Genomic DNA, 72,089 nt, shown 5'->3' with positions numbered 1-72,089 from the left:
TTTGATTTAGAATGAATTTTACTCTAGATAATACAATTTATATACTGTAATTCAATGTTTTCATTTTTTTCTTAGAATCTTCTCTCTTGACCAGGATCCAGATTCTTCTGAAGACTCGGAAGCATCTGTTCCAGCTTTGAAGTTGGTAAACCCTTTCATTAACATCATCATACAATCTTTGAAGTGCAAAGCGCAAAGGATCAGCAAAATAAAAGGAATGATCTGTTCTTCTAGATATGAAAATTAATGTCTGTATATATTCAACAGTACCATTTTAATATATGTAAAAGTGTAGCAAAAAAATTTCCATGTTTGGAAACACAACAGGTAAATCAGGCATATAAATGGGCAGGTGCCTGGTATGCCCAGAGGGCACAGATTGTAAAAATATCTCCAATAATTGCCTTATACCCCCATAAGGGGCAAATTCTTTGTACGTGTTGTCCCTCAAAGAGATACACATGCTCATACCTGTTGGAAGCTGAAGTCATCATCCATGGCTGACTACTTCCCAGGTATAATAAATACCTGTTCAATTTTCAGTGCTTGAAAAGCAGGTGCTTCTCAAGCAGATATCTGGTACATCTGTTTAGAGGCAGATGAATCAATAAGACAGTGCCTCTTGGGCAGGCAACTTTTCTGACCTGTTTGAAAAGGAGGTCACTGTCAAGGGTGTCTCCAAGGCATACTCTGTTCAGCCAGCATGCACACTGGCTTCAGAAGCTGGTGGCATGGCAGGTTTGTTTTAAAACGAGCTACTAGGCATGTACCTGGACTCGGGACTGCAGGGTGGAAACTTGTTCAGGCAACCAGTCAAGTCAGTCTGTCTTAAAGGTCACATAGGCTCTATAATAACAAAGGCCTCATCACCTGACTGTATAATTCCTTTCCATTTTGCTCTTTTATTTAGTCTGCTTTACCCTTTCTTCTCCCTGCTTCACAATCTTTTCCCACAGTCATTACAACCTGAGCTTAGGTAACCTAAAATAAATCACGTCTGAGGAAGCTATAGTTTTCTATGGTCTAAATCTGTGCTTTCTTCAGTGCACTGTGCAGAACAGGTCCTAGCCCCGGTACCACTGGGAAAACCTCTGAGCTGATTGCTCTGTGCTGGGGATCTCTGCCTCCTGGGTTTCCAGCAGAGGAGAAGAGCACAGCAAAACTCAGGGCATGTGCTCTCTCTCATCCATACAGTTAAGTGGTATGGCTGGGGACAGCAGGTTCACAGAGGAGTGTATAAATTAGACCTGTGACTCTGTAGGACTCCCCTATGTCTGACTTTAAGCCTTCATTTTCTCACTGAAGTATCATAAGTGGAAGACAGGAATTGGGGTAAGAGTAGTTTTACAATTTACTCTTGACAAAGACAGGGCAAAGCATAAGATATGATGTCGTTCTCCTTGGTAGATGACAAGCCAACATTTTTACATTGGAGAATTAGTAATTACACTGCATTAAACTAAATCTTCCCATGAAAGGGTTACCATGTCTGCACCCAGTGAAATACAAAGCAGAGACCTGTACACCCACATTCAAAAGTTTAGAATAATTTAGAACTCCATATTTTGGTTACTTTATGATGTATGCAGTCTGGTGCCTTTTATTCACTCCTGGCTAACAGTCAAGGGTGACTGGCCCTCTGTAATTCTATTCTCATTGTTTATATACCAGACCAACAGAAGAGTTAATACATCCTAATTGTATCCTAAGTCCGTTGAGAAATACAGTGTATTATCATTACTTTTATATATACATAATATTTTCTAAAAAAAAAACCCCAACCCTAAATTCAATACCTAAAATTTCAAATAATTTAATACTTCATATTTGATGTAGCAAAACCATTTGACAACTGAAAATTGGAAATGTTCCTTATGAGAAAACAATTCTTAAAATGGAAATAGTCGAAGAAAAAGGTCATTTTCACATAATAACAAAGAAAAGCAGAGTTACGGATTTTCTTCTTGAATTCTAAACTATTTTTCATCTAAAATTGAATGTATTTACATCTAAATAGCTAGATGAAAGAAAGTATTTCAAAATTATTTCTATGAAATGTTTAAAATGCCTCAATCTGAAATTTTGTGTTGAATGGCTCATTCATGGAAACTGAAGGAAGAGAAAAGTGGAATGGCCAACTTTGGATGCTGATCAAGGACAGAAAATCCATCTCTTTTGCAGCTCTCATTTGCTTTTTCCAGATTTCATCCATGGGTTGCCATATTTACCATTCAACGGAGGAAGTTACTTGAGAGGCAGGTGAGCATGTTGCTCTGTTGGTCCTTCATGTATTGCTACTTCTCCTCTGTTGGTATCAGGCCACCTTCAAGTTCTGGGCTCTGCTCCCAGTATGATGCCAGCTCACCTAACCGGTAGGCCAAAACTGGTTGTGTCTTAGGTAGTTTCTACATGACAGGTTTTTAAAACACTGTTGCAAGATGGTGGAATATAGGATAGACTTGCATATGCGGAAAGGTAGGTACCAAAGCATGTCCGTCTGCTGTGTCGTCGTTGTTTGGTCACTGTTTTCTCTGATGCTTTCAGTCACTCTCCCTCCAAATACTGGCCTGAATATGAACACATTTTTCACTTCCAATGGGTTGTAGAGGTTCACAAAGACCAGCAACTCAAAATTCTTGTGGCATATTGACTTGAAAATGTTAAGATACCATTGTCCAACTGGAAATTATTTGGATTGATTCTTTGCCATGTATGGTTTTATCATGTTTGTTTATTTTATAGCCAAGGCATTTGATTTTAAAAGTTCAGTCTTTCCATATACAAGAGGCTAGAGATGTATTTATTTTCATCTTTACCTACCCCCAGAAGGTAGTAAACAGAAGATACGTATTACACAGACAACAGGAAGGGTATCCAACCAGCTGCTCAGCAGAGAATTTCCTAACACAAAAATTTATTTAAATAAAATTCTGATACAAATTTAATTCAGCAATCTAGTGATTTTATTCAGACACATTTTGGTTTATCACATGCCATTTGTCAGAAGCAGTTTGGAACTTTACAAGCAAAACACTACACAAGCCACATTTTGGCCTCAGCTGCAAAAACTTTGTATATAATTCTCCTACATGCTTGTATTCTGCATGACTGGATTAATGAATACAAGAATAATAGGCCTCCAAGGTGATTTACATGCATTGATTAAATGTCAGCATTGAAATGCAGTAGGTTCTATTGCTACAGATGCTCAGAACAAAGACGGGGAGATTGTAACCATTGGTTAAACAAGTTACTTACCAATTCTTTTTAGCATATAATTATATTTTCTTGTTTTACCAAAAGGATACTCAAATAATAAAACATTTGGAAAGTTGCACATAAAGTTATTTAATTTTGCACTTGCAAGACATTATTAGTTCTTTTACTGTGTGCTAATGTGTACAGTACAGTAACATTGGGGAAAACACTAGCTTTTGCAATGGAAGAGACAATTCAAAATATTCATGGGATAGCAAATTATTGATACCAGAGGAAATAAAATTTAAAACTTGGCTTGGTATAACTTAGTAGAGAGACTGTAAACGTGGATTAGATATTTACTTCTTCAAAATATTTGAAAAATATGAACATGACATGGAGAGAGATTGTTCAATTAAATCTCAATGAAAAAGTTAATTTTCTGTCATTACCAGTATACATTAAGTATCCATTCTAACTACTATGACAAAGCATCTAACAGAGAAATCTCCCAGAAGACTAAATTACCTATGAGTGACAAAACTCCCTTCACAACAAATAAAAAAATTTATCAGTGACCCAAAATGTCAAAACTACTGCATGCTTCAGTACAGTGCTGCCTCCAAGTTTCATCCCCAGCCTATGCACAATGTGTCACATGTCATATTGTCCACATGTGATGTGTTAAATACAGGTTAAGTAGGTCCGCACTACTACAGTCAGACAAACCCTGCTTGACTAGTAATAGCAATTAAAAATTATGGGATGCTATTGTGTTCATCTGAATAATTTACGCAAATTCAAAGTGGTGATTGATTCAAGTATGTCTGAAAGGAAGAAGCTTTAGAATTTTTATATATATATATATATATTTATATTTTTCCCTAATCAATACAATTTAGCATGTTCTGACTCAGCAAGATATTCTTCCCATCTTTCCATCCTGACTAAATCAGAGACTGAGAAATTATTCTTCCCGTTACTACAACTACATTATTTTGATTAAAGACCAAAAGAAGATATCACATCACAAATAATAATAATAAAGGATACTGAATAGCTAAGACATTCAGGCAATTGAGCTAGATAAGTAATGAGTATAGAAGGGGGCTCATATCAGATATCTCTGAACCAGCAGAGAAACAGGTGGTAAAAATCTAAGTGTGCTTGTAGGCAGGAAAACCAGCATATTTACTCTGAAAAGATTAATTCAACCAGGATTTAAGACTAGGACAGCAGATATGCACATTTTAAAAAGGGAATGTACACAAAACACCATTAAAAAAGCAAACAAATAAACTTAAGGTGATATTGTTAAAAATTTGTGTATTGTTAAAGATTTGCTCTCTAGCTTGATAACTGATTAATAAGGCTCTTCAACAACTTATTATGTGGATGTAGGTATATGCAACTACACATTGTAACAGTACGTCAACCCTTGGGGGGGGGGGGGGGGACGACCTGAAAAACATTCTCGTGTATCAGTATGACACAAATTATTCCTGATTCACTTCAGAAATCGTTCTGTCCCATGTTCTTTTCCAGCTCCTGATGTTTCCGAATGATTTTTCTGTTGTTTACTGTGGCGATGAATGCCAGTAAGAACAACAGACAAGATAGTTGCATCTCCTGTAATATCTGGTTTTTACCTACTTCAGGGCTAGGATGGGGTCACGATCCCCAGGTATGAGAGACTACTTGGATGGAGAAGCAAGCATTACAAAATCAGACATTTATTTCTAGTGTCATAAAAATTATTTGGGGTGATGATGGGAAAAAGATAGATGGCTTATAAAGACATCAAATAGTTAATTTCCAGTTGTTCAGAAAAGAAAGAGGCTCCCTGAGGCTTATGCTGCATCTTGGTATTTATTGAACTTTAAGCTACAACCAACAGCCTGGTTAATAACAATTCATGCAGCTGTCAATCTTTTTGACCAATGTCATCAATATTTCACGCTGCTAAATAACAACAATTAAGAACCAGGACTGGAAGAAGCACTCAAGGCAAAAGTGTTTCTAACACTATAATGAAATCGACGGTGTAGGACAGACGTTTCCAACGGGCATTCAGAGAAAGGTTTTCCTGTGATTTTCTTTTCAAAACAGTGTGAATCAGTTTCTTTATTACACACTCAAAGCATTCACACACTGGACAAATTTCATAATCTTAACCCATAAAATTCAAATAAGTTTTTTTTTTTTTGGACTGCACATTAGTTAAGGTAAACTAGAATTCTAACCTGAAAAGCAATGCCTAAATTTTTATAAAGAGCCAAATTTTTCAAGTGTTAATTGAGCATCTACATTTTGTTAAATGTTTACACTCAGCATTAGCTGAGACACCTGCCCTCCAGCCCAAATGAGTAAAAGCAACAAATTCTATAAGTGCTTTTTCAATAACTTCATTTAAATGTTCATATTTCATTTTAAACAGACCATACCAACAGTTCTACTTCCAATCTTAAATATAATTGTAGGCATAAAGACTTTTTAATGGTAACCAGCAATGTCTGAAAAAAAGTATAAAAGGGAAAAAAGAAGCTATGCTCCTCTCATATTAAATGACTGAATTTTTTATTTTAAGGTTTTATTTTAATCATATTAAAATCCAGATACTTAAAAATAATAATTTAAGTGTTTTTAAACAACATTTTTAAAGGATGTTTCTGTGTATGTATGTTCTAACTCTAGGTAGATAAGACTATACAAGTCTACGAAGATTTTCAAACTGTGTTAAGTTACATGTTTCTCCAAGCCCACTTTTCACATCTCTTAAATGTGTCCTATGTCCAACACACATTTCTGTATTTCTCCTGAGCTGTAACTTGAAGTTACAAAAATGACCAGGTAAGATTGAAATAGTAGCCATAATACCTATTTTGTTATATGTTGCTTTTGCAGACAACTCCAGCACAGCTTTTTGTCCCAGATGCTTTTTTTATGCTTTGATGCCATCAAAGAAAAATGAAGGTAGACTCCGAGTAAATGTCAAAGTCCATACCAGTAGACCACTTAAACAACAGGAGTGCAAATAACTTTGCAACTTCATTGTGCTTTTAAAGATGTAATATAAATCCCTATGTCATATAGACTTATAGTATATTCTGCAATAGTTTTCTTATATCACCCAAGGACTTATAATCTTTTGGCCTACTGACACAAATGGAAGTTTTAATAAAAAATGGGTTAATTAGAACACAGGAGAATATACATATATTACTAAGCCAAAAAAGAACAACAACCAAACAAACAAACAAAAAACAAACAGAAGAATGATTAAGAACTCCACAAGTACCTGGGGACACCATGTAATGAAAATAAGTGAAAATTAAGAGGGACATTTTAAAGATGTGGGCTTGCATGACCATTACTCTTTAAATGGAAAAGATGTAGGCATCACACTATTTTAGAACAATTTTTAAATAGATTAAAGATTTATGTTAGTTACAAACAAAAAAGTGACTACAAACCTGAAGAGTCTTTGTGGATTCCAGTCAGAAAAACTGCAACTGAGACAGGGGGAATAGGCATCTGTCCTGTAAGGATCACTTTGATAGTATTGGTAGTGTACCAGTGGTAGTAATATTTGTAATTGCAATGGTTATATGCATTGCACTTAGGTATTATGTGGGTGTTTACAAACATGTCAAATAGGTCAGAGCTGTGAATGTAAAACTAACAGTAAGAGACATAAATATGAATTTACAGGATTTCTGATAAGCATTGGGAGTCCTATGTTTTACATATTACAGATGATAAGTTTACCTCAAGTTTATTACTGTTTTTTATTATTTTTTAGTTTCTGCTAGTGTGGAATAAAATGCAAAATTACTAAAAAATAAAGATTACCTACATAAGAAAGGTCTTCCAAAGAAGTCTTCTTGCTGTAATGGTCATATTGATGATGTTGCTTTCCTAAATGTATACAAAGATCTCATCTGGGACCTGGGATGTACTCCTTAGTCTAACAGCACAAACACAGGCAAGATATCTGTAACTGTACAGGAGAGAGAGGGACTGACCACAACAGTCTAGCTTGAATTGGTTGGTTTAAAGTAATGGGTCATCCTTACAACGGTGAGAATTCCTTATTCCCCAAGGGCAATACTTTATTCCTATTTCTCTTGCTGCCAGTCTGTAGTTGTTTCATTAAACCTATTGATGCTTCTGTCCTCTCCATAGTTACTAATATTCTTTGTTCCTCCTACATATGTGTCTTGCTGACTTAAATATTTGGCTATTCGGTCCTTAACCTCTTATTAAAACTCTGGAAGTTTTCAGTGGTAGGACTGAAATTCATTGTCTGGTTGGTTTTTTCCACATTTTTTGTTTCATTCAACATGCAGAATGGGGAATTCTGAAATATTCTCTTTTTTTTTTTTTTTTTTTTTTTTTTTTGAAAGGTTCAGTACAAAGTCACACAAGAAAAAGGAATTTTTTTCTCCTGATTTTATTTTTTTTGTGGCTGAATAATGTCCTGTGAACCTGATCTGTCTTGAGAACAGCGCCTACATACAGCCAAAATCAGTACAGCATAGAAACATTTACTGATTATGACAGTGAGGGTCCTCGCTGTTGAAAAAGTTTCTCTCCTCTGCCATCTTTCAAATTTGAACTACAAAAAGAAGAGGTTACCTTATTATTTCCCAGCTGTCTTTGTGTTACTGTATGATGCAACACTTCAAATATTGTATTAAGCATCCAGTTAATAAATACCTGCTAGCTAATTTTATCTCCTAGGAAAGTAATAAATAAAAAAAGGTATTAGGTGCCCCAGGGTGATCCTTGAGAGTGAATCCCTGTGCTCATGTTGAAATGAGTTGAGACAATCCAATGTGGCCGAGGACAGACATGTTCCAAATTTATAACACTGGATGTTGTAGCTTTTATTGCACAAGCAAATAGAGAAAGAACATGAATACAAGTGGTAGGTTAGCATGCAATCTAGGCTACAAAGCAAAGCTTTCTCGCAAATAGCACTGAACATTTTATCAAGTGTGCTATTTGTATTTCCTCTTTGTCTACACGAAATAACATTTCAAGATCTCTTTAGGACTACCTTGCATCAAGAAAAGGCACATTGCATGGCACATTAAACTGAACTGTTCATGCATTGGGTCAGCAAAATATATGATTTCCTTTCTGGAGCTGGAGTCTAAAATCTAAAACTTATCAACCAGCACTCTGTAGAACACATTGCCTACTAAATATTCTGTTGTTAGTTGCAGGGCAGAAGGAAGTTTCTCTATATGTGCAGAACATGTTAGAAGATTAAAGACAATTTGTCTGCCCACACAGACCTGCTATTCAATAGAAATTACATCTTATCTTCTTATTGTGGAGGAGCCAGAGCTAGAGGAAGGGAACCTCAACAAATCAGTTTTCTGATATAGTAGAACAGAAAGAGCTCAGCACCTGCACATAATATATTTCAAATATATATTCTTACTATATTTTAGGTTTGAAAAGGCTTGAAAAACATTAGGTTTGAAAAGCCTTCATTAAGAAATGAGCAGGCTGTAAACAATGCATGTCTTTGCAAACAGAAAATCTGCAAAAGTGAAACCACTGGTTTATAATTATAAAAAGGAACCGAGAGGATTCATCTTTGTTGCATTTTCACCTAATGATCTCCTGGTGTTTTATGAAAGCAATCTGGAAAAGATTATTTCCTTGCTGCATGTAAAGTAAAGGCTGGTTTCTTGGATTGGTTCAAGTTTATAAATTATGCCAATAACAAAGTTATCTATAAAAGCTAAAATGGAAATTTCTAGAAGAATAAGGAAAAAAGAAAAACATTCAGGATTTCCTCAGTCTGGGGAATCCAGTGTAGGATATTTTAGGGGAACATAGGTTTTTAGTTCCTTTACATTTTATCCAATTCTGCCAGACATTTTTCTGATCAGTAGGCAATCCTGTTCTCCTTGGAAAGTTTAGAAAACAGACAGTAGTTTTTAAGATTTTCAAGGGCTCAACTCTTCTATAACTAAGATCTGAAGTTGCTGTTACTAAAATGATACTGCCTTCAGTAGGAGCTTGATTATATCAGGAATGAACTCTTTTTGTTCAAGTGTCATTTTTTATGTTGTATTTTTTTCAGTTTGTTTGTGGAAACATTAGGAATTATTTAACTGACAGATCTTAGTTCTCTGCTTTTCACAGCCATGTCAGGCCCCATCTCAGCAGTGCAGAAAAAGTGAGCAAAGAAGTTCTTATAATTAAAAATAAAGACACAGACTCTTTCTGGAGTGTGTAATCTGCAAAATGATAGCCCCAGGTTACAGGAACAGTGAGACTGGCAGACTGTACAGCATACTGTACAGTACAGTACAATGTCTCTAATTAAAAAAACAACTGAAGGGTATGAGGTCAAGTGCAGAAGAACCTTTTGTCTCTTCCCAGTCACCAGGCTTAAGACGAGTCAGCTCTGAGCCATATGCTCCACTCTGTCCTCTGCTAGGTTCATATGGTTAAGGAGGATCCTGATTTCTCTGAAATAAGTGGTTAATCTCCCATCAATATCAGCAGGCCTGAGACTTCATTTGTGCATTATGAGCTGGCCTCTAGGTCTGTATAACGCAGTCAGGAACAAGAGATTCTCTGCCTTCTCAGAGTGTTTAACTCACCTGGAGCAAGGCCATTCCATGCATTAGCTTATTTTGCCTTCTTGGAAGTCACTGGCAATGTGAAAAAACACTTGACAGGTATGCTACGCTTTTGGCAGGCATGGGACAGCCAAGTTCTGATTTCTCTGAGAGACCCTGAGCAGTTTGGCATGCCAATGTGATCAGAATGAGTGTTGAGCTGATTTTCTTCACCAGGAAGTTATGGAGTGCTCTCACAGGCTTTGGAAGAAAATGCCTTTGCATTTTTAGGTTCCACTTTCAAGGAGAAAATTGGAGGTGGATGTGTAAAGCTTAAAAGAAAGTTCTGAAAAAGTCTGGAAATACGGTTGGAAATTTGGGTCATTTATAAGGTTGGGAAAGAGATGTGAGATGTTGATGGAGCAGTTTCTTTGCATATATTTGACTTCCAGGACTGGATTTCTTGGAGCAGAAGCTGAGTCACTAACCTGTGTGGTTCAGCATTCCCAGAGAAAAGCTCTGATAGGTACTCATCTATCAAATGAAGGATTTAAGAATCCAGCATAGTGAGGATGCACCCTCTCGTGATCAAGAAGCTACCTGCATGGACAAAGATATCTTTACCAATTCTGTATAGACATAACAAAGACCTCAAATTGCTCTAAATAGTTGGTGCTATTTTGCCAAAATTGTTGAATGACATAGATGTATTTCCTGTGCTCAGCCTTTCAGGCCTATTTGGCACACCAAATTTGCAGGTAACAGATTCAGATAAAAGGATTCTTCAACGTTTAGGTTACCACAGTTTTCTTGCACGTTCTCTCTTCACATATTTAGTGCTATTTTCTCCCACATCTTCCTGTACCTTTGTCTGAGCTACAGCCTGGTTCTGGGCAGCCTGTTAAAGTTGAAGAATGGTCTGAAACCTTGATAATATGTAGAAATATTTTTACAGGAGTTACTTCTTATTCAGTTGATGTAAGCAATATCTTCCTCTGCCCATGTACCTAACAAATGTAAAGCAAAATGGTTCTTTTCTTAGAAAGGACATTATCATAATAAACCAATTCTTGCTAATTTATATTTTTACAAAGGCATCTCTTCTGGATGACCCCTTGGCTGCTGAATATTACAGTTAAGTTGGTACATGCTGTTAAAAATATTGCTCTATTTTGCCTTTAGCAATCATGCAGCAAAATATTGCTCAGCATGAAAATGAAATGATAAAGATAAGGCAGTTAATAATTGCAAGATGTGCTACTGTATCTCCTGTTATTAAAATGAGTAACATGAGAGGATTTGGAATACATATCCTTAATTATTTTTGTCTGTCTATTGAGGAAATAGAGAATCAATGTCAACCCCCCCCCCCCAAAAAAAAAAAAAAAAAAAAACAAAAACAAAAAACCCAATCAACAAACACAAAATCAAGTTTTATTTTATCAGATTAAAAAAAATTTTTTTCTCCTTTGGGGCTTTTTCCCTGCACTAAGGATCTGTAATTCCAATTGATTTTTTAAAGTACTTTTATAAATTATTTAGACACAATTAACATATGCCACTGCAAATATTGAGAGGGTTAATGTTATTACAGCTGGATTTTTCATACATAACCCCTGAAAAATGGCTTTTCCTAGACATAAGAACTTCATGGGTTGTCTTTGCAACCTGACATCAGCACTGTTGTCTTTCCATATCACAACTTCTACCTCTATGATATCTTGAGTTAACAGTGAATAAAATACACAAACCAGACCAAAACAAACAAACAAACAAATCCTTTAGAAAATAAGTACTTGATCTTAAGATTAAGTCAGTGCATCCAGTCATTTACCTCAGGTAACCCAGTCCACTGGCTCAGATATAATTAGGCAATTTATGAAAAGTTTAAGAATAAAATTAAAAGGCCCTTCTGTATTCTCCCATCTAGCTACCAAACATGATCACATCATAAAATTCTATACAAAGCTTGCCATGTTGGACAAGACATTGTAGCTTTGCCTATTGAATACATATTGGAAGCCTCCAGAAACTTATTCTTGTAACTCGTCCTTTTAATTATTTTAAAAGAAAAAATGTATATAAACTATCTGTAAATGTATTTACCCACAGAGCTAAAGAACCTCCACAGGTATTTCTTGAAGGGATAAAAACAAAGCTTTGTGTAGCTCTCTGTCTTCTAATTTGATATGTGCTGTATTTCATCAAAACAACGTACATATTTGATTATAAACCTTCTTGGGACTCCAAATGGCATGTGTTAGAAAGAGCCCAGATTCAAGAAAATGAGATGGCTAAAATGATTCTGTTATAATGTTCTTCAGCTGGGATAACCATTTTGTCAAAATCAGACCTTCTGGAAAGTAGAACCTTTATTCTTCCAGAAGTCAGTCCATGTCTTTTTTGGGTCAGTAACTTTTTGTCAAATTTTGCTTTTAAAGCATGGTTATTGTTGCTAAATCACTGAGATTGTATAAAATGGTTGAGGTCTTATCAGTTTGCCTGACTTTTCAACTACAGATGAAATGCATCAAGACCTCCTGTGACAGTTCCAGTGACTCTGTGATCTCTACTCTATGGGCTGTCATGAGCAACTTGTAAAGAGTTGTGTATTGTCCTGTTCCGATTTCATGTTCTGATGGCATCCAAGCTTTAAATATCATAAAGCTTCAAGTAACAGAAACATCAGAGACATTTTTCAACATGAAAAAACTTGGGTTAATTAGTGTCCTGGTTTTGGCTGGGGTAGAGTTAATTTTCTTCCCAGTAGCTGGTATAGTGCTGTGTTTTGGATTTAACATGAGAATAATGCTGATAACACACTGATGGTTTAGTTGTTGCTAAGTAGTGCTTACACTAGTCAATGACTTTTCAGCTTCCCATGCTCTTCTGGGTGCACAAGAAGCTGGGAGGGAGCATAGCCAGGAAAACTGGCCCAAACTGGCCAAAGGGATATTCCGTACCATATGACATCATGCTCAGTATGTAGGCTTGGCAGAGTTGGCTCGGGGCAGCAACTGCTGCTCGGGGACTGGCTGGGCATCAGTCGGTGGGTGGTGAGTGGTTGCATCACTTGTTTTTCCTGAGTTTTGTTCCTCTCTCTCTCTTTTGTTGTCTTCCTTTTCATTACAATTTATTATTATTATTATTTTATTTCATTTTTTCTTAATTATTAAACTGTTCTTAGCTCAACCCACAGGCTTTCTCATTTTTACCCTTCTAATTCTCTCCCCCCTCCCAGTGGCAGGGAGTGAGCGAGTGGCTGTGTGGTGCTTAGTTACTGGCTGGGGTTAAACCACAACACTTAGGAAAAAAAATTGAAATCCTTGCCCTTACAGAAAAATAGATCACGTCCTCTGAAGGCTCTACGAAACAGTAATAGGGCATTGCAACTTTATATGCCGTAAATATAGTTTCAGCATATATAACTCTCCTTGCCATCTATTATCTCCTAGCAGAGACATCAACAGCAGGGCCTATTGCTTAATTATGTTATCAAATTTTAGTAGCTAATTTCTTTAGCTTACAACATAGGTTGTATAACAATATATTTCTTTTACTACTAGTGAAAAAAAAACCTGCAGTAGTGGCCAAACCTTTTCAGAAAACACCTTTTAATTTACTTTAAACTGATTTAGCACCTAGGATTAAAGAGTAATTCAAGGTGTTAGGTTTTTTGGCCACAGAAAACAGTAACTAGTTAGTCAGTAAATCCAGAGTATAAAAAAAATATTGCTGGAAGGGACTTCAAAAGGCCATTTGTCTACCTCTTTGCCCTCAGGCAGGATGTCTGTTATTGCCAACAGATGTTTGCCTAATCCAATCTTAAAAGACTCCAGCTCTGGAAATTCCAAAATCTAAATTAGGGAGATTACAAATTAGAGAAAATTTTCTCTAATATGTAACCTCAGACACCTTTCTTGCAATGTATGACCTCCACAACATGTATTTTGAGGTGTTTATAATTTCTCTCAGCCCTGTTTCTCAGATTTTTCAACTGTTTCTAACTTTGCTAGGAGAAAGAATCAACTGCCCATCAGGTCCACACTGATAAGGAACTGGGTAGATTTTTAGAATTACTTGAGGTTGTTTCATAGTCCAGTGTAAAGCTAGGAACAAAAGAAAGGATTAAAGAAATAAATTTCTTCACAAAGGCAATCAGATGTTCTTCCCACCAGATGCTTCTACATTGGATAGTGGGCTGAAGATAATAAATGACAAAATGAGTAAGTACTTACCTTCCTTTTTCCAAGTTTATCTTTACAGTTTACAGACCAGCCACAACCCAGAGTAAGTTATTGCTTTAGTTTTCTGAAGTGCAGGGGTGTGTGGGGGATGTTCAGTAAGAGGAATTATTTCAATATCTTAAATATTTTGGAATAAAATTATTTCTGGTGGCAAAGGTCTATACTGTAAGTAACCTAGCAAAATATCACTATTTTTTTAAGAAACCTTAGAAAATTGATCTGGAAGGGAGCTGGGATGGGTAATTCATTCTTCATGCTTAAAGGGGATCATCTGTTCCTGTGTAATTTCTGACAGACATTCCTACTTTATTTTAGAAAGCTCCCACGTTAGAGTGTCCGCATCCTCCCTGAGCAGGCTGCTCCCATGCATATGTTTGGGAGTTTGTTCTGATGTCTAACCTAAATCCCCTTTTCTGTAGTTTAAGCCAATTTAAATTTGGTGAGCTGATATTCTTGCCATAAGTATGAAATAAGTGTGTCGTCTTTGTTGGGAAATCCCTCAGGCTTGGAGTAGATATATAACTCAGTCTTTACCAGTATCCTTTTCTGTGCATATGAAAACTTCCATTTTCTGCAGTGGACAACTGCTCTTTGGGTCTTTCTGGAATGAATGCACCTTTATAGTCGGGGAGGGAGGGTGTTACAACAAATTACAGAAGAGCTGTTGCAACCCTGCCTACTCATGCAAGCATTGGATCAAGTTGTCCAACCCCAATTAGCCTGTTGGTAACAGCCATCAGGTTTGCATCTGTGTCTTGGACAGAGCACAGTCCCATGCCATACAGTTGCTCCTTTTTTTAAGCAAGAGGAAGGAGCAAGGAGGATCGTTGCTGGATTCTTGGGTCCAGTTCACCCACTAAGTATGTCCATGGGGATCATACCCCCACCTTTGGTGCACAAGTAAAGTGACTGGAGTTTGAGGGTGAATCTAAGCAATTTCTACAGTTTTTCTGAAAGGAGGAAACATCTTTCTTACCATGGTAAGAGGTCACGTCTTCCTTCAGGAAGGAGGAATTTGAAAAGGAATTGGTCTCAGACAGGAGGTTTTGGGATACAATGTTTCAAGGCCATTCAAGGAGCAAAACATCATATTTAGTGAAGGGTGTTGTACAAAAAATGTGATTGAATCTTAAGAAAAAGAAAATGGTAAATCATCTTTTGCACTTCTTCATAACAGAAATAGTCAATGGAAATTATCAAATTAGAAGAGTCATCCAAAGGATCATAGCGTCCTGCTGAGTGACAGGAGCAGTGTCCTCCCCAGGGAGTTCAGGCTTGGAGGTTTCAGCCTGGGCCGTGGTCTGACAGCAGTGCCACTGTTGTGCAGAGAGCAGGTCTGTGTAAGGAGTCTGCTTAGCAAGACTGAGTAAATTCTTTCACTAACTACAGTAAAAACCTGTACTTTAAGCTTGCACTTCTTTTCCAAGCTTGGGTACTTCCACACCAGAACAGGTGCACCTCAGAGTGACTCTGGCTGTGGATAGGTCTATGCCTTAGCAGGTACACCCCTGGAGAGACTGTGGCTCATAGATAAGGCTCCACTTGGAGCAGGTACACCCCTAAGGGACTGCAGTCTGTGGATAAGTCCAAGCTGGAGTAGGGGCAAGGCGAGGAGTTCATTGCGGTGTTAAACTTCATGGTCTGGTCCAAAGGGACCAGGGGTGGAGATTGTAATGGAAATACCTTTAAATTGTTGTAACCTGGCCTTTGGGTTGCATGTTACAGGAATTACTATAGCAGGAACCCCTTGTTGCTAGCCAGGCTAGGAGCAAGGGGAGGAGTTCATTGCAATTTTAAACCCTATAACCTGGTCCAAAGGAACCAGGGGTGGAGATTGTAATGGAAATACCTTTAAATTGTTGTAACCCATGATTTGAGTTGCATGTTATAGGAATTACCATAGCAGGAACCACCCGAAACAGTGGAGGACAAGTCTTACAAGAAGCAGTGCAAGTGCTGCAGCAACCCAGCCTGAGCTGGCTTTGTTGCCCAGTTACTCCATGCAACACATTACCTTTCCTTTCCTGAGTGACCACCATAACAGATGGAGCTCAAAGTCATAGACTAAATGAACTCAGTGGACATTTTGTAGATATTTTCTGGACATTTATGGACATTTTACAGACCTTTTACAGGGGTGGTCCGTAGACTAAGTGAATGATATCTATGTATTATATCAAATAATAATATTATATATATATGCAGTTGCCAGCTGGGGTTAAATCACAACAACTTTGTGTCAAGCCACCAAGGAATCATCAAAGATGAACAAAATCTAGCACACAAACTCTGTCTAGTACTACCTAATTGGGCAGCAGGGATTTACCTTCTCTTCTCACACCATTCTGTCCTTAAAATTTTTTGTCTGTCCTTTTATTGTGGGAGCATTTGCTCTCCATTAGGAAAGGGTCTGACTACATACTGTTGGGTGTCTGCAGCAACTTCAGCTCTAGTCATTTAGAAATGAGATTTCCTGGCTATTGATGACTCATAAAATAGGATTCCTGTGGGGTTAATGGCAAAATAATTCAATATATTAAGAAACACATGAGATAGAAACAATTAGTGTCAGTTTCTCAAACCTTTTTCTACCTATCTCAGTGCTCCGCTTAACACAAAGTATGCTGTCAAATGTCAGTCTGTTCAGTAGCAGTGTCTAGGTTATTTACCAGTGAAAAAATTAGCAATATCATGCAGCACAGACCACAATAAACGTAATAATTTATTCCAGTGATTTTGCAGAGCCCTTTTAAAGGACAAACAAAAGGTTAGGGGGTATAAATCAAAATTCTGTCATCACTTCCTTACCCTATATTTTTTCTGCTTTATTAGTTAGATAAACTGTAGGCTCATCTAAATTATTTCCCTAATAGTGGCTGCAGCAGGATGGGTGATGAGCATTGCAGTGTATTGGCAGAAACCAGGAAGAAAACACACATGCCACTTTGGGCAAAACCAAGGGGAGAGCAAGAGGGGCTCCTCTTAAACCCTACAGCTTGTCAGCAAAAATGTCTCTATGGCAAAGGAATTTCTGCTGACAATTTAGGATGGAGCATCTTTATTGTCCCTTTATTATGCCCTAGTGATTATCCATTATTAGGTGTATCACCAGATCAGAATATGTGAGTGCTTCCCAATCCACTTCATGGCAATGAAGTTATCCCAAACCTCCTCTCTGGGCAGTTCAAGCTGAAATGGTTCTGCTTGCAGAGTGGGAGTATGATGTGCTCTGAATACCAGCAATGGCAGCTGGTTAACTTCTTAAATTATTCCACCTAGATCCACTAGAGGTGATCTAGCTGTACTTTTACTGTTAACCTTGCAGTGCAGGGCAAGAAATTTTTATTGTTCTAGGGCCTCAATAGCCTCAACATGCTTTCAGAGTTTTAAAGTTCCAGAACATTTCCATAAAAGGTTAACTACCCTCTTCTCCTTCCCAAATATTATATATGATTTATCAATTTAAGTAACTATCAGTTGCTTTGAAAAATAATGTCAGACCAAGCAGAAAAGAAAATCTGCATTTTTGAAACATCACACAGAACATTACAATCTTGAATATATTTTAACTTGTTTGTTTGTCTTATCTTTGAATGGCTTGCTTTTATTTTCAAATGTTTTACATAGACTTTCAGTATCTGCTATGTATTGCTGATGACTTTTATTTTGGATAAGAAAAGTTTGATAATAATGTTCTGTCTAATTGTGCTGCTGTGGTATGATACCGCACCATGTATTTTGGTTTTGCAAATCAGTATTTACCTTCTGTCATATTTGCATATATACCTTTTGTGGTAAATGCTAATTGGAAATGTCAGAGTTTTCTTTCAATTTAATTAGCATAATTGCACACAGAAAAGAGTGGAAATCTCTTTTAATTTAAATAATATTTATTAAGACTGCCCAGAATATCATTGTTGTTGGAGTTTCCTAGGTAACCTTAAGCATTTTGACTGTCAACTTACAGAACAGCTTGACACCTGAAAATTCCTGCAAAGTCACAACACTGGAGTAGGGCTGCCATTTGGCTCCTTGATTTATTCCATTTTTTACCTTTTCTACACAAAACAGATTAGAGAACCTGATTTTCAGAATTTTCTTCTTTAATTGTTTCATGTTCCTGTCTTTTTGCTGTGTGCTTTTTGGGGACTGAAAGTCTTGTTTGGGAAATGTGTTCCCTGATCCACTACACTCACAGAGAAGAGAACCAGACCCCTGTGTGCTGACAACAGAGAAGATGGTAGGTGGATGTAGCTGCTGGGCAAATTTCTAGTTCTATCAAGTAGATCTGTCAATAGAGTTTGCTCCCATCAAAAATGCAGGATCTGAAGAAAGCAGTTGGTACTGGTATTTTCTGGCATGCGTGTGAGTCAAGTGAAGAATGGGTAAGCGTGGTTCTCAGCAATGACGTGTGAGGTAGGCTGTGAAACTCAGCTATAGACAGATGTATGAGACAACCCTTTTCCTTGGTGATATGCATTCTGCAGACTCCCTAAATGTCCCACTTTATTTTAGGTAAGCCATTTCTATTCTGCCAAATTTCCTCACGCATGGCATTCAGAAAGAAGTTCACAGGAACGTACAAGAGGAAAGGATTATTTCAGGTACCATGGAGAAGGCACAAAACCTCATTTCCCAGGTAGTACTTACCTACTAGAAATTCAGATCTGCAATGAAATATCCAAAATCACAGCTGAACTATCAGAAGGTTTCTGCAATATTTCTGAAATCTGCACAGGCAGTTAATCTGACTATGAGAACCAGAAAATAACCATGCTAAAATTTCCAAAATTCTTTAAAGGGGCCTTTTTCACAGATTTTAAAAATCCTCCTTCACAGAAGCACACATAATCTCCATTGACTCCAAAGAGAATAAAATCCCTATATATGCGAGGGCATTTATGAATGAGCAACTACACAGTCATAGGGAAGGTTGATGGAAATGATAGGAAGGGTTAAATCACAATAAGAACTCAATGCTCTTTTTAGAGCAAAAATGTCTTTGGGTGGGGCAGTTTATTAATGCATGGAGAGATATTCATAAATAGAACCATAAAAAATTTACAGGTGTTTAATTATGATTTTTTTAAAGATTAACTTAATTTCCATACTTCAAGCTTTTACAGAAATTCCTGGAGCACATTAAAATTGCTATCAAAGTGATTTTTATACTCTGAGAACAAACAAATCAAATATTGTAATAACCTTTCTATGTAAAATATGGAACAAAAAAGTTTTTACTTATTTTTAATGAAAGGCAACTCTCTCAGTAAACATTTGTTCTTAAAAAGCACACAAGTTTTCAGCAAAGACTCTCCCTTCTTTTAGGGAGAAAAAAGATATAACATCAGATAGCTTTAATGGTGCATCTCTAAGCATTTGACAAAGTTAGGTCTGTTGGTTTTGGAGCCCTTGATTACTACAAAAGGCCACAGTCACAACTTCTAGAGCAATTGCTTATAACACTATTCAGAGATGTCCTTTAGCCTGATACACAAGGCAAGTCACAGTTCATCTTTCCTCTCTTTCTCCATTTGCAACATACTAATCTTCTTTAAAAGGGCTTTTAGATAAGCTTATGGAAGCTGATATAGTTTCATACATGCTACCATATGAACTGTAATAAAAACTATATCTCTTTAGAAGGACCTGGAAATGGTATACTCCAGTATGTTATTAACATGAGTATTACCAGAGAAAATGTTACAAGTGATGCTATGAAATTTCTTGAAAACTAACCCCATGCTCAGCACTAAACAGTGTGCTGTGTGGAACAACCCTATTAGACAGGTTGAGTAGCTGTCTTTGGTTTCTCCTGAAGCCAATGAATTACTATCTTGATCAGAAGTGAATTCCAAAATAACTGAATTTATTTCCATTCAAATAACACTTTGGAGCTTTACTAGAAAGACAGCCTATTCCTCAGTGTCAGTGCTGAGATGGTTTCTGAGCTTTGTGCAAGAAGAAATACTTCCAGGAGTAATCCGTGGGCTACGCAGTTGCTGTGGTATGGCTTTCTTTTCCTCACCATTTGTAACTTGACAGTACAGGAGGAGCACATTTTACGTGCAATAGAAATGAAACACTGTTTAGAGAATGTTTGAACTTTAACACCTGTTTTCATGGGCACCTTAAGTAATTTGTAAAAAATACTTTTATTAAAAAGTTCACACTGTGTAGTCTTTTTTCCATAATGCTATAATAATACAGGGAAATTCCCTTAAACGGAAATGTATTCAAAGGGTAGCTGATTTACAGCTCTTTCATTTGTTGCTGTAGTTGAGAAGGGCAGAGTGAATGTTCCCTGCTGGTGTGACAGAGCTGGAAAAAGGAACTTAACCTTAGGCCAAGGCTGCGTTAGCGAGCTCTAGGGCCTTATTTCTTTTCAGCAAAATCACTCGGAGTTTCTGCACTGTGCCTTTATGGCTGTTAGGATAAGACTTTGGCCTGTAAATGGGGTTTGGGGACACTATATGATTCAGTCCTCCTTGTACATCCATAGTGACTTTGTGGGCTACACAAGTCATTTCCAGACCCTTCTGGTGTGGTGGTTGGCAAGATCAGACTGCCCTTTTATGTGGCCAAGTGAAACAGACTTTGCAGCCTCGGAAAAAAGCTGAAGAAAATGTGAAAGGTGATACAGAAACTCTCTTGAACACTCAGTGTGCTGCAGAATAGATTAAATCCTGAGAACTCCTGGACTAGTAGGATCAGTTTGCAGTGTTTTTTTCCCCTTTTCCACCTCAGTTACACATTTCAGACATATTTTGTCAGTCTGCAGTGTCTGGCTAAGCAGTTCACTAGCTCTGTTCCCACACTCTGCTTGTTATGGGTGATGCTGTCTCTCTGCTCATCAAGTTCAGAAATTATTACTGTTTCTGTATTTGCAACTTCACTTTCCACTGGGCAGAAAAAAATGTTAGTGATAAACTAAAATATTATTGAAAAGGGTGTATCTGGATTGAGGGAGTTAGTCTGAACAGGGTCATGACTCTGTCCCACATGAAGAAGAACGAGGCTCAGTTGAACTGGGAACAGAAGTCATTTGCCAGGCTAGTGGTGATGCCCTTGGCAACCAGTGTGGGCCCAGTGAGAAAGGATAAACACTTGCCCTGTGTGGGAAGCAGTCAGCTGATCTTTCAACATCCAGTATATTTCTCAATTCAACATATTCAGGAAAAAAATAATTACAAACACATAGTTATCACTGAATAATCCAGGTTGGAAGGGACCTCAAAGTCTCCAGTCCAACCTCCTGCTCAAAGAAGGGTCATCTTTGACACTGAAAAATAAAAGAAACAAAATGCAGACATTAGGTAAAAGAAAAAGTCTAAATCAGCACTGAACCCACTTCTTTCATAAAAATCATACTCTTTATTGGAATTTCCTGCAACGTGCCAAAATTTATTTCCTCTAAATTAACTCTCCCTGTGTCATTTCCTCTAGCTTCTTTTCTTTTGGAATCATCTGAAATATCCTGCAGTGACTCCTCTCATTAAGGAAAAGGGCCTATTGTATCAACCGCCCGGTAGAGCTCTCCCAAAGGATTTTCACACATGGAACATCTCATATTCCAAGTTCAGTGTAGCAGTGGGCATATTCCCAATTTGCTTACTGTGCTATACCTACCGTGGCTGTGTTGGGCTGCAGGAAGTGGTACAAGGGAGAAGTCTTCTGCACTGCCCCATCTATTTTCATTACCTAGACCCAGCGTCTCAGAAGTGTGACTAGGAACTGAATAAAATTACACGGATGAAAGCATAAATAGGGGTGTGGAGCTTCAGTAAGCTCCCTGACATTTCTGACAACTCTCTTAAAGGAGTCATGGGGAGCTGGACCTCACCAGAAAACAGAGAAATACTGATCAGAGACTTAGTGCATCCCAGCATGGAAGAAAATGCTGTGTAATGGCTGCTTTCACCCAGAGCTTCCATGGCCATTGCCTCATTTCTTCTAAGTAGCACTGCCCCCTCACTCGCCTCCTCTCAGGCTCTTGCTTTTCAGCCATACGGGATGTTTAGTTTGTTTCGAGTGTTTATCCTCTCAACGTTTCTGTAAGTGCTTCCAACAGCCTTCTCACTTCTGTCAGCAGTGGTCAGCTGAGACGGAGCTCAGCTCTGGCCCTCACATGGAAGGAAGCTGTTTGCACATGATTTTCAATTACAGCCATTGAAGCCCAGAGTTATGCAAGACCCTGAACTTACCAGCAGTCTGAGAAGCCTTCTCCCCCTTCTCCTAGACCATTCAGAAATTCAGTAAGCAGTGGGAACGTAGTGCAGAAATATTATGTTAGCTGTGCAGGACCTTGATTTATCTCTTAATGACTAGAGAATGCTTACCAGGGTATGGTTGGAACAGAGTGTGGTTGCTGTGTTAAGTGATGATAGGGCTTTCTGGACTATGACACTCAAGGTGTCCAAAACACTTGTAATCTCATTCTTGGCAGCTGTCATTCACACAGCCTTTTCACTTTGAGTACTTCTCATGAACAAACCCCAGCTTTTATAACCCATTCTGCATTGGTTTGTGATGTGGAAGGTGGCTGGAGTCAGGCTGTACCTTGGCACCTTGTAGGAGGAGTCCAGTGACAGGTGTGTTTCAGGTAGCTGACTGATTACACCAACTCTGTTTTGTGGATTGCATTTTTTTTTTGTTGCTTACCTTAAATCTAACCATCAACAACTTCTTATTCTACAGATAAAAGAACTGCCATTTTGTTGCTATCAACTTTAAAACTTCAGTGGCTTTGACTTTACTTTAAAGTCCTACTTTACAATGAAGATTTCCCAGGAGAAAAAGAAAAGGATCAGAGTCTCTCAGCATTAACCAAAATAGGAAGTGATATCTGTAACTAGGGTATAAGCAATTCTCTGACAATTCAGGCTAATGAAGTTTTCTCTCTGAATTGCCACAGAGGCTTTTATGACAGAAAAGAGACCAGTAGTTCCACTGCTGAAGTCCCTAAGTATAAAAATGTGCTTTCTTTAACAGTCTAAATTCAGACCTTATTTAAGTGATAAAACCGAGTCAATGATCACAAGATCTGAATGTGTCTTCATAACTTACTAACAACTAAGTGAAAATCACTTCCCAAAAGCTTTAAGATTTGGTGAATAAAACATAAGTCATGTTACTCTCTTCTCTTAGCACACACTTCGGTATTGAGACATGAGCACTGACTGCTAAGTGGAGTTCGAACAAGGCTTTGCATCTTATACTGCCAAAATTTGACTAGCATCAACGCCCAAAAGCTATGACAGGTTAGGCTAGGAGAAACACATTTCTTACAGTAAAATGAATTAAGATATTTGCTTTTGGGGGTATGGTCTTAGTTTCTCAATTTCATTATGAGGCACAAAAAATCTCATATAAGTGAGAATCAGGTATTACTCATTTTCAACAATTTGCCCTTTAACTTGAATAAAAATATCACTGGATGGGGAGGACAGAGAACCTGCTCTTCTTTGTTTCTAATTCCTAGTTCAGTTACATCAGTACAAGTTGGCAGTTCTCTAGAATTCTGTGGAGGTAGGCCAGTTTTATAGTAGTCTGGGAGAAGAACTAGGTACTAATCTGCCTAAAGAAGCATATCAGCTGCAATAAGACTGCAGGACTTGTTACAGCTGTGGAAAACTGAATATCATTAGCTTCCCCTCATTTATTTTACTGTTAGGCTTGCAGCATTTGTGTTGAAGTGGCACACATGAAAATAAAAACAGTCTGCTTCTCTTATGTCCTGTATATCTCAGTGACATTATTAGCTAAAAAATTAAGGCATAGATTGCCTTGGTAAAAGGTAAGCTGCCATCCACATTTTTCTATAGAAGAGAAAAATATGGTTTTTTTCCCATTTATTTCTATGAATATATTTATTGTAAGGTGAGAGGTACAGCTGGCTTATGAAAAGAGAGAATGGAAATGGCATTATGAGGCACTTTTACATAGGCTTTTAAATAGCAATTATCCTAACATTTCTAATGGATATACAGAGCTCACCATCCTCTCTGTTTCTTAGGACCATAGGTTAGGTGTCATCTTTGACCTTTATTTCCTCTGATGTAGGCTTTCTCACTAAGATTGCCACAAAGTTATTACCAGTACTCAGCTGATATATAGAGAACCTTTAGAAAATAGTGTTTGATATTTGTCCAGTGTCTGCCAGTTTGTCTTGTCCCCATTATTTCTGTATGTAGCTCACAAGTTTTTTGACATTACCAATGAACTGCTGTTGAGTGACTGGAAGTGAGACTGAAACTTTGCTTACAGCACCAAGTTTGAATATTGTCCAGAAGGAGCACTCGGTACCATGCAGGCAGATATATTCAATCACTAGAGAGCAAATCCTCCTTTCTTAGCAATAAGAAAAGCAAACACTAGTTGTAAAGACTGCTGTAATGAACACATCAAGAGGAATTTTGAACACCTGGTCTAACAAAAGTGGAGTTGGTTTCTCCTCTGTCACAGCACAGTATTTTCCATCATGTTAATATCAGATTCTGGCACAAAAGAGTGACAAAACACACCCACGTGGCATCACTTCCAAATCCTGGTGAAGCAGCTGTTGTGCCCAGTGCTCCTTGTGGGGGAATTCAGGGAGAAAGTAACAATTATCACAAATGGGAATTTCAAATATTAGTAAAGTGAATATGATCTGTGGATCACATTTCTAGTTTTTTCAGACTTCTGTATAATACCTACACTAAATTTATTATATATTTATACAGCAGTATATAATCCATGTCTCAATAACAAAATTTAAGTTCATGTATTTTTAATCTTTATCTTCAGCTATTCCTCATTCTTAAAATTGCATTTGAGCAATGAGTCTGCATGTTTTATGGAATACAATTTCTATTAAGAAGATAAGGATATTCATTTTAATTGTGCAGAAATAGGGTACTGACATTCTGATTCTCTCCATACAAACATGAGTTTATGATTTGCCCTATAGAGCTCAGACAACCACCTCCCCATCTATACTTATTGCTAATTCTCAAGATGTCCTCAGACTAATATTGCTTTTGTAGAAGACCATTTCCTGCAATCAATCACAGCCCCTTTCATGAACTTGTTTTGCCATTTATTAAGCACTAAACAAATGGTCCAAAGCAGGTAAATGGCTGTTTCTGAGGCCAGTACAGATAATTTAAAGCAAGATAATAAATTAGCTTCATGTCCTCTGATTATGTATGTTATAATTCAGAGAATAACTATATGCTAAGTGATAGGGTTAGTATAAAAAAATGCAGGGTTAGTATAAAAATGCAGAGGCCAAAGGGGATAAATTTGACTAACTGTGCTCCAAACATGTCAGTAGTGACTATCAAGTTATGTCCTTTCACTTTTTTTAAGGAGGTTTCTCTAAAGGACTTTGGTCACCTTCTGTCTCATTTTGTCTTTTATATGTATTGCCACTGATAGAGTTTTTGAAAAGACAAAAAGGCCAACTGACATTTCTGAAAAGCATGTAATTAGTTGTACATTAGTAAGCTTTCAGATATCAGCTGGAGCAGCTCTGCTCTTTATAAGCTTTCAACAGAAGCTAGCCATTGTCATGAGTATCAGCTTCCTTTGCTGTCGTTCATCAAATGGCTATGGGTACCACACAATTATATTTGTTTTAACTGGAAGCCTGCCATATATTTGTGGTGACAGGCCACAAGGTTCAGTTTGGCAGGCTTTATATACACACCTGTGGAGAGAAAGTTCAGGTCAGAAGCACTCACCATGCAAAGGTCATTACCTTGTGGTGTATTTAAATTAGCTACAGAGGAGCACTCCAGCTGTGATAAGCTCTTATTGGGTTTCCTCTCCCCCAATGAAACATCTGAATGTCAGGTAATCTCTGAGAGTAAAGACACTTTGAATGCCTTGGGAAAGTGATACAACTAGGATAATGGCATAGGAATAAAAGAAGATATTTTCAGTGGTTATTGTAGACTGGTTTTATACACTACTGTTGTATACTACCAATGGTAGTTGTAATTATAATAGTATAAAAAGTTGTTTTTCTTTATTTTTTTAGTGTGTGACACAGCTGAACAATATGATTTTGGTCTCACTTAAGTGGATGTAAAGTCACTACAACTTTTCAGAGGAGCTGCTTGAATGATTTATATTGTTCTCCATAAGAACAGGGTCAAATCAGGCTTAGGAATTTTTGGTGATGCTTTCAGGTTGTATAAGAAGGTTGTCTCAAGAGAGATGTGCAAAATGGCTTCGTGTAATTTCTACTTTATTTTTTCATGACAAACTCAAATCTCAGACCAGTTTTTCAAGAAGTTTGATATGGATGATGAACCTTTGGAGTGAATTGTCCAATTCATGGGTCGGAATCAAAATAATTTGTTATGAAGGCTGGTGACATTTGGCAGTTCAACTAAGTTCTTTGGGATGTTGGAACATGAACTGAAATTCATGGGCTGTAAATCTGTGAAAGCTCAGGATGAGAAAGAAAGATTTTATGACTGAGAAAATTATCTCTTTTTTGATACATGACCTGTGGGGTGTTTTAGTGAATGAGAATCTTCCAAATTTTCCGTAAAATGAGCAGTGGACAGCACATTTAAGGACAGAGCCACAGGATCCATTGAATAGGAACATATTTGCTTGGTAAAATGAGTGGCATATGCCATCATGAGGCTTAAATCCTAGTACTACCACTATAAATGTTTTCTAATTGTGCCCATAAAGCAGAATTACACAATGATCCACAATGACCAGCAATATTTTCAAAACAGACTTAGGAAAACACCTGTTTAACATGTCCATAAATAAAACACAAAGAAGAAAATTATTTCCCTTTGTCAGATTTTCACATGTCACATCATGAAAGTATTCATGGAATAAACCTGGAAGTATCATCTAAGCTATCCACCTTCCCCTAACAGGATGGCCAGCTTTCCCTAAACAGTTCCTGGTGGACATTTCTCTAACCTGTGCTCAGATATGCCCAGTGAGAGACCTTGCACAGCATGCACACACAATGAATCCCAGCACTCACCTGTCCTTACAGCTAGGAATTATTTCCCAATATCTAACCCAAATCCAATCTCTCATCTACTTTACTCATACACTTGAGATCCCTCATTTGCTATTTCTCAGAATACTGCAACCCCAAACCATTTTAGGTGGCCTGCAATATATGCAATAAATCTTGTCACTAGGACACTGAGTGAAGGATTACTGTTCTTTATGTACCGAAACGAAAATGCAAAGCTTGACATTTATGTCCATTTCTGCTGTTTATCTGCCATTTCTGTATAGCTTCTAGCACTGTTTCCTAGTCATGGGTATCAGTCTAAAATGTGACTGACTACAATAAGGCTCCTTATGACTCCATGCAGTTACATACCTCAGAAGACCAGGACTTCTGTTATTTCTGACACAGCGAATGCTGTTTAGAAAAAGATGCAGCAGACTGCAGAAACCTGCAGTCTTACTTACACTGGTGTGATTCTATTTCAAGGTTGGTTTGTATAAATTCTGCCTGTAGCTCTTCTGTTATGTTTTGTTTGACACTTGCCTCTGAAGGTATGTGAAGTAGCAAGTGTCTCCTGTTACCTGTTACTAGCAGGAGAAAGCTGTCTTTTATGATGGTTCCTAGGCACAATTTTAACATACATAATAGTAATTATATTTGGAAAATCATGTTCCTTGCAAAATTTTTGTGTGCTTAGTGTAATTAAAATTTGCAGCCTTTATCTTATTTTGCACACCTCTATAAAAGGAACACTGTAGTTAGACAATTTGCCATTTGGAAGTCACGTTATTTTAATCCAAAGCTTTGTATTGTGTAACAATAGGAACTCCAGTTGCCACAAAGCTATTATTGCTATGTCTAGCAGCACCTATTCTGCAGGTTTCAAACACTGCCTTGCCCTGACAGACACCATGGAGTGATCAGCTGCTTATGTAACAGAGTCAAACATAACATTCAGGTTAATTTTTATTTGTTCTTTTAAAGTATTATCATTTTCATAATAAATAATACTTTAAAAAATGCTTAAAACTTTCAAAACCAATAACTTTGCTTCTTTACAGTCCTTAAATATGAAATGGTGAAAGGAAAAAAAATGTGTATTTGTTACTATCTACAAGCTCATCAATGAACTTCCTCGCAGAGCCTAGGCCTTTTGCAGTCCTAAGTATTGTCATGAGGAAGAAATTCTGTGCAATGCAGAGCAAAAGCAAAAAGAAAAAATCTTGAGATACTATTTATGCTTCAACAGCATAGCATTCCAGCAGAAATACTCATGGTATTAAAACACTCGCTTGTGCGTCAAGAAGTGCCCTGACTCTCATCAAGTATCTCATTACCACAATTAAGCAGGCTTTGCCTTTCAGTAGTTATCGTAATTCCAGGAGTTAACTTCATTAACCAGCCTATTTTAGTAAATTTGTGTTTTATGTACAAGTAAAATAACTTTCAGTTTGTAAATCTCTACTCATAGATGCTAAGTAGCCTACAAACAAACACAGATTCTAAGATGAGACTCTAATAACTGACTCTAATTTGTCTTAAATCCCTGAAGTCCTGCAGCACATGTCAGATGCCCGGTAGGTGATTCACAGCTTGCTGACTAAAATGAAAAAGAACCCCTGGGTTACTGGAGCTAATAAATAACATTGCAGATTTCTGCCATTAAATGCTGCTGAAGTGCTCTAAGGTAAGAATGACAGAATCAGCTTTTTTATTCTTTAATACTGATGCACAGAGTTAATGATTTAACACTGATGCCTCTCACATAAGATGACACCTTTCATTCCTGAAGAGTCTCATGGCTGATTGATCTGATTTACTGTCGCTAACCAGCCCTTGGCTGAAAGACACCACTGTTTTAACAACGAAAGGACTTCAGTGCAAAAAGTGAAAATAGGGGGTTTTTTTAGATGAAAATATGGGGAGGGGGAAACTTGCTAAATAGTACATAGGAATGATGAGTTAATGCCTCAACTGTTCCAAAAAATGTGTTTGGTAGGACTATTGGAAAAGAGAAAATGGATACCTCCCAGGGTGAACTCCAGGTGTAGTGACATATGGATGGAATCAGAAAGGGACCAACAGCAGCATTAGAAAAACACATTCTTCAGCCATTATACACAGTTATTTCCTATTATAGAAAATAAATGAGCACTTTGTAAAAAGCATACAAGCCCTTTGTATGTAGTACATTCTGCAGGATAAGGAATGGCAATCATTTCTAGAAATCTTTCTAATGCAAACAAATTTGCAGAAAGAAATTTGTCAGACTGTCTAAATGTATGCATTTTGTCATTTTTGCAAATATGTAAAGAAATCTGATGACCCTTTATTTCTTTATTGCGTAGGATAAATTCATACCAATTCTTTTAAGAAAGACTTTATCTTCTCATTAATTTTGGTGCTTCTGAATGTTTTTATATGAAGATGCAGATGAGACTTGTACTAATAGTTATATCAAGATGTTTACAGGATTAGACTGTAGACTGTAGTCTTGCAATTTGTTTCTTTCAACTCCTATCACCTTTTCTGTCTTCTTACAGATGCACTTCCATTTATATAAACTTTGTCCTAACATCTTCTTTTGCTAAGACTCAGAATAGTAGCTGCCATGGCATCTCACCTCCAGCTATCAGAGTTCTTGTATGTTTTATTGTAATATAAGATACTGTACATCACAGAAAAACTTTTCTAGTTGTAGAAAAAAACAGTTGTACAGTAGATGTCCTCCCTCTGAAAGAATCCAGGAAAACACAGCTGTATCAGTTTCCATTACATGGAAAAGCAAAAGCCCAGATGTTTTTTACATGTGTCCTGGTTTCAGCTGGGGTAGAGTTAATTTTCTTTCCAGCAGCTGGTGTAGTGCTGTGTTTTGGATTTAGTAGGAGAAGAATGCTGATAACACACTGATGTTTTAGTTGTTGCTAGGTAGTGCTTACACTAGTCAAGGACTTTTCAGCTTCCCATGCTCTGCCAGGTGCACAAGAAACTGGGAGGGGGCACAGCCAGAATAGTTGATCCAAACTGGCCAAAGGGATATTCCTTACCATATGACATATATAAACTGGGGGGATTTGGCTGGGGAGCAGCAACCGCTGCTCAGGAACTGCCTGGGTATCGGTCAGCGGGTGGTGAGCAATTGCATTGTGCATCGCTTGCTTTGTATATTATTATTATTATTATCATTATTATATTATCATTATTATTATTACTATTTTACTTTATTTCAATTATTAAACTGTTCTTATCTCAACCCAGGAGTGTTTCTCACTCTTACTCCTCCAGTTCTCTCCCCCATCCCACCAGGGCAGGGGGAGTGAGCGAGCGGCTGTGTGGTGCTTAGTTGCTGGCTGGGGCTAAACCACGACACCGTGACAGTGCAATATGCCACCACCACACCCCTGAGGAGTAGAGTTTCCATATCCTTAACATCTTAGACCACAGACTGTCATTAAGATCCATTTAGGCTATAAAAAATACAACAGTGAAACGAGAACTCTTTCATGTTGAAACATCTTTGATGATGAAAATTAATAGCAAAGAGCTCACGCCTTTCCATAGAGGGTAGAATTATTCTCAAAAATCTCGACAGCACCCCCTCCCACTTGGCATAGAAATGGAAGCTCTGTTATTGTCATTGCTATAATCGTATTATTTATAGACTGTGTGTTTATAGATGAGGCAGCTGTGTGTGTGTAGTTGCCTATTTCAGCTGGAAGTAGAAGGCACTGGACACAATCCTGTTCAATACATCTAGCAGGCTTGGGGCGTGACTGAACCGCACGAGCCCACTGGCTCACCTGAAACTGGTAAACGGAGAGCTGAAGCATGGAGAACCCGGAAAGGGCCAGGAGGGCAATGCCTGCCTTTCAAATGCCGCTCACTACATGTAGGTCCCTCAGACTGTGACCGACACAGAGTACGGGTGCTTTGCACCCTCCCTCACAGCCTTCTCTCCACAGCGCTTCTACCTCATCCACTCTGTGGACCCACCCGTGAGCTTCCTTGCCTCTCCTTACTCAAGGTATTGCTAACTACATCCTTTAACTTAATTCTTTACAGCACAGGGGGCTCTCCGCTGTGATTTCTTTACTATTTTACAGTCCCAAACTTGTCTAAGCAGTCCTGTCACACCATGGGTTTGATCCTCCTTGCGAAGCACATTCCTGCCATACTTGACTGCTCCTCAGCTGCTTCTGCTCCTCTTTGCTCATTTCAAGAGCCAACAGAAGAGCTGGTTGAGACCTCCTGGGCTGATTAACATCGAGACTACAAATATTCCAAGCTTAGGTACAAATTGGCATGGATGGGCCCCAGCTGAGGTTGGGGATAAACTGATCCTCTGGAGGTGTCTGCCACTGAAACGATTTCTTGTCAGCTGAAAAGAGAGTCTCAGTATCTTACTTCTCAAAAAGCTGCAGATGTCACCAAACAAGGGAAATCAGCCTGCTGCAGTGCATATTTCTACTGTTACCCCTTAACAGGACTTCACAGACCTACAGCATATGTTATGTGGAATTAATATGTTCCTTGTGAACACAAAACAAATGCACTAAATCTTTAGTTACTTTTAAAATAGGCTTAATTTAATTTATTATATCAGCTCTTGTATCTTGCATTACTGAAGATTTCATAAGACAATTCACTAGATCAGAAAGCTGGGAGAGGAAAGAGTTTTATCTTATAGTGCTACTGACGAGGGACTTAGATCAGCAGCAAATATTTTGACTGAGTATCCTACTTCCCAACAAAGCTTTAAAGAATACCATTTAACTAAGGGATACTTTCCTGTGATATAGTGGAATTATATTCTACTTTCAGGGCTTAATCCATCAGTGCAGATTCTGAGACAATTTCTGAGGTGCTATGGACTGAATCTTGCTCTAACTAACGTTCAAGTAAATATGAAATATTCCCACTGTTGTCACTGTTGGAAATCTAATGGTAGGAACAAGCATAGGGCAATTTTTCTTTTCCTCGGAATAAACATTAGAAAAATGTAATAACTGTGGAATTAGATATTTTAAATGCTCAGTGGGTATATGTGTGAAATACTCTTTACTGTGGTCATCATGAAGAGACATTACTGAAGGCACACATGGCTGTGAATTTCCTAACACCCATTAAGATGTGAGGGAATTGCCTAAGTTCTGTTGAAAATACAGGCCCTGGTGGTACGCCCCAGGTCTCAGCTCCAGCATTCACCCTGGATAAAGAGAAGGGAGCAAAGAGGTCTGAGTTCAGAGGAGCTGACTGAGAGCAAGGGAAATTGTACCTTACATGTTTTGAAAGATGGCACGAGCAGAAATGGAGGACATGGCTCCTTCCAGAGGAGGTCCTTGCACCCCGGGCAGAAAGCAGTCCTGTGGCTCCTGCACACAGCCCTACTGCAGCCAGACAGACCTGAAAAGCTGCAGTTTGACTTTTAATCTACATTAATTCCAACTTTCCAAAGGTCTCCTCTAGCTGACAACAGAGCTGAGCAATTTCCTTTGCTGCTTCTTTTTTGCATGGTTGCCTGGATACTTGGTCTCCTTGAGGATCTCGCTGATTAAAGTACTGTTACAATTTGGTGATTTGAAGACCCTGATCTGTCGTCTAGATACAGAAATCCTGAGCAAAAAAAAAGTTGTCAAGTGCCTCCTTTAGCAAAGTTACTTAGAGACAGTTATCCACGAGAAAACTCAATGATTTACAGGTTTTTCCCTTATATTTATAAACATATTAAATGTGAAATGAAGTTCAGTAGTGTTAACTCACCATTTGTGTTATTGTGCAAAGTAGCACATTTTTTGCACTATTTATTCCTATACTATATCTCGCTCTTGCTTAATGTACAACTTGATGGCTCCTTCCAGAAGCAGGTATAAACCTTTCCCAATGTGAGAACATCACAGGCTAATCAACATGTTGCAACCCTGTTTTCTCAGGGCTGTCACAAGTTCTACTTTTAAGATAATGCTTGGAAAGAAGCCACAATAAACACAACAAATTGTAGCAAGATAGGAGCAGCACTGGCTTTGTTTCTTTGAGATCATACAGAGTTCAGAAACAGCAAAATTTCCTTCTTGTTGGTCAGTGTTTGTTCCCCACTTTGCTCTTTTCTAGAATTACAACACATTAGCAGTAAAAAAGACCAGAATTGGAATCCAATAAATTAATAGACAGCATGCCATGAATTTATGTAAAGCCTGCAAGAACTGATCATCACATAAAAATAAATAAATAGTTTCCAAGCAAATAAGGCAAAACATGATAAACATGGGCTTTAAGAGTTGTCAGGAAATAGTTTTCCACAAAATAAAAGTTTTTCCTCCATGCCTGGATAGGAGGGAAGTATTCAGAAAAGGAAATTCAAAACAATCTATGAAAATGAGAGACTTCGCCAAAAAGTCAATTGCAGGGTATATTTCTCAAGTTTATGTTTAATTGAAATTTCTGTCTCACATCTAGTAAATATTTTCTGATACAAATTTAGGCAAAATTATTAAATTATTGAGAAAATATTTGGTCTCCACAAACTAAATGAAAATACGCATAATCAGTACTTCCAGTCAATTTACTTACAGCTTGATGTGAAGAACTTAGAATTTTGTAATCTGGTTAATCATCTAAACAGTATGATTTTGGGTGGGTTTTATTTTCTTTGGAATAATGAGAACATTAAATCCATTGCCAGCAATGGTTAAAATACTCTCAAGTCTTCAATTATATCTTCCTTATTTTTCCATTTATCCATGATTTTTTGAAAGCCTTTGAATATTGTTCCAGCACTCATTCAGCCATTTCTGAATTACATCAAGGCAAATAAAATGTCCTTCCCATTTCAGTAAATTTTAAGGTATCTTCTTTGCTCCCATGTAACTCAAAAATGTGGAACTGTTACAAATCAGAGCTTCCAAGACCATCCGCTTTCTATTCTTATTCAGCAATACTTAGTGTATGTGCATGATTTTAGCACATTACTGAATAAAGATTGACTTGAGGACATAGAAAAAGATTTTGTTCAACTAAGTTTTGATTTCTTTGTTAGGAACAATATAGTGTGACTGTATTATTTGCATTTAGAAACTCAGTATTAGATTCAGTTTCTCACTTATTAATTTCCAGTACTGTAACTTTTGTTTCATTTTATAGCTATGATCTTTCCCCCCCAAATAAAAGTATGCAACAGATGAAGCTCTGCTGAATGCCTAGCCTTGCTTCCAACACAACAAGCACATGAATTGGACAGAAGTACCAGTTGCCCTCTTTTTGCAAAAGGTGCAGAGAGAATTCCTACCTCTTTTGGAAAAAGACATAGATTTTGCAGTTTTCCTGTCACAATGCCCTTTATCCCAACAAAAGGGGCACCAATTCTTCTCCTCAGGTAGAGCAACAAGTAATGGGAATGAGTAATGCCATAACAAGTGAAGACAAATTATAGAGGTCAGTTACTTGCTGGTTTCTTTGTTTGCCTTCAGATTATGTATAATAATCTTTTTTTAATGCTAGACACAATGATATGTTTACTTCTCTTACTGATGATGACATGTGGAAACCTGGAGCTGAAAGTCAAGCATCTAAATAAGCTTGATTCCATCTGGTATAAACACATACACATCTTTTCTTTAAATACTGAACAGTTTTAGCAAGCTGTACTGACAGACAGCAAAATATGGGTAAAATATAATCTTTGTTGCCTTTTATGAGAGAATGTATAGCTCATAATTTTTTTTAATTCCAATTAACTGTACTGCTGATATTAATCTCAGAATATGTTAAGCAAGAAGATGACACAGCCCTTAAAAGAAAATGAAAAAAAAAAAAAAAAATCAATGACAATATATTGCAACCTGACAAAACCTCCTATACATATGGAATAGTTCTTCCCATTTATAGACCTGTAGAAGATCTTAACACAGGTTGCGTGATTTCACAACCCAGGGTACAAAAAAGAGGTGGCATGTGTGGGAAATGAATAGTATAATGAAGTGAGAAAACGATCTCATTCTTACGGCACTGAGTGATTGGTCTTAGTCAATCTTCAGAAAACTAAATATAGAAAGATTCAAAGAGGATTAAATCTGCAGTAACTGAGGGTGTCTAAAGAGGTTATGAAATGAACATAAAGTTTAATTAATTCAATCGATGAGGAACTGCTTAATAGCATAATTACTTGAATTTATTGCAGATATTTCATAATATGTACGAAATGAACACTTTAACCCTGGAATTACTGAGCTGCATGATTCACTCTTTTCTACTGAATAGATTATTTTAATTGTTAACAATTATGATACTCTTTTTTATTATTATTATTATTATTATTATGTGATTTTTTAAATATGTGTGCTCTGATTTACATCTCTCAAACACATCAAACCTCCTCATTTAAAAAAAAAGGTTACAAACTCTTTACTTTCTAGAAATGTATATAATATCTGGGTGATGCTGAGTGTGAGGATATTATTTCAGCTCCAACTTGTGGTGAAGAATCCCTCTGCAATTATACGAAAATGAGAATAACTTTAAGATGTATTACATCTTTTTCTGCGAGGTAGCACAATTCAATTACCACAGAAAACTAAAAAAAATATTGTCTTAGCTCAACAGAAAAATGCGTAGCACAACTCGTTTCCCATGAGCTATGTTTTACAGTAAATACAGAAATATACATGCAGCTATAAATCTCATGCGCCACTCGGTTTCTGATTGCTTTTAAATACTGAACATAGTAAACATCATAGGCTTACAGAATCCTTAAGCTATGATATGCTACCTTTTCTTCCTCTTAAATATGTCAGGGGATTTTCAAAGTTACTATTGCTACTTCATTTCTGCTTGTATCCTTGTTTCAGTATTATCTGCATGCCCCTGGTTCAGATCAGGTTCTCCCATTGAGGTTGTAAAAGTACAAAAAGATATCTCTTTTCCCCCTGAAGACCTATCATAACCAATAAGTTAATCATGCCATCAGAAGGACGCTTGTTGTCGGACAGCATTTCATTAACTTAATGAAAGTTAATTTTAGAATCCTGTCCTGGGGCTTTTGCACAGTTAAAATACTACTAGTTTTCGGTGCCATTTCACTCTGTCTCACATTAGATGCAGAGACTAAACTGGGAGCTTTGAAGATCTGGAGCTGATCATTGGGTGATTGGAAGTATGCAGAGAGAAGCAGCTTTCTGAAGGATCAAGGGACTAAAAGAAATTAAAGAATACCTGGTGATGTGATCAGTAGGATTTTAGCCAGGCTATTTCAGCTGTATTAATCAATAAATCTATTCCATGCTTTCAGAAAGCTTTGGGGGCAGATAAAAAAGATATTTACCTAGTGGCACTTTCAAAAGCACCTAAGTGCCTAGTATCTTTAGAAATGGATTTAAATAATTTGGTTACATTGAAGAAACACGTACTTTCCACGGATTGAGTGGCAAGGCACATTAACACATAGAGGTGTCTAAACTGGGCAGTAACCTACATGTATCCTCACAAACAACTTTTAGGTAATGCCAAGGATGGTTTTTGCCTTCCTTTATTCAGAGAAGTTGTCCCTCTGATAATGGGTGCAGCTCCATCCCACAGATCTAAATCAAAGAGCTCCTGGTATTTTTGGAATGAGACTGTCTCTATGTACTTTACTGACTACAAGCTCAAAAGCTGGGTATTGACCTACATTTTTTTGTTGATGATGTCTGTATTAGGTCAAACTATTATTATAATGAAATCAGCATGGATTTATACATCCAACGGTGTTTTGACCTTTCTGTTGCATCTTATGGCTGATCAGAAATCTTCAACATCTTTCAAGCAGGTGGGCAATGGATCTTTATCACAGTAAATGAAGACACCAGGTGTCAATGGCACAGAATAAAACTACTCAGATGCCTCCGTTTTTAACCTATAAGTAAGATAACAAAGTATTTATTTCAGTATTAGTTGCTATGCATTAAAAACCCCTGAACTTTAAGAAAGCAATGCATAATGACAATTGATGAAGTTGTTGCCAGGTATGCATTTTAACATATCATGAATTGACCTATTAGTCTACCAGTATGCATTTCCCACTGTTATTCGTGAGCTTTGAATCAGGCCTTGCAAACTTCTATCTGAGAAACTACAATTTTTAAAAAGACAAGGAGAAGGGACTGAACAATCCCAACCTACAAATGTGGTTTATCACATAAATACATACATTGTGTGGATCAGATTTCTCAGTCCCTTTAAGGTCCTTTTCTTCCTTCTTACAAAGGAGCCATAATTCAGGTGCAAATGCTCAAAGGATAACTCACTTTCACATGCTTCCTGTTCACAGAAGCCCAGGAACAGTGGCAGGAGAAATCCTTTACCCTTCAGTGGTGCCAGATCCACTGAGACACTCAAAAATACACGCAGTAGCTGCAATGACAGTTCCTCCCAAAGAAGTCCTCTGAATCAGGGAAGTGGTGGTGCACCTCTTTTTCCTGTTTGGCACAGAGCTCTGGTTCAGCATAAACTCTGGCCAACTAAATAGTATTGCTTCTTATAAGTAAACAAGGAAGATATGTTTCAACACAAAACCTATCACCTTCAGACTTAAAATAGTCAATACTTTCTGGAGGAAAAAAATCTCACTCATCCACTCCACACTTTAATAGCAACAGCTGATAAGTGCTCACCTCCTATAAATAGTATAATTACCAAATATGTCAAGGATGTTTAAAAAGATGAGTCATAACCTCTTGAATAAAATACTTCATATACTTAGTTTTTTAAACCCAGTTCTTGATCCATTATCATCAAGATTAATCAACTAATATTCGGATATGAGGAAATACTGAGGAGTCATAATTGCACAATGTTAATCAAAGACGGGAAGAGTGATGAGAAAATAAAATAAAAGGAACAGAGTTTTTTCAGATTTTGTTTCCAGACTTTTGTGCATACCAATTTTCATTTGCCTATGTGACCTGACTAAGCATATGATGAATGTTTTCAAATTATGAGTCAACAACAGCAACGTGAATAAATGAAACAATTGCTTAAAATAAACAGCTAAAATTGCTTTTGAATAACTTTTGCTCAAACACAAATTGACAAACATGGTCTCTCTCAACTCAGGTTACATTAATTCTCTGTTTTATTTTTGCCATCATATTTTAGATCAATGAATATTTTTTTGTTTCTGTGAGAGGAAATTGTGTATTTAGAAGTTGATAAAGTTTTTAGATTTAAAAAAAAACCCAGAACTCTCAAAAACTTTTTTGTGTCCATTTTAACATATTTCTGTTATCTTACATGGATTCTGAGTCAAAAGAAGTTGAACTTTGGAGCCTCCTACTAAAGCAGAGCATCTGAGAAAATATGCTAGAAGGTGCCTTGAAACCTTGACCCAGAAAAGCTAGGATCAAAGAAGGCAGGCTATCTTACTGAGTAAATACTTCAAATATGACAGCAATTATTCAACATTTCTTAAATAAATCCAAATATTGAAAAAGTACAAGTCTCAAATATATTAATCTTCTGGAAAAATGAATACATGTCATAACAAAAGGAATTCCAATACTTCCAACTATTAATATATTTTGCTTGTCTAATTCCAGCACCATTTTTCATGTTTTTTAATATATATTTCACCATGCCTTCTTTGCAGGAACCATTCACATGTCAGCTGTTTTTATTAAGTATTCTGTTTCACTGGCACCTACTCTCCCATCTCAGATCATTTGAGAATATGAGTAACTTGAAATGTTGACATTGAACAAAATATTAGGATGTATTATCAACATTGTTCCTATAGCAGGTGTCAGTAATTTTCTTTAAAAGAATGTAAATAATCTATCTGAATATAAAATGGTGCCTGATTGAAGTTTCCAAGTTCATAGCAAAATAAATGCACTTCAGTTCAATGGCAAAAACCAAGTCCAAGTTGTACTTTCTAGTGCTTACTTTCTAGCAATACAACTAAAACCACATTAGACCAAGCTTGAGATTCCCACTTTGGCCAACTGTGAATATATTTAACTTTGAGCTTGTAAGTATGTTCTGTGAGAAGTAGACTGACTGGGCAGTCTCCAAGCTTTTAAATTTATGAATTCACCTTGGTTATAGCTAAATTCTGGTGTTTGACAGGACCTGGTCACCTAGATGACCAGATCAGAGACATAGTAGGGATGTACCACAGCTTCCTGACCCACATTTCCCTCCAAGGAAAACCAAGTCAGCAATGAAGATGCTGTGTGATTGAGTGTTATCCTGCCAGGGAGTTAAGACGGGGCTGCACACACTTCAGGATTTGGGAAGATTAGGCATATCTATTGACTGTTCTTGGATGGATGGTTTTACATGCTTAAAGCCAGATGTTTAGATATCTTGTTTATCTGGCAACTGCAGATGATATTTTTCTGGAATTATCTTCTGGGTTTCGTGAATGACAACCACTAGAGAAATATTTTTTTTCTGTCACTGATGCTTACAAGTCAAGGTTTTATTTTTCCTTTCCACAGCTATCTGCTCAACATTTTGCAAAAACAATGCCCAGTGTCTAAATGTTCATACTTTATTCCATTCACTACTGACATTCCAAAATAAAACTCTGGAACAGAAGAGTACTGTTTTATGGTTTCCATTTCCAAGTTTCTGAGCAGTTCTGCAGCATATTCTTTTGTATATTCAAAACTAGGCTATCAAAATATAATGCCAGTTTAAGCCACAACCATTATTTATATTAGTAGTGAAGGAGGAAAAATGTAGTGGTAAATTAATCTTTGTGCAGCAAAGAACTCCTTAAAATAGGCTTTCAGCATGCATAGTAATGAACTATTGCTATCTCTCCTCAACAGACATCTTTAAATAACTATGTCCAAAGTTGTTTAAAATCCTTTTCCTAGAATTTCAGTTTCAGTAATGAAAGAAAGACTGATTCTTCACTTATAACGCTGATCAACACAAGCCTCCTTTTTTATCTTCTGCTTAATATAGGGAACTCATGAATCAGCTATGACTTTTACATGCCTTCCCTTTGACCTTCCCACAGATAATCATAATAACACTGGGCTGCTGAGAATCAATCAGTTTTCATAAAGGCAGCAGCCTTCAGATTAATCTCGTATTATTAATTCCGCAAGTTAAAAAGAAAAGCAGAAAGACAAGATGGCTTTCAGTGCTATTTACCTCCCTAAAAATATTTCCTGTGGATAATAAACAAACAAATTTCCAATCTGGTGAAGCTGTAAATTTGCAGCCTTCATGAAAATTAATTTAAATGGATGTGACTGTGAGGTTGGGATTGTAAAGATTAGGGAGACTCCTGTAGTTATAATTGCCTGTTCAGTTCATCTGCTGCTCTGTCACTCAAGAGTGGCACAGCTGCATTAACAACTCTAATCATAATCTAATTCTCAGATCAAATTCCCATCTTCAATATATCCTTTAATAAAGCTTCCATACCCCATCTTTTAGCCTTAATTATTGCTTCCTGTCTCCCCTGACAACCAAATTAAAAGGTACATGCAGCAGTTCTATAATAAAAAAATAGCACAGATACAACTACTGTACTGCAAATTCACACTAACCTTGTGAAGGTTGGATAGCTTGTGATAACTAGATTTTTTACTGATAGCGCAAGCACTAGAAGATAAGAAATACAATTTTATAATCATGTATTGATTTTTCTCTTTTTTCCTGCTAATATGGAAAATTACCTGGACCAGTTTTTAGATTAGCAAAGTGGGAAAAGACAATTTTATAGGAAAACTGTCTAGATCCCAACATGTGGACTGTTCTACTTCTTAAAGCTGGAGTTCTTGACACGTCAGTTGTTGACAGTAGACATTGTACTAGTTAAAGTTAAATCCCTTTGCACAAGAGCTGAGATGCCAAGTCAGCAGGATACTTAATCAGGCATCTACCTTTTGGCATATTAATAGTCTCAAGTCAATAGAACTGTTAACAAGTTTGAAGTTAGCAAATGCCAAAGTACTTTTTGAACAGGACCCAAACATTCAGGGTCTTGACCATGTAGTATTCTGTTTTTTCTCTTGTACTGTGCAAATGAGGATTTCAGTAGGAAAGTTAAACTGTTGTCTATACAAACGTAACAAGATGGCATGTTGACATTTCTGAGCCAGAAATATATTTACACGAAAATTTAATAATGGACTAATATAATCACAGTTAAATTAGGAAAATTATTAGAAAATTAAAATGATGGGACAGATATGGGCAACAAAAGAGAAGACAATTGTCAGTGTAGGTAAGGGAGAAAAAGACTAATCAATTAGCAGAATATTTCAGCTAATTTAGGAAGTTTTTAAATAGAACAGCACACTATGGTGTTGAGATGATTTTAAAATGTAGCCATGGATTTCAAGGGCAGTAAGCAAAGTCTGTCAGGAAATGGTTTTACAGATAACAGAAGCCTGCAAGAATGCCAAAACTTTAAACATGGCAGATTTTAATTATCCTGATACCAGTATTGATTTGGATAAGAACTGTTTCAGGGCTAAGGAGACAAATGTGTTTGAGAAAGTAGCAAAGGTTTTATTTTCCAAGCAATGTGCTTACCAGTTTTAGTGGCAAGGGGCTATCTTGTGAGGGAATGGATCTTGAATAAACTGGGACATGGGGGACAATTTAGTGTAGGCAATGAATCTGAAACAGAAAGTTCAGCGAAATGAAAGGGGTTTATCATTTAAATGAATACAGTCTGAAGAACTCTGAGCCAGAACGGAATGTGAGAAATGAAAAATGTTGCATAACATTATAGGTCACTTCTGAAAATGCAGAGATTTCTCCTGTACCTAGATTTCTGTTGTCACATACCAGCCTTAAACAAGTGATCTGAGACACTCCAATATTTAAAATTCCAATTGTACTGGATCAAACATTTCTGCTGGTCCCGGAGACTCCCACCAGTTTTGAAACTGGTGAACTTTTTAACCTCCCATTGGTCACCAAAAAATATTCCTCTTTTTCCTTTTTCATTTTTTGAGACATGAAGCATGACAATACTGAAATATACAATCCAGTTATGTTTTCCTTAAAGAAGAAAACACGTAAGACAGGTGTACATGCATTACTTTTTAGACATTAAGCTGAAGTAAGGAGAAATATTTCAGTAACCGTAATTCTTCATTCTTTCCTATCCGGTGGTTTTATGATGACCCAGATCTTGCCAGACATGAAGCTGTAGTGCTGTACCAGCATCAGTATTTACCAAAGCTCTTAAATGAACTTTTTTAAAAGCATGAGTCCTCTCTTTGTACATCTGATGGCAGTAATTACCATATGGCTCCTCCCATCCTTGTAATGTATTTATCTTTACAAGGCTCTGCGGATGTAGAAATGTGTTACTATTCCCATCTTTTGTTTTGAAAACAGAAACACAAAAGGTGTGATTCATCTCCACCTATAAATTAGAAGCATAGATTAAGAGGCGTGGGTATATTCTCTTCATAGTCAACGGAGAGAGATAAGTCACCTTCAGAGGTCAATTCCTATCATCATGAGGTAGCTCTTGAGGTGAATCGCACCTGGTGGAGCCTGAATTTCTGCACGGACTATAGAGGGGGGCTTTAATGACTAGCTGTCATGGTTTAACCCCAGCCCGCAACTAAGCAACACACAGCCACTCATTCACCCTCCCCCCGCCCCAGTGGGATGGGGGAGAGAATTGGAAGAGCAAAAGTAAGAAAACTTGTGTGTTGAGATAAGAACAGTTTAATAACTGAAATAAAATAACAATGACAACAACAACAACAACAACAATAATAATAATAATATTAATAATAATAAAATTGTAGTGAAAAGGAAAACAACAGAAAAGAGAGAGAGGAACAAAACCCAGGAAAAACAAGTGATACAACCGCTCACCACCTGCCCACTGATGCCCAGCCAGTCCCTGAGCACTTGTTGCTGTCCCCCCGTCCAGCTCCCCCCAGTTTATATACTGAGCATCCCCGAGCAGCAGTCACTGCCCCGAGCCAACTCTGCGAAGCCTACATACTGAGCATGATGTCATATGGTACAGAATACCCCTTTGACCAGTTTGGGTCAGCTGTCCTGGCTGTGCCCCTTCCCAGCTTCTCGTGCACCTGGCAGAGCATGGGAAGCTGAAAAGTCCTTGACTGGTGTAAGCAGTACCTAGCAACAACTAAAACATCAGTGTGTTTTCAACATTATTCTCATGCTAAATCCAAAATACAGCACTATAACAGCTACTAGGAGGAAAATTAACTCTATCCCAACTGAAACCAGGACACTAGTCTAGACTAGACAGCCAGTTATCAGATGGCTGCAGGTAAATTGAATACTACCCTAAAACTCAGCAAGGGGGTCCCATCCTACTACACTAAAGATCCAAGGAGAAACAAAGGGATCACATCTCTGAGCATTTCAGTCCCTTAACTGGCAAGAGCTCTAGAATCCTGGGTATGGGAAGACTTCCTTGTTTCAGTGTCAGATCCAAAGCAAGCTGAACAATTAGGAGAAAGTGATCCAGATCTGAGCAATAGCAACAAGTGCATCCCAGTCTGATCCCAATAGTAAGCGCTACAGTGGTTTGATCCCAGGAGTAAGAGCTGCACTGCCCCTTTTCAGCACTTAGAAACCTAAATCAGGGTGCGATGTTGTGGGGGAGCAGGGGCTTATAACTTTTCTTCTAAAAACAAATCATGATCTTTTTTGTCCTTAATGTGGTTCAGTTGGGTCCCTATGTATTCATAAAAAGAAAAAGGAAGCAGGATTAACTGAGGACGACTAATGTCAGAACAGCAAGGGGACTTACTCTGGGCCCAGTATCAGGTGTTATCCTTTGTCAATCAGAGCTGGAATTAAAAATATCCCTATCTGAGGAACTGATATCCTAATGACAAAATATTGGCTATTTTGACATGAAAGGTTAAACCTCATTTTGCTTTTTTTTAAAGAAAAGTTTTGGCTCAGAGAAATACTTACAGCTGAAACTTTCTTTGAAATCAGCTTCACATTTTGCTGAAACACCATTTTTTGAAGAAAAATATAAGTGCCTGAATAATTTCTTAATAGCTCTGCTCTATACATTTGTTATTAAAGCTACACTCATAACCATAGGAACTACTGGATGCTTCAAAAGTTTAGGGTAAAGCAGTATGGTTCAGTGCCTAAAAAAGCAAAAGGCTTATCTGTGTTACCCACATCTGTTGTGTTAGCAAATTCAGAGTACAAATTCTGTGATAAAAGTCTTTCATCAAGGTTTCTGACACTCATTGTCACTCATTTGAACTTTCTTTTTTTTCTTTTTCCTTGGGAAGGGGGAATGGTACCAAAACAGATTTATTCATAAATGTATAATGGTTTGGCTCTGTTATGTGAGAACTAAAAAATGTGTGGTTTGTTTGTCTTTTCACCTCTCCAACCTCACAATCTTTCTACGCTATGAAAACATGGAAGTACTTCTACAGTATTATTATACCTATTAGGACAGATAGACATCCTTCCTGGCTTCAGATCCTTCCTGATCTCTCTCAGCCCTCACTTACCATTGCAAAGGGAATGTGCCTGTTACTCAGCAGGTGATATCACACCATGTAGTGTATGTTTTGAACAATTATACAAATACAGTTGGTTAGGGAAGCACTGTGTAAAACAGCGAATGCAAATGATCAATGAATTTATATTGTATTGGTCACCCCCAAAGGTTATTGATCTAAGAAAAGAGGGGAAGCAATTGTCTCACATATTTAATTTCGACAAACTCATGCTACGTATTTATCTACTCATAAAGGCATAAAAATAAAGAAAACAATAGTATATTCTTTTTTCACTGTGTACGCTTTAATAAGACTTTGGAATGAATAATGAAAAAATACTTATATAGAGCTTTGGCACTGTACTTTGAGCATATCCAAGTGAACACCTTTGTAGGCCTAGAGCATCTTACTGATAGAAACTACTAATATGCATATGTCGCACTCAGGCAAGGTATAGGGCAATTAAACAGCACTTCAGTCTACATTCAGTGCAGTCTACATTCTTTGCCAGATCTAGTGCCCCCTCTGCGTCTTGAAGAGTTCATAGTATAAAAGCTGCATACATATCCCTGAGCCTGTAACTCCTCGTTCTCATTTTGAACTTAACATTTCCTCATTAGCAATGATGGCTCTGAGCATACTATTAACATTATCCTTCACAAAGGAACAAGCGTTCAAAGATAAAAAGTCTTGAACAGTGGTTTAAGAAAATTAGTTATAGCACTTCAGATTTGCCTTTACTGTTTATTCCTTTTCTCTCCGTTTAGCAGCAACTATACATTTTTTTTCTTGTTACCATTTGTATTTTTATGTTACATGTAGAAAGAAACAGAGGCAAGAATCACAGATTACAGCCAGGTTTATCTTTTGCCTGCTGTCTTCTGGCTCTGTGCAACAGATATTCCTGCTTGCACATTTGCCCAGTTTCAGATGGGCAGAGGGAAAGTATTCCTACAGAAATTACCTTATGGCTTAGATACTGTCCTGAGATGCTATAGGTTTCCTTGCTTTCCTCAGATTGAAAACATCTGGGTAAAGTTCAGAACTCTCTAAAATACTACCCAAATTTTCTAGCATTGGAGAAGTGATTTGTGTTTCTGAGTCAGAGAAAAGCCCTCCTTTTCTCAGCCGTTCCTACGTGTCCATGGATGTGGGTGACTGATGAGCTCCTCCCGAGAACCCCCTCCACCTGGCCAAACAGAGACATCCGCTGCAGGACCTGTGCCGGAGCCCAGAAAAGTTCACATCCCTCCCGTGACTGGTCACAGTGGGATGGGCACCCCAGGCAAGCACCTCTCAGCACAAGGTCCAGCAGCCCAGCTGAGCTGGGTGCTGAAGAGCTGAGCCAGGCACTGTGCCTGAGCCCATGTATTGAAGTAAGGCCAGGTAACTTCATCCACTCAGTACCTTGAGGAAAGGAATCCCATTTTTTTAAAAAAAACATAAAAGAACCATTCATGGTGTGAAATGAAGAATTCAGGATCTGTAAGCTTTAAAGCATCACACAAGCTAGTTTTAAATGACCCAGTTAACGGCAGTACCACTATTCCACTTACAAAAATATTCTGCAGCCATTCCCCAGCAGATTCCCATTGGGAATTTTTCCTTGACATCAATATACATTTTACGCTTACTTTATTTTGGCCTCTTATTTCTTGTTCTAGCTTATTGCCTTGTGCCAAAGAAAACCTCAGTTTCTTACTAACAAGTCTTACTTAGAATTCTCCAGTGCTTCCCTTGTGGTTATTTTTCTTTGCTTATTTTATTTTTAAAATATTTCATGCTTTCCTGTTTCATTTTTGAGGGTGATTGACAATGATTTCTTTTAGTTTTCAGATTCCTGAATATTCCTCTAGTCCCATCTTGGTCTTTTCTACTTCATGCTCTCTTTGCAATGAGTTGTGTCCACAAGTGCATGAGCAGCTAATTACATATTTCTATTCAATTGAAATTTTTGCCTGTGAAGAAGTCTTTCTCCAACCATGCACTGAATCAAAATGAAAATAAACTACTTGTCTTCAGGTACTATTATCATAGAACACATGTTTTTCATTGTAATAGGGTTTGTTTACAGTTCCCTAATACATTGAATCTCCTGATGTTAGATCAATAAAAGGATGTCCTCCTGCACCTGACTATTCTGTTTTGATAATAGTAACTGTATTTTATTTCTCTGCACTTGAAAAAGCAACGATTGTGTTCATGTTCTTATAGGTATATTCAATAGCTGCCTGGTAGTTTCATAAGCTTATACTAAAGTATGATACTCTCTCTTCTTGAACTTAACAAAACCTTGTCCTCTTTTTTCTGTCATTTTCAATAAACCACCCATAGACTGCCTTGTTTCCCAGTGAATAAAAATGTGTGGTTCAATTACAGGAGCTGATGCTCTGAAGGTTAAATCACTTCACTGTGTCTCTTGTACTCTATGTAAGGAAAGGCTTTGATTAACCAAGTCTTTCACATTAACAATGATGCTCTATGTTGAGTATAGCACCTTGGAATGAAAATGAGCATTTGGATTGCCCTGTTTAATCTTTGTAGCGTTATAATGTTAGGGTTTCATAATTTTTTCAAACACATTCATAGCTACAATGATTACTTTTGAGAACAATCCCAAGGCTACAGCCTTGATTCTTTGAGTTTACAAATGAGTGTTATGCTTAAAATGGATTCCATGCTGAGGTATGAAAGATGGCACTTTCTTATAATAATATTTACTATTCTCACTACTAATTTCTGAATGTGAATGAATGTTATCCCTTAAAATAATTCTTTCCAGAGAAGTTTTCTATGTTTTATATCAGAAGATTTGACAAACAAAGTTCATTTAACAATTACTAGGTCTACAATCTTCAGCCCTATTATAACAGCCTAATTCTTTTTTAATAATTCTAAACAGCTTTTGATGTCTCTTTTATCTTATTTTGTAGTGCTTCAGTGTAAGACACAAACAAAACCTATAATTGTAGATGTATGTTTACACCATACTTGGGCAATATTCCACAAATATTTCATGCCATGTATACATTTCTAAAGCATGGCTCAAATGAAAAGGAGCATATATAACTAAGTTGGCAATTTCAAGCAGTATGCAAATGCAATAATTGTGAATGTCTGTATTCCATTTTTTGCTCACTAGGTCTCCTAGAGAAACAGAACTCCATCTATTCAGACTTGTATTTTTTGCATGGATGACCTCTTGTAGCAAGTCTCCATAACTCTCTTCTAGTCATCCTTGGCTTTCTGTCCAACCTCGCTTCATCTGTGCCAGTTGTTTCCTATGCGGATATTAATAATGGAAATAAAGCTCTCTTACACTGACTTGAGCTTTGTCCCAGCACATAGAAGATGGTAATGCAATCTTATTCAACTTCTGAAAGCTGTTTCTCAAAACTGTGGTCTGCCTCGCACATCTGTCACTTCTTCCTCAGCGTTTCTATTACATGTCTATTTTTTCATAATCAGTCAGGCTCTTTCTTTCATCTTCTACTCTCCTTATCAAGAGAAAAATACCTATTGTGTTTCTATTTTTTCTACTTTGTAGTGTTTCATAAGGGCTTTTTTTCCTAATTAATATATTGCTTACATTTTCCTTCTTAAACTCCTTGTTATATTTTTAGCCATCATTAACATGGGTCACAGTGAGATCCCCTGAAAAAATTGGTTAACTAGCTTAGTCTCTTGATTTCTTTGAGCAGCAGAGCAGTTTTAATTTCTAAGGGCAATGCAACCTGGATGATGGGACTTAGTGTCTCTGCCAGCCATTGAACCTTTGGAGAAAAAAATGCCTTTAGGACATCAGAACTAAGTGACGGTGTTTTTCTTGGACGAATCCATAGATCATTCAACTACCCACAACAAAAACAGGTCTACTGCACACATGGAGACCATGCTGACTTTGGTTTTCCATGTAGCTCAGAGGTGAGAACAGTTCCCACAGTTGTTGTGTTGTCTTCCTACCCATTTTTCCCCATGACTCCTGGTTGGCCACTAAAATGTATTTTTAGGGCTTCACAGAATGAACTAGTGTAAAAGATTTTCCAAACTTTGAGGAAATGGCCTTGTTGTTGGCTTATCTCCCTTTCTTTCTGTTTCAAAGGGGCCTTTGGTTTTTCTGTAGCACAGCCTGAGAAGTGAGTGCAGGACCCAGACTTGGAATTTCATAATTACATTCCTAGCATAAATCTTCCAAAGAAAACTGTGTTATTGCCTCACAGAAAGTGCAACGTAGGGGAAGACAAATGAAACTGAGTCTGAACAATAGATTCAATGCAGCAGATTTACTATAAATCATGTGCAAAGGTTAAGGAATTTGGCTTCTTTTTTCCCCTTGGAAAAAATGAGACATTGAGATGAACAGAAAACAATTTTGAATCTATCATCAGAAGGATTGATAAAGCTACTAACATCACTTCTTTATGAATCCTTATAAAGGATTCAAATAAAAACTGGGGGACACAATCTACTACTTTCAAAATTTTTCATAAGCAGTGTAAATACTTTCACAGTATGTGAAATAAAATGATGTGATAGAAAGATCATCAAAGTCCATTACATTGTTTTTCCCTGACTTCTGTGTACTTTGTGTCAGGTTCTTAGCTGCCAGGAAGGCAATATCTTTGAAGAGTAGCAGTAAATTATAAAGACATTTCTCACCCTCTTCCAAACACGCCATGTATTTACGTTTCTCATTTTAAGATCATGTTGTAATCTGTCCTGTACCACTAGGACAAGAACATAAAAAATGGATTAAAAATGGACTGACAGCTCCTTGGACTTTGCATTTATTTAGGATCATTGCAGAATGACCTAAACTCTGAATTAGCACATGGTCTGGAAGATATCTGAATGCAAAGAATTGCAAAATGCTAAATTCTGAGAGAAATCATAACGTGGATGCTAGATTTTCAGATCATCTAATACTTCATCCCATAATTAGACTGACTGAAGAGGTGTTATTTGAACCAATAAAATGCTCTGTAACTCAAGGAAGAATGGTACAATTCAATACAAGATCATGCTGATATTCAGATACCTCTTAACTTCAGAAAAGAAAGACAATGTTAAAAAGCCAAACTTCTATCTCTTTCGCTTAATAAACGAGGGGCACTCTGAAGGTTGATAATCTCCAAGCACAATCCTTCTTCCCACTACTTAAACATTCCCATTCCAGATTTTTCTTCAAATGAAATTTCCTTTATTTTTCTCTCTCTTCCACTTTTTTTTTTCTTTTGCAATGAAAAATGGAAGAGCTAGCTATTCAAATGGCAATGGCCTAAGTTTCGTGACAAGTTACTGAATTCATAAAGAAATAAGACAAAAAGTATAGAAAAATCAGTGATTTCTATTCTCAGGCTTCTAAGATATATTTACAAATAACAGCAAGAAAAAAATAGCTTGGGGATAAAGAAAAATGCTTTAACAGTATCCTTCTTTCACAGCAGAATCTCTGAGCACACAGTGTAAATGACTGTATCGACATTTGAAGCACTAGCTGTATTATTTCATCAGTCAATGCGAGATCTAGAATTTCTCTTTATGGCATAAGCCATTGACATTGCCATATGCAAAACTGAACTCGCAAAAGTGTGTTTGTTATTTATTTGCCTTACAGTCATTTCCACAATCTACAGCCATGGTCCTAGTGTATGGTTTGGTGAGATCCAGAGCTTTTCTTGCTAGCTGGAAGTGTCAGGTAGCATAGCTTGAAGAAGAATTGAAGGCACATAGCTTCAAACACTGCCAGGTATCTGGCACCATTAGTCTTAAGAGGAAAATGTTCCTGAGAAGAAATGAAACCGCTTAGTAGCTGATGTCTTGGTGGAAACTGGGGCTCCTGATGGGCAGCTGGCTGTCTGATCTGCTACGCAAGCTTTTCCTGAGCAAAGCCCTGTACCTTTGGATGCAGGACTGGATGTCAGTGGTTATGTTCAGAGGAGGATGATCTGGAAGGGAACCAAAGCCCCCGACTCGATCCATCTGCAGCCCCAGCCACTGCCCACAAGCTCACCGTCAAGAGCTCTGTCAACTTAGGAAATGACATTGTACCACATTTATTTATTTCTCTGGTATTTTGCATTTTTTGGGGGGTGTTTTTGCTTGGTTGGTTTTTGTAAGCAGAGCTTTTTTTGTAGATTGGGGAATATTTTTCTCCCTCTGGAGAAAATTAGACATAAGTGGCTTTGAGACAATACTGTCGACATTTATGGATATCCTGCAGTTCACAGAATATTACCCACCGTGATTATAATGTCACTTGTGCAAACTTACTACCTATATGATTATGTTTTCAGTAGTGTAAATCAATTTAGAAACTCACTGTGCATTTATGAAAAGTTTAGTCTATATAGGAGGAGCTGTAAACACTTTGTCTTGGTTGCATCACAGCACCACAGCTTTGTTCCGTGGGATGCTCCTTTTCCATAGGTCTTCAACATAATACGGAACAAGTGAAAATCTTGTCAGCATGTGGTTACTTTGCCCTTTCCTGGCAGCTGTCAGATTTGTACTTCAGTAGCTGTCAACAGCATATTATTTTTTCCAAGGAAAGGAAACATCACATCTCTTTGACACCACAAGACTCACTTCTTTAATTAGCAGTTTTTTAAGACTACAATCTGAAATGACAGCAAATATTCAACAGGTACCCTTTCTCCATTTCAGTTGCAAATACAATTAAAAATCAGTTGCTAAGCTATTTAAAAATTAACTAAGCAATTTTGCAGAAATTTGTAACCTCTAATATGATCACTTTAACTTTCTCTCAATTGGAAGAATAAAAATGGAACAAAACCCCATAATTTTATATTGATCATGTACAGCCAGAACCCCAAAATATTAATAACTCAGGGAATTCTAAAGAGCTTGCACAGTCTTCTGGCCTTTCACATTAACAAAGTTGGGTTTAACATGGCCATGAGAGCTTGGATGATGTCAATAGGACATACCATGTCATGATCTCTCTGCCCTCCTGAGGACACCATGTATAACCCATTATTATATATCCCATTGTAACATGAATTTGAGAAGTTGTCAATCTGTTTGTGGGTGGCCTTCTGTTAAAAGGCTCAGCTGCCATGGTCCACTTGCTGCCCTTAAACAGGCACCTGAATCCTTACTCAGCTGCAACTTCTCAGTTTATTATCTCAGACACTGTGAGGGGCTTCAAAGAAGTTTCACTGCTTTGCACCAACAGAGATGGTGGAGGGGTTTATTCTGCCTTTTTGTGTTTGCTTTTAATTTAAGCTAAATAAATAAACCTGGTTAGGATCCCTTACTTCATACAATGTTCCTATTCTGCAAGCTCTTTTCCAATAAACAAGACCACTTGAAAGAAAAGTGTAATGATTTGATCTCATGAGGATGTAGCTTTTAATGTGTGAGCAACTAAGTAATTGCACCACCCTGAACATCCTTTTCTTGCAGGCAGGAGGGGACCATTTCCAATACCCACCACCTTCTGTCTTCAGTGTTATCTTTACTCATATTCTGCCGTGTAACATGTGTTATGTTTTCTGTTCTGGGGTGGGGCATGGTGTTGCAGCATGCTGCCAAGATTCTACAACCCAATGAAAGGGATAAATTCTGGACTATAAGATATCATGTCCCACTGAGGTAGCATCAATAAAAAATACAAGTTATTTATATTTTTTTAATGAAGGTTTTAGTATCTAATCACCCTGGTATCTTCTGAGCAAAGATGCTTTCGGTCCTCAAAAGGAGGTTGCTTTTCTGTATATCTCCAAATATTTGCATAAATATAATTATTCAGAGCAATGTTCTGTTCCCCTCAGAAGAGAGTCTCCTATGACAGTAACCTGTCTTTTTTTCTTTATGGAAGCAGTTCTGACGCAGGACATAGGCCAACTTAACCTCAGCGACACCTCCAAGCTAGATGAACCGTCGTCCTTGTTATTGTCCGGATCCACTTGCAGAGCCTCACACCTATTCTGCAAGGTCCCCCGGGAAGGTGGGGCAGTCACGGAGGAGATGCGCCAGCTGCGCCGGGCAGGAACTTGTCACTATTTCTCCCCATCCCTTAAGTCACTGTGTTCAGCCAGGGGGGGAGAGGATAGGGAATCCTCTGTATCCTGCATCCTGTCTGCCTGTTGGGCCTGTCCCAGGGAAGGCAGGGTGCAATTCCTGTAACCTATCTCTCTCTCGCTCTCCCTGGTGCTCCTCAACCTGGTCACCTCCTCCCGGAGCTCTGCCAGTAAGCGGAGGAGTTCCTCCACCTGGGCGCACCTCCCACAGGTGTGCTCACTGCTGGTATAAGAGCAGGGCACAGCCTGCAGCCGGACACCTGGGCGGCAGCGTGTTCCCGATGGAGCTGTCCGGGAAGCTGCGTCAGCCGCGGTGGGTGCGGAGCTTGGAGAGGCCATGGCTTTCTGCCGGGTAGATGCCCTTGCTCCCTGGACAAGCTGGCAGAGCTTCAGCGCCCTTCCCGCACACCTGTCTGTGTGCACTGGCACACCGCGCCCGGTTTGCCTGCCGTGATTGCCAGCGCTCCTGGTTGCTGGTGCTCTGCAGGGGCTTCTTTTACACAAGGTGGGGCTTGGCCACCATTGCTCCTGGCCCCACCTAGGTCCCGTCAGCCACTGTCACGCGAGCTGTGGGCTCCTGGCCGGTCTCTTGGCTCCCCCTGAGGTTCCTCCAGTTCAGGAAACCCCGCTGTGCACCGCACGTCAGCGCTCCGCGGCCGATCGTGCCGGCACCGGAGCTGCTCACCTCGGCCACTGTCTGTAGAGACAGCTACAAAGCTATAGCCTGCAGTTGTATTCCTTCTGATTCTGTAAAATGCTGTCTGGAATTGCAAAAAATCTGTTTTATAACCACCACAATGTTTTATGAGGTGAAAACCCTCCAGAATTCAACATTAAGACATGTGTATGTGCTTTCAACACATATGAACACATAACTGCAGCAAGCCTGCTGCGTCTGTAATTCTCAGTATGTCTTCCAACAAGGTTGAGAATCAACTGCTTCTTAGCAGGTTCTTAGCTGCAAAATGATGTGGGAAAGTTACTCCTGTGACATTTATTGACAAATGGATTTTGGCCTAAAACATCCCAAAAGTGCTTTCAAGAAGAAACAAAAAGCTAAGCTTACAGGTCTTCTGAATTTATTTGAAAAATTAGGAGTCCTTTTTAAAAAGTTTTTTTGCTACTGATTCTAGGAGAGTTTGAGTCATTGAGATTTCCCTAGAAAATAATTACTTATTTGAGATTTCTTATGTATTTTACTTTGAGGAGGTTGGTTCATTTCTTTTCAGTTGGCACTAATTACACCTGTTGAGTAACATTGTACATACTCCCTGTCTCACAGACCTGGGGAATCCAAAATACATTTTAGAGGTGTTTATTCGCAGACTCTTACTTTCTAGTTTCTGCAAGGCCTCAGCCAGATCTTTGCTGTAAACTAACATAGCTCCAGTGAAGCTGTGTGTGCCTTTCTGTCAACTGGTGACCCAGACAGTGTTTATTTTAATGTGTTTTAATCCAGCTCTTGGAGCAAGACTATAAATATTGCAAACCAAGCAAGCAGTACCACATTCTGCATAAACATACATACATACATAAAGTTCATGCATTAAACTTCTGTGCCTCCAAAATAACACCCTGAAGTCTCTTATCAGGCTTTCTGGATGTTTCCACTAACAAATTAGCGCAGCGGCCATTCTGGCAGCCAGTCTCCCCCAGAGCAAACCATCAGCCTGCATCAGCGGCTGTGCAGCAGAGCACTCAGCACTCCGCCGGTGAGCCAGGCGACAAACTGCAAATGTCATTTCAGATAAGCATCCAAAAGTCGCAGATGCAGGGTTAGCCTGGGAGCAGCTGCCTATACCAGTGTAACCCTGGAGCAGGCATAGGTGACTGTGGGTAAAGGTGAGTGTCAGGGAGCTGTAAGGAGACGGGGTCCCGCAGGAAAAGGAGCCAGGCAGGGGCCCACCTGACCACAGCCCCATCCCACAAAACCCGAGCAAAGCAGGCATGGAAGCACCCCCAGAGCCTTGTTTAGAAACATATTCTCCTGCTACTCCGTCACTCACCAACACAGTCATGGCTAAGCATCTTGACAGGGTCCTACTTTTCACGCCTAAGAAACAGGCCGTATGGAGAAGCTTGCCTGCTTCGTAAAACCCTTCATGGGCCAGACCTGATAAAAGGAGGTAAGGAGACATCTAATTGCTCGTGTTGCTGCAAGGAAAATCAGACTGATTTGGAGGTTCTGGCTCTGATTGGAGGTCCTTGGAAAGCCAATGGTCTGGCCATGGTAGCCACATAAATGGATGTGGCAGATTCTGCTACAGTTCTATGCAGAAATACCCAAGAGGACAGAGACCTGGATATCTTTCATACTGCTTGGATAATGAGTAGTTGGTCAAGCACCTTTAAAGTAACAAAGGGTCTGAGAGTTTCAAGGGACAACAGACCAATTATAGATGAATGGCATAACATGGTCTCAAAAAAAGGGACAAACCTCACTCTCAGAAACAGAAGACATAGAGCATAACTATTTTGCTCTACTCAGCAGCTGAAATATTGTGCCTGATTTTGGGAAGAACAATTTAACAAAGTTGTAAGCAAATTTTAGAAAATCTAGGCTCGGGGGGGGAAAAGATTAAGAAAATATGACATCAAATGAAAGAAACAGGGAATACAGGAAGAGAAAGGAGTTTTAAAATGCTTCTAAGAGAGAAACTGAAATTAAGATCTCTTGCGATGTGTAATATTTGTCTTAAAATTTTAGTGGATTCTATTGATTCTCACCAGTAATAAGGAGTAGAGAGTAACCATCAAAATAAGGGGCATTTTGAATATGCTATTTCATATTAAATTCTGTAAAAGTTAGGACTTTAAGGCTTGGTCTTTGATAAAGCTTGATTTTAGGCTTACATAATTTACACAGATTGGAGATTAAAATTATAAACACCTTGTTTTAAATTTTTCACTTTATTTTAAATCTGAATAGGCTCTTTCCTTCTTCTTCTTCTTCTTCTTCTTCTTCTTCTTCTTCTTCTTCTTCTTCTTCTTCTCCTTCTTCTTCTTCTTCCTGGGTTCTGTTGAGTTGTGGGGTTTTTTTTTGGCAAAATGAGCTCTTTTTATAAATTTACTTTTAAACTTTTAAAAATTTATAAGTTTGCCTGGAAGAACAGGCTTGCTGCATTGACTATATAGAGAAAAATACCAGAATAAGCATTTTTAGAAAATGTTATAACTAAAATATTTTTAAATTGATTGTTTAATCTTTTAAATCAAATTGAAGGAAACCTTAGGTTGAATGGCAAAGAATCAATCACATTTGTAAAAAGCCAGCAATTTAAAACATCTGTTTGCTACAGTGCCTGAGATTGTTTATTCTGCTGGTTTACTGATAAAGCCAGCAAAATAAATATACAGGGCTGTTTTGGTTAGTTCCTAACATGTAATCCTGCTAAACCCGACCTGTATATTTTGGTCGATTTTACTTTTCAGGACTTATTTGTGCTGCTATGTGCCTCATTTCTAAATATCTCATTTGAATTCTTTTGCATAAAATGGAAGTTTTACTAAGCTATGTGATCTTAAAGTAAAATGCAGTTGCCATTTGAGATGACCTCAGGTTCTAAGACATGCATTGAGGTCTGCTGCATGTGCTACAGTACTTAGAGAAGACCTGCATCTGAAATCATTCCTCTGTGAGGAGATGGAACAGCAGGAAAACCCTGAATGCAATTGCAGTCTTGGCTTGGAGCAGACCCAGCATGGAGGGAATCAGCTAACGGTTTAGCCACCAAAGTATAATAAGTGCTGCTTGAAACTGTGTGAACTGACCACATTATAGAATACAACTTCAGAGAAGGCATCACTAATATACAAATATTACAAGTTTTTAGTGTTTTCTAGGACTTTATTTTAGCAAGCAATCTAAAGAAATGTAAATAGAATAAGTTTTCAGCAACTCATTCTGAAGAATTTCTAAATCATTCTCTAAATCTCCTAATAAGGCTTTCCAAGCAACTTCACCCTGAAGCAAGCACACAGCACACACAAATTCAGCCCAGACTTTCAGTCTGGAAAACAATTGGAAACCAGGAACAATCAATTAAGCAGTCTTAACTTCAGGCATTGCTATCAGTTCCCCTAAATTAACAAGAGGCATCACTTCTGACCTGCTCTCATATTAAAATTCAGAATACAAAATCCCCAGCAAACAGTTTCTGCATTCAGTGGAATAAACAGCAACTGAGAACAGCTATGATTTTCACAAGAGGAGCAGAGCTGAGCTGGGGGTAGGCCTGGGAGGAATTGCTAATTCTATGGTGAGAGCTAAAGCTCATTTTATTTTATTTACTGCAAGGTGTGCAGTACATTTGCACTCCTTCTGTTGACTAGTGTTTTAACCACAACAAATCCAAATGCTTTCCCTGTACCATGCTGTGAGACTCAAGCATGCTCTGTCACCTGAGAATCTCTTGTTTGCAGTTTCACTTTCTGGCAATTGTTAAAAGCAATTTGAAGATCACAGACCTTCAGCCAAAATAGATTGTTAATAGTAGATGCTGTGTTTCTTCCCTATTATATATGGCTTCATGCTGAAGGCCATTGTTTATTACTGAAAACAGCAGTCTTTTTGCTCCGTTAGATGGTTGAGTTCTGAACTGTAATTTCACAACATACTTCTTTTTTTTTCCAGACAGGATCAGAGAAATTATTAAAATTACATAAATAATTTACAGTGCGTAGTTTACTTGATGTATCTAGTTGTGATCATACAACATCTACATTTATTTCTTCAAAAGAATTTAGGTAATGAAAAGTAAGTAGCAGTAAATCATCTTACTATAACACCTGGATGTCCTGAGCACGACCAGGACCCATTACAGTCAGCAGCACACACCCATGTATTGTAGGAGGTGATTTCTGAATAAAAGAGCTTATATTATGCATGAACAGAACAAGCACAGTTTAAAAACGATGGGTCTTCACTAAGGTCATGCTGAAATCCTTATGCAACAGGTTTTGATTGTACATATTAAGAAACGTAACCAGGATTACATGATGTTTGGCCACAAATCTGAAGTTGCTTGTTGTCTTCCTTAATAACATATCAAAGCCAACTAAAAAGGCAGGAAACGGTAACAGTAGTAGAAAAATAAATAAAACTGTCATGGATTATGATGACAACATATGTTCTCATTTCTCAGCTGTCCAGCCCACACAGTGCTCTTTGCATTGGAGAAAATTGTATTAAAATGAAATACCTACTTGTTCCAGTAACACAGTCCCTTGATATATTACTGAAAAAATACTATTATTTTTCTCCTATGCAGGAGCAGGCATCAGAACATTATATGTGGTCTTCTTGTTGGCCAGGTATAATCTTAACATTATATGTTTAGTCACTTGCAGAGGGAAGAAACATGTGAAACTCACTGATCTGTCAGTAAATGTATTCCATGTACCTATATCCTGTTCCCCAGAAGCACATTCAACTCCAGAGTTCTTTGTAAATAAACTACATTTTTTCCTTCCTGCCCCAAAATATCAGTAGCCACCAAATAAAGACAACGCAGACTCTCTCTCAAGACTTAAAGTCTCTGAGCATCAGGGGCAAAAAATTGCAGCATAAATAGAATATTTCCACCTTGAAACAGTTCTATTATAGTATTTTGCCCTATTAAGCAATCTTGAGCTTTAAAGGGAGGATCACTGGTTGTGGCAAGTAGGAGACCAGAGGATTCTGCATGTGTGCACTGCTCAATTGTATCAAAGCATTTTTATAGGATAAATGTTGTATCAAGAGCTGGGTCATCTATAGAAACACAGAGCCCTCCCAGATTATTGCACAGCATGGCATACAAGAAGGTGGCAGCAGACAGTCAGTCTAGCAAAACCCAGGAAAAGTGTTTAGCAGACAAGCAAAATATCACCTATAAAGAGAGTGAGCAGGTAGCATGTGGGGTGCAGATTACCAGGAGTGTTGTTGGATTTCTGGGTAAAAAGTCTTGAACAAGTATAAAATCAAGGGAAGAAATAAATCTAGTGCCAGATTAGGGAATGCATCCCTAAACTGGATTGCAAACCTAAAAGCACAGTGAATATAAATTTACAGTGAGATCGTGAGCAGAAAAGTTGGGGAAAACTGCTTTACCTAAATGTGAATATCCATGCTGGTTACTGGGAATGCCACAGACACTTCTTGCCACTTCTCTCCCACCAGTCTCCACAATAGCATGATGAAAAACAGTGCTCAAGATTTGTGTTTTCACCTTTGGCACATATCCCATGATTAGATATAGCCACCCTGAGCAGAGGGATATTCTACAGCTCCCAGTGAAGGGCCCACACTCACTGTGGCATCCCTAAGGTGGAGCACATTTATCACACACAGAAATTACTAGAAAATGTATCAACATTTTCTCTGTTGAGTATTCGTAAATGGCTATTTTCTGAAGCTCATAACTCATCCAAATAGAGGATTCTCATGAAAAATCTCATAGTGATTTCCTGTGCAGTGTTGTAACCCCCTACTCCATGACTCTGGTGTTTCTCAGGAAAAAGGTTTTACCAACGTTAGCTGGCAAACCACCGAGCACTTCTGCCACCCATCCTCCCACCCACCCACCACTCTGAAGTGATGTACTTTTTTTGCTAAAACTATAACGAAATATTTCAGGCAAAACCTGAAACAGACATCTAGCATTGAAGTATTCAGAAAAAAAGCATTAATGTTTAATCATTATAAGCAACTGACTCAGGGGCTAATAATGGCAATTTTGGGACTCCTTAATTGACATCTTTAATCTATAATAACTCCAGATAGAAAGGAAAAAAAAAAAAAAAAAAAAAAAAGCTCTTAAGTCATCTTAAGAAGAAGAAGAGATAGAAAAAAGCAGAACATTTTCAAATTCAATTAAAATACATTTTAATGACAGTTCCCCATCCTTTATCAACTGACTCTCCTGGTCTCAAAGTAGGAGTTTTTATTCACTGCTAACTTAAAAAAAAAGAAAAAAGAAAAGAAAAATACACTGAGAGGCTATTATTCTTCTTCAGCATAACAATACAAAATTCCATAAATAAATGAAAATATTTGAATTCTGGGCACAATAGAAGTCAGCAGAAAATGCCACGAAAGCTGAATTTTAATTTGTCCCTTCTTTGTCTAGGGAGAACATTTCAAGGTCGTTTGCAATTAGAAGAGCTTTGAACTCTTCTGTTGAGGGAGAGAAAAAAAGAAAAGGATTACATCAGCGGCAGTTTGAAAAGACTGCGTAAGGCATCCAAGTTGGAAGAAGGATGTCTCTTGAACCGTTACTCCAGATCCACAGCTGTGGATTTAGCTACCATTTAAGAAACAAAGTTAAAATGAACTTGTCATTACAGCATGAGAAAAGACTTTTTCTGTTCTTCAGGTGCTTTCAGTCTCATCCTGAGCAAGTCATTTAGGGGGAGCATCTAAATGTGATTTCGGCATCTCAACATCTTTGATGGCAATAGGACCAGATATTGAAAGGCACATGGATAAATAATGAAGCAGACAGGTACTTTCTAGGAGTTAAGAATGAAAAGTAGTCCTGAAAAGTAGAAACCTCTCAAGGTTCCTTTCACCATTGTTGGATATCAACAAATTATTCTAAAATTTCATGCTACTACCAAAAGGGAATAAAATAGCTAAATTGCACATAGCTTTGGGAAACAAATACATTGCTACTCCGTGGCGTTCTTAAATGTATGTGCCTTCCAGTACTTAAAACAATGAATACATATAAGTGGAACAAATGATTAATTCCAACTGAAAATTATGCTTAAAGTTAGGTACATACTTAATTAACTGGAGCCTATATTAGCCCAAACGACAGCAATGACTTAAGTCCCTAAATAAAAGCCTGTCCGCAGCCCTGCCAGGTGTTTCACAGAGCAGTGGGCAAAGCCCTGATCCTCAGGATTTTGCAAACGTGCAGAGCCAGAGCTACATCCGTAGAGATGACAGGAGCCTGCCAGCAGCTCTGCTCACCCTGTGCCACACAGTTTGGGCTGGTTCCTGGGGCAGAGTAGCCTCCTGCCTGCCTGCCCATGCATCTTGGAGAAGGCATGCTCCAAGAGCGTAAATAAAGGGAGGTTAGGATACGCCTTCTGCATTAAGAATAAATATGCATACACACATATCATAGTAAGAAAAACACTGGAGAGGTACAACATAATCCCTTGAGCTTTGTGTTTTCTCTCCTTTCAAAGGTGCTTTTTATAGGAATGGCATATTTTATAGGAGTCAAGTATGGCGTGTTTGATTTGCATAATGCTATTTATCACTATGTGCAGATCCTTTGCAGAAAGTTAGAGAAACCCTGGAGATGTATGTTCTCAGCCACAGCAAGCACCTAAATGCTGTCCAGAAGTCCATTACATGCAGAAATACCTAACATATTTTTAGCAAAGGTTTTTGTTACTGTCACTATGGCATTGTCCTCAAAAGAAAAATAGAAAAGAGGAATGTAGAGAAAATGCAGCAGCAATGAATATGTGAAGGGAGGCATGTGAAGGATACAGCATCAGGCCTTCCCTTGGAGACAGACGTGGGTGTTTAAAAGCACCTGGACAGATTCTCACTGATCCCTACCGAATGCAGAGGAGATGAGGCCATACACCGGGCTCCAGGAAGCCAGGGACACAAGGTCCTGACATTCACACAATGAATGACATGCGTCCTGGTCTGTCCCGAGAGAAGAGCACCCCGTGCCTCCTCTTTCCTGAGGACTCATTCCCTCAACATCAGAGCCATGATGTCAGTAGATGAAGCCTCTCCTCAGAAACAAGGATGATTTCTAGAGTATGAAGCCCAGATTACACAACAAATTAATTTAAAATTAGAGTGAGATGTAAGAGATTCTCGTTTGAGAAGAGGTGTTTTCAGCTTTAATAAAACCAAGAAGTAAAAATGTTTGGTTAGGTAACTAAAATCTGTAAAAACAATCAGATGCCAAATAGTGTTCTTTCTCTTACGGTCAGTATATTTTCCTGGATAAATTGCTTGTTTTTCTTTTCTTTTTTTTTTTTTTTTCCAAAAGAAGTCTGGAAAATCTTTTGGTTTAAAACTGTTAAAAGAATATTTTTGAAGTGAACATTTCCAATATGTTTTTTTAGCCTCTTTTATAAATGCATTTTTGGCAAGAAGACTTTTGGAAACAAAGTGTCAGATCTATTAAGATCAAGAAATCTTTACTACAATAGTATGAATTTCATGCCATACCATTTGGCATATATTAAAGTCCTCTATATTGTCTCTTAGGACCAGAGCCCTTTGCTTTACATACCTATGAGTTTGTCTACATGGAGAACTAAACCAAGTTAGGTAATGCTCTTATGTAAATGCAAATTTATGTATAATCCTAGGTCTCTCTGTTTTTTCTTAACCTGAATGACAAAGTTTACCTAGCAATATAGTACATCCTAATTTGTGCATGTTACCTTTCCTTGAGTTTCATTGAGATAAGCTTCCTGGAGCTGATTTTCCACATAATTCATTCTTAGTTGTGTAAAAGCAATTTAAAAAAAAAAAAAAAAAAAAAAAGTTGAATATATCAGCTGTTCAGCATACTTGAATATATCAGCTGTTCAGCATACCTGCTCAAAGAGGACACTAGAACTCTCCTTGGTGGAGAAATGCACTAGTTAGGATCAATTTTGTCAATCTGAAGTGTTGTGTTGCAAGGCATGGAATCTATATGGGGAATGCAAAATGTCACTGTGATAAGCAGACTAATAAATTCACTGAGTTAAATCAGAGTTTCACATTTAATTATGTATTTTATTCTATTGTAAGACAGAGGATCAGAACTTCCTCCGCTGTCTTTTCCACATTGCAGTTTTATCATAGCCAACCCATAGTAAGAGCATCTAATCCACATCTTTTAATGCAATAAGGCATATGGTCATATGGTGTCTTATCCTGACATTCATTTCTTTATTTGGTTGTGACTTGTTAGCGATTTCCAAAAGAAATAGCAGAAACTGATCATTTTCTCGTAATTACTATCTTAGTTATTACCATGCTTACTCTCTAGAATAACTTCCCTTGTTGTTTTCAGCATAAGGATTAACACTTAAACTGTATGCTTCATTACAAGTTCAAACATGAAGACTTCAGATCATGTACTTCAGGCAAAAAAATAAGGAAAACAATAAAGCTCCAGAAACGAAGATGGGGTCTGAAAGGCTTCCAGCAGTAGCAAGTGAACATCAGAAATATTCTTTCAGTATCTGAACACGTGTGGCTGGGTATCTGCATAAGGTTTCATAGTCTGTCTGCCTAGGGATTTCTCCAGCAAGTTCCTACAAATGCAGGGGTGTTTCCATACAGGCTAGCCCAACATGGCCAAGTTTTACCCCACAAAAAAATTCCTTTTATGAACAACAGTGTTTCTAGTTTTCCTAGAGGAAAATCCTGTTCATATGTATAATTTCCTACAAAAAGCCTCCAAGAGATCAGGGTCTGAGGACAGAAGCTTGTGTCTCCCTTAGGAAGGAGAAATAGTGTATTATTAATTCATTGACTAGCAACAAGCATGTCACTTTTTCAAATAAGCAGACCTAATAAATAAATCTGTGAACTTCTGAAATTATTTACATTTAATTTTTCCATCCACATTCTGCGTGCTCATTTTTCTTTCAATGTCTGCTTAGCTAAATTTAAAAAGAGGATGGGAAATTAGATTTCATAAAAAATACAGAAAGCATTTTATGCAAAAAAAAAAAAACAAAACAAACATTACCGATTATAACAAAAGAGAACTTTGGTACTTTCCATCAAGTCCTTTTTCAAGCATATTATAGATCTGGTCACTTCTAGTTGTATGTCTCAATCTTAGACAAAGAAAAGCATTTTGTAAAGAAACGGCTTCTTAGCCGTTTAGCTTCTTAGCTAACGTATAGCATAAAATTTATGCAGATGCTTAGTTTATGCAATAGAAAAGCTTATGTTCTGTTAAAGGTTCCCTCAAGCAACAATGTAACCTCATAAAACAAAATCCAGCTTCCATGCAACAAACATCCTCATTTTCCCTGTCACTTCCATCTATCACTTACGTTGCGCCAAATAGAAATAGTCACTTTACTCTCTTTCTTCATCAACTTACAATTAAGAAATGACAAATAAAGGCTAAGAGATAAGATAATACAGTATGTTTATGTGAAGTATATCACCAAATGTTTAATAATGCTGGCACTGGGGAAAACACTAGTTTTAAACTATATTTTATAACACTACTAAATTTCATTAATGAAATCACTGAAAAGTAATAGTTGATCAACAATGTAAGTATCGTCAATCCATACCAAATACTGCTTTTGTATAAAGATGTTTTATATAAATATTAGTAAAAAGTAACATATAGGCATCATTTTGTATGTTAAGAGAAATCATTGTGCAAAAGACCTAGTTATAACCTTCTCAAAATAATTTTTGGCATTGAAACACAAGATTTCACAGTCAATGATGAGTTTCTAAAGTTGCTGTGCCACATTTTGACATTTAAATACAAAATTAGAAGTATCTTAATTTGAGACATTTCTATTGAAAAATAAAATAGTATTGATGGATTTTTAAATAAACATTAGTCACAGCAGGCTCCACACAAGGCCAGACTTTTCTGATATATTAGGCTCAGAGCTAAGACAGTGGTTAAAATCAGGACCATAAAAGAGCAAGCAGGACCACACTGTCTTATCTACAGCATGCACCTGAAGTCTTTCGAAGACTGTTCTGCTCTTTCTTTCTGGTGTATCCGTTCAGCTAAAGCACCCACCTACAGCAATGAGTTTAAGAGATTTTCAGTCTCTGGTATGGGGCATCGTAACTCCTGCTAGAGTGACATTAAAAAATAACCAAAACCCAAAACATTTAAACAGTCAGTGGCACTGTGATACTTATGTCATGTCATTGAATTAAAGAAATTACTTTTCTTTGAGACAGGCAATACAAGTAAATAGTTATACAAAATGAATGCTTTGAATCAACCTGCAACAGTTTAGATGTGCACCATTTAAATCCCTGCTTTCAACTTCTATATCCTTCTCAGGCTTCTGAAAGACCATTTATTGAATCAATTAGCTGTGGAAAAACAAGTACCCTCTAAATAATGCAAAATACCAAATGCACGGTGAATAATTCTCTTCATAAGAAGCAAGATTGATTTTGCCTTTGATTATCCTTGCTGCACGGAAATACTTTTTCCAATTAAGGTTAAAAAGTTAATGTTACAGAATCAACAACTTGACAAAATATCACATTAATCAGGAAGTATAAACTCATTGGAATTCCACGTATTACACTGAAGGAGCTATTTCTGGAATATCAGACAAGTACCGAGATACAGAGGCATGTTCTGGAGCACTGATTAGCAAGGCCTTTTGAACAGTAACATGTTGATTGTACCAATAACGTATCTTTAAGGAAGGTACTAAAATATTCAGTCTCTCACCTCTTTTTTTCAGGAACAATTAGGAGCCTAAACAGTTGAAATGATTTCTAGAAAAATGTTACATTCCATAAACATTTTCTTTAAAGGTAGCTGAATGTATCTGTTGTAACAATACTACCACAATCAGCTCTTAACTGTAGATATGCTTCCTCTCTTGGCACCCAGTACTGCAGGCGCCTTGCTGTGCTAGCAGCTGGGACTGTTATCACTACTTTGTCCACAAAGTGGAGGCAAAGTTAATAAACCTAGTTGGAACCTGCTGTGACAGGATCTGCATTAGCTTGGGCTCTTAGCTTGGCAAAAATGAGTAGAGGAGCTTACAGAAGCTCCCCTTTCCTGGAAGGGGTCAGAAACAGGTAGCAAGTGGGCAAATAAGAAGAAAGAGGGAAGAAGCAATGACATCAATCCTTGGAGCTTCTTCCCATGTATCCTTGGTTTGGTGACCAGTCCCCATTGGAGCTGTTGATGCTCTATACCTCTGAAAATCAGACCACAGATGGCCTAAAGTACTTGTAAATGCTTATAATCAGAATGGGCCCATAGCTGTGGTTCTTAATTTCCAGACTGGGGCCAAGATACAGTTTTCTAGATTGCAGAACTGTAAAACAGATGAGCTGTTACAAAGGCAACCTGCCAAGAAAAGTCTCTTCATTTGAGATTCAATTGTTGGCTCCCATCAAAGTGACAGACACTTTCAAAGGACTGTGGTAACTTCAGGGTGTTATGTCTTTGCATTCCCACACATCAAACTCAAATTAAGAAGCTGGAGTAATGTTTGAATAACATGTTGTCAAGTCTATAGGTTTATGGTAGCATAATGAAGAGTGAGACATAAAAATATGTACAGAGAGATAAGGTTGCCTGTAATGAAGGAGGGTATCAAAAATTAATATTAAAAAAGAACAGTTTCATAAAAATGAAACAACTGCTTGATAATTTTGTTAATGGACAGGGAATAGCACTCTGCTGTTGGTTTTATACTGATAACAGCGAAGCAAATGAAAGAAGTAATAGAGAGAATAAAATAATGATAAAACTTGTTTTTCAGGTAAAGTAATAACTCAGAACACTATTAAGAATATGGTTGTTATTATTTTTCTAATTTTTCTATGCTGCACAATGGCTACAAGTTCTCCCACTGTAAAACCAGTCATAAAAAGACCTAATGAAAAGAAAAATTATGGTCATTAATTTCATTTTGAAAACCTTTTTTCTTTATCCCACAGTGTAGCTACACAAGGACAATTCATAATTTGGCCTCTGGCAAATACTCAAATACTCAAAAGGAATAAATAGAAGTGTCTAGTGTTGCCTGCAGTAGTAGTAGCCTTGCTAAGAATACCTCTGAGAAAGAGTGATGAGATCACAACTTCATTTGTGACAGTGAGACAGTATTTGAAATGTTACCTACAGCCCTATCGCTCTTATTTCAGATTTCAGCATATGTTGCATTTGCATATTAACTCCATGAACTATTGAACTAAACTCTGCTCACTTCTGCCTAAGCAGTCCTTTTAAAATCAATGGGATTGTATAGGTTTAACTAAAATAATTTGGTTACTACACCAAAGATGAAAAGAACCATTTTGCATTGTATTAATCTGGACCCTGCCTGATATGAATTTTAACTTAAAAAAAAAAAAATCATATCATGTGATGGAAAGACTCTTAATTCTGAGGAAATTATCTGTGGAGAATTCAGAACAGCTATTCACAGGCTGAAGAACAAAGCCATTAGGTGAGGAAAGGAGGAGGAGGGATGAGGCGGGGTGAGGTGGGGCAAGGGAAGGAGTAAAGGAAAAGGGAAACCTCTTCAAAGGAAGTAGTGGAACAAATTGAAAAAGCTGGAAAAGAAAGGAAGGGGAAAACACAGATACAAACCATGATGAAATTTTCTCATGAAAGAACTCTTAGTAATTTGAACAACTGTTGTATGGGTCACATCACCATCAAAGAACAATTTTAAGGTAGAGAATAAAAAATGCCATCAAAAACATGTTTGAAGAATGACAACTGTTCTTTATTTTCTCATCTCTGTACTGACATTTTCACAGTAAACATTTCTGAGAGCAAGAAACAGGGCTTCCATGTTTTCATGGTGTTGAGAAAGCCGTAACAGTAGGGACAGAGAGAGCTAACTCATTTCTAGTAACCTCAGAAAGTCTACCGGACACAACTGCAGAATGTGGGGCAGGGAGGAGCTTCCTTCATAGCCCGGTAGGCACTTAGTAAGGCACAATTCATCCTAAACATTTGAGACATCAACTTTAGTAAACTGAATGCTGCAGCGTATTTCTCTGCGTACCCTTCATTAGCTGTAGAAGGAGCCTGGAGTGACCAGCTCAGAATAGATGCCAATATTTAGTTAGCTGAATCCCATGGGAAGTCTTTTGGAGAAGGGTATCTGTAGATTCCTTTATGAAATAACCAGATTTTCCAGAGTGTTTATTGAGATACCATCTTTCACTTTCAATCAAGAAATAATATGATTAGCCTGATAGTACCTCTAGATTTAGTTGTATCACCCTCCTTCGAGTCAACCCGTTGTTCCAGTCAATATCGTCTTTTACACAACAGACATCAGAACTGGAACCCAGAGAGACTGCTGGACAGACACTGCACTTAGGGGTGTAGATGATATGAGTTCTCTGAATACACAGATAATGTTAAATGCTGCAGAAAACTAAAAGTTAGATAACGTAATCCCAGTTGCAAAGTAAATACATATTATTAAAACAAAAATGTCAGTATGATCATGGACAATCTCCATGTTCCAAAGAGAATCATCATTTCCAAATGAGAAACACTGCTATTATTCATGGTCCATTTCAAGTGCTGGGGTGAACATGTGAAAATCCATCCCTTCTCCACACACTCACCATGCTTCAAACCTAAGAAATCTGGAGGACTTGTTTTTGCAATGAAAGACAAACCCAGCACCACTGTAGTTTCTTGTGCACACTGCTAAAGTTACAATGCTAAGTTCTCTGTTTTATCTAACTGTTTATAGAATGGAAATAAGGATAAGCAAAAGAGACATCCATTTCTAAACAGTCATATGAAAAATTGACAATTATTACAAAACAACAAGATAAGTTTATATGATGTTTAACATTAATATCAAGCTTTTAGAAGTTGTTTTTCTCTCTGTTAACACAAGGAATAGAGGGCAAGCATATGATCTCAGGAAAGATGCTTCCTAACTATACTGATTTTATTCCTAAACTATGTAAATGACTTGATTTTATATACTCCTTGAAATGATTCTGCATGCAGTTATGGTTTCTCTGTTTCAGGATGTGGTAAAACTGGAAAAGGTAGAGAGAAGGAAGTCAAGGACAGTCAGAGGCGTAAGGTGACATCTCTGGTGATGCAGATAAGGATTCTTCAAGCCAGAGAATCTTTAGAAAACCAGAAGTGTCATGGAGAGAGCAAATAGGGAAAAATAGTATTGTCTTTCCCAAAGCAAAAACAGGATACATCAAGTCAACTGGAAAGTGGTAGGTTGAGACTATACTAAAGAGAGTTTAGCTGAGCTATGAGATTACTTGTTACCAGTTGTGGAGGTTGAGTATTAAAAAGTGAGTGGACAAATCCACAACGATGCTGTCCACTGGGGGTTATTAAACCAAAAGGTTGCACCATGAATTTCCCAAGTCACAACTGTTGGGAGCTAGGATAACACCTGGAAAAGAACATGTTTTTGTCATCTACTTCAGAACTTCTCCCCAAGCATCTGCCAAAATACTGTGCTAAAATGTCTTTGGCCAAATGTCATGCAGCAACTCCTTACAAGGTATGTAAGAATTTTTTTCCTAAGTATGTTGGGTAAATGACTCAGTATACTTGATGTAAACAATACATGTACAATGAAATGAGAAACAGCTTCAAAAACTCTTACTGACTTCATTAATATTTATAAAGGTATTTGATGTTATGGTATCCTGATACTTAGCTTGAGATTTTAAACTAACCCATACATTCACTATTTAGTATAATTGTTCTTTTTTATTTCATTAGAAGGAAATGCGTTCTTTTTTCTAATGTACACTGTTAATATTTATTTTCTCTTATGACGTCCCAACCCTCTGTATAGAAAATAACAAAACATTTAGCTAGCTCCTTCAAAAGAATAACTGTTTCTGTTTGCATGCCTGTGATTGTAGAAAGCTTTGGCATGATTATATTTCTCTTTTTAAAAGCTTTCTTCATATTTTGCATTGCAAGGCACGTTCTAATCTATGCATTAATAACCAAGCCCAGATTAGCAAACTCATTACTAGTCTCGGATGGGTTTTTTGAAAGCCTGAGATGTCAAAATAAATCAAATGAACCAAATATATATTTATACTGTACCCTATTGTCTGGTACTGCCATTAATAATCATGCTGCCATTACTCTGTACTCATCAGGAAGTGAGACATGATTGTTTCTGCCATGCAATATTTGAAAATGGGTTGATGCAGACCATGCACGATGCGTGGTTCATTGCTCTCTGCAGGGCAAACCAGCACTCCAAACCACCGTGACTTCTGGTACCCGGCTACGTCTGGGGACTGCACTATGCTGCAGTGTGCAGTGTAGATGGATCCAGAACAACTTGCCTATGTCTTTCATAGTAAGTGAATATTAGAGCATGAAGCAGAACACAAGCAGCCCTGGCTCACAGCTACTATTAGATCACAGTTCTGAAAGGATTAAACAGTGTGTGTTAACATATTTAAACTCAGCTGCTTCACTTTGAATGCTCAGATTTTTCATTAAAAAAAAAATCTAACCCTGGAGTTTCTCCATGTATTCATTTAGATTTATAAATAGTGAGGAAAATGTAAAAGCTGTACATTCCCCGCTTAGCTGCAACTGACAGCTGCAAGAAGGACAAACTGTGCAGGAAGAAGGAAAAAAAAAAAAAAAAAAAGAAAAGCTTAAAACAATAGTGAAGCAATTATGTCTTCCAATAACCCCCTCAACCACTACCACACCTGCTTTCCATCTATCCTTATTAACAAGTCTAATGCAAGAGATTAAAAACTAGAGGCTTTCAGAATCCAAATACTCATTACCAGCTGTTATGTGCAGATGTCAAAAATTAGGACTTTCAGGTGGGTTACCTGAACCACAAACAACCTGTAAAAGCCTGGGTCAGGTATTTTATCACCTCATGTACAACTCATTGAAGAGAAGGCCTATCTGTTTGGAACAAAAATATTGTTTTAACAACATGCAGTATCACTGCCATGGATAAAGGGAGAAAAAGGACACTAGGAAAAAGAAGTGGCCTCAGCAGGAAAATGCATGTCTTCCTGATATATATGAACTTTCTTTTTCAAAGGTTTCCACTCCTATCCCATCCCAAGTAAATCCATTATCTTGTGGCCCATGCTGTGCACTTTCAAAATTAGCAAACAGGTGTTAAATCTGGTATTTGACAGCTATAGCAACGACATGCATTGTCTTCACAGCTGTGGTAACTGGCAGCCATTGTTACCATAAGAAGTGCTGGCAGTTGAAAGAATAATTTGCATCATTTTGCAATTGCATAGAAATTACTATTGTGCAGCCACTGCAGCCATCAGTCAGCTCTCTGGGCAGAGTATTCAATATCTTTTGTATCAGTGGAGACAGTAGTCCATTTATCTTGCAAACTGGCACTTAGCGTCAACTTGTTACTTAGTGGATTAGGTAAATGTGTGAACATAATCTCTGCAGCTTCATGAGTTATGAGATCTTCAGGCTATTGTAGTTAACAGTCGAATGAGACTGAAACATCTACTGTGACCTTTCTCTCCAACCTTGAAAGAGAATGGTCTCCTGATTACTGCTTTTCAGTATAAGGCTCAAAGCTGAATTTTCACTTGAAACTGAGAATTTCCAAATCACCATCCTGAGACTGAGATAGGCACTGAAGCTCAGATCCACATCCAAACATAAAGGGGTTGTAACCCCAGTGTCCAGGCAAACTTTTCCTATTTACAGGCACGGATTTACCATTAGGGGCAAGGATTAGGAAATCCCCTGAATGCCTTCTGCTTTCCGACTCATTTTTTCATTAGTGGCTTGCTGTGCATTCCAAAAGGCTACTTTTGGACCACAATATCAGCTGCCTTCTTTCAGAGAGCTCTCACATCTTCATGCACATTTTCTGCCCTAGACTTCAATTACAGGACAAAATCAAAAGACTTTGCTTCCAAAACCAAAGTATTGGTAACCAATACTACCAAAAGGATTGAAGGTGTTTCCACTCCATTGTTCCTGGAAAGACAAATATTGGGGTTTAAAATTGCTTTGTCAAACCTACAGGAGCACAGAGGATGTTTTTCAGCCTTTTTTAAAAAATTTTTACTAATACGGCAGACTAAAGAGTAAGTTTCTCATGATTTGTTAAGAAATTAACCATCAGTAAGTGTTACAAATAGAGCTATAATTAAAAACTCAGTGTTTAAAAAAGGAATTTGTAAATCAATCTGTTTGCTTAACTTTATGCTTAAATATATCCTAATAAGCAATGTATTTCCACAGTGAATCTACCATAAATCACTTCCTGGAATTATTTATATTTTTGGAATACACAGCCCCAATCCATAAATATTATGTTTAGATTGATTTATTTTAGTATTTATACACAGTCTGTTCTTCAAGCTTCTGGGCTTTTAATTAATCTGGATTTGGGGCATAAATTCTTTATGCCTTGATTAATACCAAGCAGGTTTTATTTAATTAAAGAGACAGACTGGTGAGAGACATTTTAATCAAAAATTTCATATGCATACAGTACATCTGTATTTTTTAATACAAGCTCAGGCACATTAAAACAAGATTTATTCTTTCTCAGCTGTTTTCCTTTTTGAATTATGGCATATTTCTGGTTCATGTGAGAAGTTACCTTCATGCACTCATTCCATCCCCTACCTCCTCTCTCCTTGGAACAACAGAGCGAGAAAATAAGATTGAAGTGACAGGAACAAACAGAAAAAACAAGGAGAAAAGTAAAATAATCACATGCTGAGGAGCAACTTGTTAGATATACCTGAATTTTCTAAAGCAAAAAAGAATGATATAAAAGCCATTTCTTTAGGAGCAAAGTAATTCCAGGAAAATACAGGGAATTCCTTTGGTTCTTAGGAAAAAAGTGAAAAACTA

This window comes from Pelecanus crispus, chromosome 2, assembly GCF_030463565.1.
Source record: "Pelecanus crispus isolate bPelCri1 chromosome 2, bPelCri1.pri, whole genome shotgun sequence".
In the NCBI taxonomy this organism is placed as follows: Eukaryota; Metazoa; Chordata; class Aves; order Pelecaniformes; family Pelecanidae; genus Pelecanus; species Pelecanus crispus.
This window is presented reverse-complemented; position numbering follows the sequence as displayed.